This window comes from Silene latifolia, chromosome 2 (genome assembly GCF_048544455.1).
Source record: "Silene latifolia isolate original U9 population chromosome 2, ASM4854445v1, whole genome shotgun sequence".
Classification (NCBI taxonomy): Eukaryota; Viridiplantae; Streptophyta; class Magnoliopsida; order Caryophyllales; family Caryophyllaceae; genus Silene; species Silene latifolia.
The window spans coordinates 42,761,157-42,833,245 of NC_133527.1; the positions used below are offsets into that span (position 1 = coordinate 42,761,157).

At 39.2% G+C, this 72,089-nt stretch overlaps 2 protein-coding genes and 1 pseudogene across 2 annotated transcripts; 1 reads left to right on the forward strand and 2 right to left on the reverse strand.

Moving 5' to 3' along the window:
- Positions 1-21,996: 21,996 nt before the first annotated feature.
- LOC141640611 (uncharacterized) lies at positions 21,997-23,267 on the reverse strand (annotated as a pseudogene).
- Positions 23,268-39,694: 16,427 nt separating this feature from the next.
- LOC141640644 (uncharacterized) lies at positions 39,695-42,004 on the forward strand. Its single transcript, XM_074449357.1, has one exon. It carries the CDS (start codon positions 39,695-39,697, stop codon positions 42,002-42,004), a length of 2,310 nt encoding a protein of 769 aa, XP_074305458.1.
- Positions 42,005-56,323: 14,319 nt separating this feature from the next.
- On the reverse strand, positions 56,324-58,090 carry LOC141629439 (berberine bridge enzyme-like 3). The gene has a single exon (XM_074442443.1). The coding sequence runs from the start codon at positions 58,041-58,043 to the stop codon at positions 56,439-56,441; it is 1,605 nt and encodes a 534-aa protein (XP_074298544.1). The 5' UTR covers positions 58,044-58,090; the 3' UTR covers positions 56,324-56,438.
- Positions 58,091-72,089: the final 13,999 nt, after the last annotated feature.

Sequence of the window (72,089 nt, forward strand, 5' to 3'; positions counted from 1 at the left end):
AAGAGCCTTTTCCTTGTGATCTAAAATTTGAATCGGTTTCTCCTCGTAGGTTAAGTCATCCCTAACTCGCACTGGAGGTAAGTTAATGACGTTGATGGGGCATATTCTGCACCACTGATCAAGTCAACATATTGAGCAAGGTCAAAGACACCCACAGCAAGTCAACGACTTAGACAGCCTAGCCGATGCAGCCCATCGGCCTGTTAGCCTGGGTCTCGGCATGGCAACCTGCCAGCCGGGACACATACCCGCGTACTCATATCCAAGACCCCTCGGCGGTGAGTCAACAGGGCCCGCCGGCCTGCCATAGGTCCCTCGGCCGAGGGGTAGATCAGTCTTTCCACCTGCTAGCCACTTGGCCACTTGGCCACTACGTGACAAAAGGTGAAAGTTTATAAATACTCCTCAAACTTCATTGAGGAGGGGATCCACAACTTAATCTAAGAAACACTATTCATCTGGTATTATCTTCCTTATCTCTCTACAATATACATTCAGCCAAGTAACAACTTATCCCTTAAGTTTACTGACTTGAGCGTCGGAGTGAGTACGCTTGGCACAAAGCCAAGCCCTCAGTTCGTTCATTGTTGCAGGAGAGGCCGAGAGGAACGATAAAGACAAGAAGGATTCAACTAAAGACGTCATTCTACAAGCACGGGTGGTACCATATAACTGCTCTGGAATTACACCCGGAACAATTGGCGCCGTCTGTGGGGAAATCGCTACTAGAAGTTAGTCACATTCATTCCCAAACAAAAAAAAAAAACAAAAACCCACCCAAAAAGCTAAGAAGATGTCGAAACAACAAGACGCAGTCGTAACCGACGAAGCCGCATTCTACCAAGATGATACCTTCAACAATTCTGGAGTCGTGCAGCCCTCCACCGGCGGAGTAATCCAACCGGAGTTCGGGATGCCAACAATACCCGACACGCCGCTGCCAGCCAACCAGGTCACCATCATGGGACATGTGGTTGACGTAGCAAAACTGAAAATGCTCCTGGACCTAATTAGTAATACGCCTGCTCACACGTCACGCCGACAAGAGCGGCGGAAACCGTCCAGGAGACCGGGGCCCAAAACGTGACTCCGAGAAATTTGAACGGAGCACTAGGAGAAGCGACCCGGTCAAGTCGCGGGGAGCCCAAAGTGGGCGTGGTAGACCTAAGTCCTTCCCGCACCCATGGGAGGACACAGCGTCCCCAAAGACGAACGAGGCTTACCCCAAAGGAGCCAGAGGAGTCCGACTCAGCAGAGTTGGAGGAGAAGTCCAAGTCGAAGAAGGAGTCCTTCCCGCTACGAGGAGAGGAGCCGGATTAGGAATGCGAGGAGCCGATCGCCGCGTGTCGTTCGACACGTGGTCAGACAGCCCCACAGCGCCTACGTCCCGTAGAAGTCCGGTGCCAACTAAGCTCAAGTTGCCACCTCTATCATACAAGGGAGATAGTGATCCAGCCGACCACGCTGAGGCTTTCGAGTCTTACATGTCGGTATGGGAGCAGCCCGATGAGGTGCAGTGCCGAGTTTTCCCAACAACTCGCATGGGATGGCTCAAAGTTGGTACAAGGGGCTTCCCGACGGCTCGGTATACTATTACGCCGACCTAAGGGACGCCTTCCTAGCCCAGTACTCTTGCAATAAGAGGAGGGCCGTGGAGACGTCGGACCTCCTAACTATCAAACAGGAGGGGGGCGAGTCTCTACGAAGCTATGTGAAGAGGTTCGACGGAAAGGTTCAGCAGATTCGAGAAATTAATCCCGAATTGGCGGCTTTCGCGCTGATGAAAGGCCTCCCAAGGGGAGAATTAAAAAATGAGCTCATCAAGTGCGGAGGCACGGGCTTGGACGCCGCCGGGAAGATGGGCGACCAAGCCATCAAGGTAGAGGACTATCACAAGACCGGGTAGGCCCCGGCGAGGCCGAGCACTCGAAAAAGAAGAGCGCCGGGAGGACAACCCGGATGAAAGACGCCGGGACAACAACGGGTCACGGTCCGATGAAAGACGCCGTGAGAATAATAGGTCACGGTCGGACGGATCCGCCAGAAACGGGACTCGGCGGGCGCCGGTGGAGTTCAGAACGTACCACCGAGGCGATATAGTGATAAAACCCCTCTCGTCGTATCGCCCGCCGAGGTCTTCGCCCGAGCAAAACGAGGGCCGGAAGTGGGAGAGACCCCCAAGCCAAAAAGTGACGGTGACACGAGCCGATCATCGTGAGTACCACGGCCACACCGGCCATCTAACCAACGATCGGCATCGAAGAATGCCATTGAAGAGCCGATCCGGAAGGGAAGCCTCGGCAAGTACGTTGCCAAAAGCCAAAAGATCGACGCCGACGGTTCGGGTAAGAAATCCGTCTTGAACGGATAGGAGTGATCCATGTTGTCATCGGGGGCAACGAGAACGGAGGGTCCGCTCATGGGCACAAACGGCACCTGAACGAGCTATATCATGCCATCAACTTTGTGCCCAACACAGCGATCCCCGCTTCCAACATCCCCGATATAACCATTGGAAGGAAGGACTACGAAGGAGTCATCGCTCCTCACAGCGACCCACTTGTAGTCAATTTGGACATATCCAACCACCTGGTCAAAAGGTGCACGATTGACACAAAGCGCGTACACGAACATCATGTTCGGGGAGTGCTTCCTCGGCCTCGGCCGAAAGTCAAGGACTTGAGCCCCTGCACCAACCCACTATACGACTTCTCCGGGGCCGGCCTGGTACCACCGGGATCAATCGGACTCCGGTGACGTTCGGCGAAAAGAATGCGGCTAAGAATGTCCTAGCTGAGTTCGTGGTCATCGACGGCTCGTCCGCCTACAACGTTCTCATAGGCCGAGTCACCCTGAGCGAGGCTGACGCAGTGATGTCCATCCGGGCCCTAACACTGATGTATGTCTCGGACCGGGGGGAAGCGCATAAGCTCGTCTCTAAAGACGAGAACGACGAGGTGGTCAACGTCCGGATAGGCGCCGAGAGGATGCAACATGCAATCCCTCAAAGTAGCAAAGAAATCAGAGAAAGGGAAAAGTCTATCCTTACAACAGGAGGGCGACCTCATGGATGTAGCTAGCGGCTGACCGGGAAGGTGTGCCTTTGATAAACCGTTAGGACGCTGGTAATCTCGGGAAAACTCTGTGTAGCGGCGGAGGTGTCCAAAACAGTTGTGGGCACCTCGACGCATGTTTTTATCTAATGAAAAATCGTCCAAGTCTTCCATCAAAACGTTCATTTTCCCCATAGTCACTAGGAAGAAGCGAGACGCGGCTCGCTTTGTCATACCGACAAGAGCGGCAGTCTCTATCAATAAGCAGACATCGGCTCACACTGTCATACCGACAAGAGCGGCAGTCTCCTCCAAGAAATAGGCGCCGTCGCAGTCACCCCAAGTAGTAGACGCCACGGCAGTCACCCCAAGAGGTAGACGCCGTCGCAGTCACTCCAAGTAGTAGACGCCACGGCCGTCATCATCAAGAAATAGACGCCAGCTCACACTGTCACATCGACAAGAGCGGCAGTCATCAACAAGAAGCAGATTACTGTCGCAATCACCCCAAGTAGTAGACGCCACGACAGTCACCTCAAGAGGTTTGACGCCGTCGCAGTCACTCCAAGTGGTAGACGCCACGGCAGTCTCCTCCAAGAAGTAGGCGCCGTCGCAGTCACTCCAAATGGTAGACGTCACGGCAGTCAATAACAAGGAGCACTCGCCGGCTGACACCGTCACACTGGCAAGAATGGCAATCACCCTCAGGAAATAAATACCTCGACGGTCACGACCAGCGCAGTTGATACTCGCAAAGCGATCAAAACGCCTTAGAAGCGTTGCACAGTTGAGGAACGCACTCTAAGACTGCCTCGGCCAAGCCAAGGCGGAAACAGAGGAGACGCCCAATTAATGACATGAAAACTCAGACAAGGACGAGAAAAGACCTCGGCCGAGCCAGAGACAAAGTGAAAACGTTAAGTACAGATTGAGACGCTCAACTATTAGCACAAGAAAAAGGGAATGAGGTAAAGACCTCGGCCAAGCCGAGAGCGCGAAGAAACGAGCTCTTATTAAATATGTTCAACAAATTACAAGAAATACAAACGACGGCCGTCCCCATAAGGGTCAGCCAAAGGACAACCTGCCAAAGTTGTACAAAATACAAAGACGGAAAGGCAAAAGGGTACATACATCATCTCCCTATGTCTGTTGCTGCTCGCCATCAGCAGCGGTAGCAGCGTCTCCTTCGATGGGCAACCCAGCGGCTTTCCTGGCAGCCTCAGCTTCAGCGGCCTCAGCCTTTGCCTCGGCAGCCTCAGCTTCCCTCATTCTCTTGGCCTCCTCATTGGCCGTCTTTGCCCTCTCAGCAAGGGCTGCTGCCTCCTCGGCCGCCTCTTTCTCTATCTTCACCCTCACCGCCTCCTTGGCTCTCTCCTCCACAAACATTCTCCTTAGCTTCGAGCTTGTCGTCAAACGGCTCGTTAAATCGCCCCCCACGGGAAGGAACCTTCAAGAGGGAAGAGTTCCCCAATCACTTCCCTGGCAGCGTCTTCGGCCAGATCCCGGAATTCGGCGCACATGTTAGGGAGCATGTCGGTTTGGAGCATCTCAATGTCGTCCTCCTTTTGCCTGATGATGGCCTCCTTGCTCCGAATCACCTTCCCCGGATCTCGAAACCGTTCCCGAATTCATTTCTCTGCTTTGGAGATAAAGGTCGGCGTGCCTCGAACAAGGTCACACTTCGCCGGTGACTTTTCAATTTCGGCCGCAGCAGCCTCGGCCTTGGCTCTCTCAGCAAGGACCTCCTTTTCAGCGTCCTCCCCGAGCTTTCTCTCGCCCAAGAGCGCTTTCTCGGCCTCCCCTAAGCCTCTGCTCATTGAGAAGATCCGCTTCGCCTTCGCGGCCACCTTCAGTGGCATTAAGCTCAAAAGCGGATTGAGCCACGGCCTTCTCTCCCGCTCCATGATACGAGCACCGGTCGGCTCGTTCCACCTCGCCAGTCTCTTGATCAACCTCGCGCTTTCCGCTATAAGCTGGGAGGGGGAAGCCTTCTGGGATGAAGAGCCAGTGGCGACGCCTCGATCACCAGCCTGCGATCGGGAAAGGGAAGCCTTCTGGGATGAAGAGCCAGTGGCGACGCCTCGATCACCAGCCTGCGATCGGGAAAGGGAAACCTTCTGGGATGAAGAATCAATGGCGACGTTATGATCACCGGCCTGCGCGGGGTTCTCCTCCGTTCTTTTCGCTTTCAAAAAGCGGCGCCGACAATGGCCGATCGCAAAATTTAAAAAAAAAAAAAAAAAAAAAAGGGGGGGCATCAGTATCAACATACATAGGCATGCCGAAGGGCCTGTCATCAGCAGCGCCTGATGAACCGGCTAAATCTGAGCCACCGGATAGATCAATACCATGCTTGGCCTTCTTGGCCGAAGGGCGCATTTCCTCCTCAGCAGCAGAAGCAACGGCAGCAGAAAAGGCTGTCTGCTTTCTTTTACGGACAAGGGGCGACCCCTCCTCCTCATCGGAGTCATCCCCATTGGAGATATAAACGACCTCCACCGTCTCCTTCTGAACAGGGGGGATGGTAGGCGGAGCCGACGTCGACGCCATCACCGCCGAAGGTTTCGTTTTTCGCGTATGACGCGGCATGTTACTAACAACCTTCGCCTGGGCCTCCACCACATTCAAGCTTTTCAGCTGCTGGTCCATTAGATCATTCGGTGACGTCCTGCGGTCATGGGTCAGGGCCTTGGGATGCAAGTTAGCAACGGTTTTGTCTTTGTGCAGCCCCATTCTCCGGAGGATATCCTCAGACAAATCCGGTCCAAAGTAGTCTGCGAAGGAAACAAAGCAAGAATTAAGTAGAGGAACTAAATCGAAGTTCGAAGAATAGGAGCATTGACAGCGGTGATGGGCCTCATACCGACCCCACTCACCCTGTGCTAAGGCCGGTATGAGGCCGACATGGCAGAGCGGCTCATCCTGAAGAATGATCTGCGTTGGGGGCATCCATCTTTTCGGCACCCCACTCTTGTCCGCCTCAAAGAGCCTCATCGCCAGCCTCTCATCCTCCCTAAGAGAGACCCTGCTGGCATCCATCTTGAGTTTTTTCCGGGTGACCCATCTGTCATGTTCCGCCTTAGTCTCACAGCGCAAGTTGACCTGGTCTTTGCAATGGGCGGCGGATAGTCATCCAAGCACCTTAACGTACACCCACCGATCTCTCCAGTCTTTGCAAGAAGTAAGTTTGTCAACAGAAACATAACCCTTCTCCATGTGCACACTGTACCAACCGACGCGGCCAGAGATTGACGGCTGGAGATAATGAAGCCGGCGGAATAAATTCACCGTCGGGGCCTCCCCCTTGAAGAGACAAAGCCACACAAAGCCGACTATCGTCCTCATGGCCAATGGATGCAGTTGGGCCACAGCGACGTTCATAGCTTTGATGATAGCCATGACGTACTCATTCAGCGGAAACCGGAGCCCGTACTCCAAGTGTCGCATATATACACCGGTATGGCCCGGTGGAGGGCAACAGACGGCCTGACCCTCCTCAGGGATGACAATCTTGTATCCCCTGCCAAAGAAAAAGTGGCCCTCGAAAAATTTCTCACCAGAACAACTGGCCAACTTATGGGTCCAAGCTCGGTCAACGCTTGCCTTACAGACGTCACCGTGATCCATAACGTACTGCCTCCTCTCTTTGGGACGAGCCTTTTCAGCATCATCACCAAAATCGTCTGCGTCATCATCGACATCATCGTCATCCTCCCATTCCTCCAAAATTCGAGGATCGACTTCAGAAGAAGGAGACCTAGGGCCCCCAGGCCTTATCAGGAGGGCGTCCAACTTCTCCTCCTCATCAAGACGCGACGGGGAACCCCCCGGCGCCGGTTTACTAGGCTCGGCATCGTTGAGAAGACATGTTTACAATAAAAACTTACAAAGTTAAGAAATTGGGAAGTTTGTTTACCTTGAAGAAAAACACTCGCCGGAGTAACAACTCTGAAAATTAGAAGACAAAGAAGCCCTTGAAAGTTTAGAGAGGAAAATTTTGGAGAATGAAATTGGTGGCCAATTTCACGGAATAACTGCCCTATTTATAGGAAAAAGCCCATGAAGAAGGACCAATCGAGAGAAATGACCCATGAAGCGTCATCCAATCAGCGTACAGACACGTGTCGGACATGCAACCACGGGATGTCAATCGTTGCAACAGTTAGACGTCAATCAATGCAACAGTGACCAAGCGTCTTCAACACGCCCATTCATATCTCTCCGCCTATTCACCTTCCTCAACAAATTCTCAAGCATCTGTTCTCCGCCGGCCACTCGATCAACCAAGCTAGGTAGCGCCGGCCGGGGGCAATCAAAAACAACCGGCACTCTCAACCATGGTCACGGCCAGCGCCATTTTCTTTTCCACATCGGATGCCCTTTACGCATCCATGTGGAGGGGGGATATGGTACGGCCTAAGAAAGATCAGGCCGAGGTAAAAGAAGCCGATGCAGAAGAAGCCGATGCAGAAAAGGTTTTTACAAAATTACTTGCGCAGAATATACGCTCAAACGTACATCGGAGCCCATACCACGGCATAGACTACGCTGGGGGCAAATTGATGGGGCATATTCTGCACCACTGACCAAGTCAACATATTGAGCAAGGTCAAAGACACCCACAGCAAGTCAACGACTTAGACAGCCTAGCCGATGCAGCCCATCGGCCTGTTAGCCTGGGTCTCGGCATGGCAACCTGCCAGCCGGGACACATACCCGCGTACTCATATCCAAGACCCCTCGGCGGTGAGTCAACAGGGCCCGCCGGCCTGCCATAGGTCCCTCGGCCGAGGGGTAGATCAGTCTTTCCACCTGCTAGCCACTTGGCCACTTGGCCACTACGTGACAAAAGGTGAAAGTCTATAAATACTCCTCAAACTTCATTGAGGAGGGGATCCACAACTTAATCTAAGAAACACTATTCATCTGGTATTATCTTCCTTATCTCTCTACAATATACATTCAGCCAAGTAACAACTTATCCCTTAAGTTTACTGACTTGAGCGTCGGAGTGAGTACGCTTGGCACAAAGCCAAGCCCTCAGTTCGTTCATTGTTGCAGGAGAGGCCGAGAGGAACGATAAAGACAAGAAGGATTCAACTAAAGACGTCATTCTACAAGCACGGGTGGTACCATATAACTGCTCTGGAATTACACCCGGAACAGACGTGACTCGGGTCGGGGATATACTTTCTTAGGAGTGACACATGAAAAACGTCATGGATTCTAGAAAGTTCTATCGGAAGGGATAATCTATAGGCAACATCTCCAACTCGCTCCATTATCTCAAATGGTCCTATATATCTTGGGCTCAATTTTCTCTGTTTCCCGAATCTAATAACCCCCTTTGTAGGTGATACCTTGAGGAAAACCGAATCTCCTACTTTGAATTCCACTTGTCGTCTCTTAGGGTCAGCATAACTCTTTTGACGACTCTGAGCAGTTCTCATTTTCCCTTGTATGAATTTTATCTTATCTGTGGTCTCTTGAATCAGATCTGGTCCAATGATCCTTGACTCATCAATATCGCTCCAACATATTGGAGATCTACATTTTCTCCCATACAAGGCCTCAAAAGGAGTCATTCCAATGCTAGCATGGTAGCTGTTATTATACGAGAACTCTATCAAGGGCAAATGTTGTTCCCAAGACCCCTGAAATTCTAGGACACATGCCCTCAACAAATCCTCTAGAGTTTGAATTGTTCTCTCTGTCTGCCCATCGGTCTGTGGATGGAAAGCCGTGCTAAAGTTCAAATGAGTTCCTAGGGCATTTTGAAAGCTTTTCCAAAATTTTGCTAAAAAGTTTGTGTCACGATCCGACACAATGGTTTTGGGAACTCCGTGTAATCTAACAATTTCCTTTATGTATTTCTTTGCCAATTGTTCTGAGTTCCATGTTGTTTTTGTTGCTAAAAAGTGTGCGCTCTTGGTTAATCGGTCCACAATTACCCATATCTCATTCATTCCCTGGGCTGTCGGAGGTAGTCCTGTCACAAAATCCATTGCTATTGACTCCCATTTCCAGGTGGGAACATCTAAAGGCTGCAAAAGTCCTCCTGGCCTTTGATGTTCGATTTTTACTTGTTGACAGGTTAGACATTTTGCGACAAATTCGACAACCTCCTGTTTCATATTATTCCACCAAAACATTTTGCGGAGGTCCGTGTACATTTTTTTCCCCCCCTGGATGAATCGAATATCGCGTGTTGTGAGCTTCCTCTAAAATCTTTTTCTTAAGGGTTTCATTATTAGGTACACACAACCGATCTTGAAACCAAAGTGACCCGTCATTTTGGATGATGAACCCAGGGGATTTCCTTATCTCTACGTTCCTCCGAATCTTTTCTAATTGGGGGTCCATCTTTTGGGTTTCTTTTATTTCCTCCGTTAAGTTTGGTCTCACCTCTAAGGCTCTTAGCTGGCCGACACAAACCCCGTCATCCATGTCGGTACACAGATTTTTATTGCCTTCTTGGATGTTGATTTGATCACCCATAGGCGAGTTAACAGTAAGTTGTTTACGGCTAAGTGCATCCGCAACCACGTTTGCTTTACCTGGGTGGTATTGGATGTCTATTTCATAATCCTTGAGAAACTCAAGCCACCTGCGTTGCCTCATGTTAAGCTCCTTTTGGGTGAAGAGGTATTTCAAACTCTTGTGGTCTGTGTAGATACGACAAGAAACTCCATAAAGATAGTGTCTCCAAATTTTTAGGGCAAAGACCACAGCAGCTAACTCCAAATCATGGGTTGGGTAATTTTACTCGTAAGGTTTTAGTTGTCTTGATGCATAGGCAATTACTTTCCCATTTTGCATTAAAACACAACCCAATCCCTGTTTTGAAGCATCGCTGAAAATTTCAAACCCGTCCGTGCCATTTGGAAGGGTAAGAACAGGTGTCGAGGTAAGTCGTTTCTTAAGTTCACTAAATGCTTTTTCGCATTTCTCACTCCATTCAAACTTGGTACTCTTCTTTATAAGGTTTGTGAGTGGTTGGACGATCTTTGAAAAATCCTCCACAAAGCGGCGATAATACCCTGCCAATCCCAAGAAGCTACGTACTTCTGTAACGTTTTTGGGTTTAGGCCAGTTTATAATTGCCTCAACCTTTTGGGGATCCATTTGCACACCCTTCTCTGAGATAACGTGCCCTAAGAAAACAACCTTGTCTAACCAAAACTCGCATTTCTTCAGCTTAGCATATAGCTTATTCTCCCGCAACGTCTCCAAGATTATTCTCAGGTGTTTACCATGCTCCTCTTTGGTTTTGGAATAGACCAGGATGTCATCAATGAAAACAACCACAAATTTGTCCAAGTATGGCCTGAAGACTCTATTCATGAGATCCATGAAGACAGCGGGGGCATTGGTAAGACCAAAAGGCATAACTACAAACTCATAATGCCCATATCGAGTCCTAAAGGCTGTTTTTGGAATATCTTCGGGTTTTATCCTCAATTGGTGGTATCCTGATCGCAGGTCAATTTTGGAGAATACTGTCGAGCCTTGCAATTGGTCAAACAAGTCATCTATCCGGGGTAAAGGATACTTATTTTTAATGGTTACTTTATTAAGTTCACGATAATCTATGCACAATCTCAAACTTCCATCCTTCTTTTTCACAAAGAGTACGGGTGCACCCCATGGTAAGGAACTTGGCCTAATGTACCCTTTCTCTAATAGTTCATCAAGTTGATCTTTGAGTTCCTTGACTCAGAGCCATCCTATAAGGTGCCTTAGAGATAGGTCCTACACCGGGTACTAATTCAATGGTAAAATCCACCTCACGATGTGGGGGCATCCCTGGTATTTCTTCTGGGAATACGTCTGCAAACTCTCTAACTACAGGTATGTTAGATACACAGGGTTCAGACTCTGGGATTTGGTGAACTTCACACAGGAACCCTTCACATCCCTGTCGTAGTAACTTTAAGGTTTTAACAAGGGATATGATCCTATTGACTTCGTTGTTTTTCAACCCCTGAAAATTTATTTTGTCCCGGTTTGGTTTCGTAATAGTTACTATTTTCTTATGACAATCTATAAGAACATGATTTGCTATAAGCCAATCCATCCCTAGAATGATATCAAAATCGTGTAGGTCAAGTTGGACTAGATCAACTAGGAAAGAGTTTTCTTCTATGGTTATGAAACAATCCTTGTATACAACGGAACACGGGATTGTTTCTCCGGTGGGTAATCCTATCAAGAGTCCTATATCCGGGTTACTGGGTACTAATTTCAATTTCTTACTTAGCGATTGTGATATAAAAGAGTGAGTTGCTCCGGTATCAAACAGTACACTAACAGGAGTAGAGTTAAATAGAATGTTACCCGTGACCACATCAGTTGAATGTTCTGCCTCCTGGGTATTCATCACGTACACTCGACCAGGCACAGGGCCTTGTCTTTGTACCATGTTTCCTTGCGACCCTGGGGGAATCCTAGGGGGGTTGTTGTTGTTAGTGTTGGTGCCCACTCCAGGCGGCTTGCTCCTTGCTATCGGGCAGTTTACCCTTTTATGATCAGGGCTCCCACACTCAAAGCATCGCAGGATGGGGTACCTACATTGGTTTGTGTTGTGATTGGTTAATCCACATTTTGCACATCGGGGCATCTGGTTTCTTCCCTGAAACATGTTTGAGGGAAACCTTCCTCCTGCCAAATTAGGCTGCTTATTCTGATAATTTTGACCTAACGCACCGCCTCCCTCAAACTTTCTTTTTGGTTTGGTTTGTTCACCCTCACGCTCCTTCATTATCCTTTCTGCATTGGTAGCCTTGTCATACATCTCTTGGTAGTTCAAACAGGTATGGGTTGACAACCTGTCACGAAGGCTCCAATTAAGCCCCCTTTCGAAACGATTCATTCTCAATTCCTCAGTCGCCACCATGTGCGGTGCGAATCGAGACAATTCCATGAATTTCGCTGCATATTCCATAACAGACATTGACCCCTGTCTTAAACTATTAAATTCCTCTTCCTTCTGTCTCCTAAGAGACACGGGGTAAAATTTTGACCTCAGGAGTTCCTTGAACTCGGCCCATCCAAAACCTTCCTCATTTTTCTTTTCCTTGACTGTTTCCCACCAAAGGTCAGCTTGGCCGACCAGGTAGTAAACAGCAAACCCGACCTTCCATTTGTCAGGGCAGTTTACAGCCTCAAAAAGTTTGTCCATACCCCTTACCCAATCCTCAAAGACCACAGGGTCAGTTTTTCCGTCGTAAGTTCTTGGGTTATAGCTAGCCATTTTCCTAAAATATTTCATACCCTCATCTTCCCCATTAGACTTATTTCCTTTCACAGCTTCAGCTATCATGGCGACAAGGGTTCTGGTGTCTGACTGGTCTTGGTTTATTGGTTGATTCACCTCCGAGCTTTCGGGGTTAGACATCCTACCGTACGAATGAAAAAAAAAGTTAGGTACTTTCTACATAATTCCGCATAGGCTCAAGTAACTACTTACATAGTAGTTATGCATCATATCAAACTTATCATACAACATTCTTATCTTACAGTATCTTATTATACATTACATCACACCTACTTTATATTAGTGGGATACCGAGAATGGTCGGGTAGTTCATTATCATAGTTGTTATTCTACCCTTATTTATTTCACACACCCCTTTTTTTTCACACTTATATTACATATGTTACATATGTTACATCCTGGCATTCATTGCGAACATCTCAGTTGTCATCCTCGCCGGAGTCGGGTGTGTACTCTGACACTGTACTTTCACCATCACTTTCGTCATCGGCATCACCATTCTCATTATTATCACCGTTTTATGAGTCAAAGATCGATAAGTAAATCACATTGTTTCTTTCTAATGTAATTAACTCAGCAGCTATGTCTTCAAATGTGGGATACCATAGACAATTCAGTCTCCCTCCAATATATAGATATTTCTCATGGTTTGGAAACCCATTAACAATTAAATCAGAATATTTTTCCTTAATTCCGGTCCATGGAATAACGTTGGGTAACGTCTCTACGAGACATTGTGCTTGGAACGGAACAGTAAGACCAAAATGGGGAAACGCATAGTTGTAGGTTGTCATGGCTACTCTTAGGCGTTCTATGTGGTCGCTCACTCTATCATTGGGGTTCATAGCAATTTCGTGTGGGTTCGGAAAGGGTGCTGCCATGATCTTAAATCAACACAATACACAAGTAATCACATAATTAGATCAAGCATAAGCATCCACGTAAGAAAACAAATAAGTTGGCAAGATAAAATCGTCTAAGCTACCCGTTAATCCTAGGGCGTCTACCCATCTCTCTCTCAATTTTTTTTTTCTTGTGTTTTATAGACCCGTTTTTTTTTTTTTTTTTTTTTTTTTTTTTTTTTTTTAGCTTGGCTCTGATACCACTTTTGTAACGCCCCGTAAACAACAGGAGTACAAAATGGTATATTTTATTAATAGCAGCGGAAATTACAGAGCGTTACCGCCGTATTTCCCCATACAGAGAAATACAAGGCTTACATTATTCTTTAGTACAACCAAATAACTAGTAACCAGTCTTATTGATAAGATAATATTATTATGATACATTATTCTCATTCTATTTTCTTGCGTCAACCTCACTCATGCCCTTCCCTGTTTCCTGTACCTGAAAAAAAATTAATAAAATAAAGGGTCAACCAACCACCGGTTGAGTATATTTCCCATAACCTTCAACTCAAATTAATATAACTCAGGTCATTATTATTGAACAGGGCCACATTACGGAGTCGAGACTCCCTTAGGCTATGCCCTCCTCCGTGTACACAGGATAACCATTTTTTTTCTCTTTTTCTCTTTTTCCTTTTTCTTTTTCTTTTTTTTTCTTTTTATCCGGATATATATATATATAACGGGGCGGAGCCAATTGCCGAGCCCCCTGCCGAGCCCACTTCAGAGCTCACATCCATGTACACGGGATAAAATAATAATGTGGTCCGGTCCCTTCCAATAATAACGTCCCAGATGGTACATTGGCCAAATGTACACCTTAGCAGTGGTATTTTAACATTTACATTATCATGTGAGCATTATAACGTCAATTATTAAGACAAACAGTACCACATTCATATCTTACGTAAACCACATTACGTAAAATATACAAGTATAACATAACTTTATCACATAAATAATAATTCACGTACATTATAATATCAGTTAAGTAATTATAACGATAATATACTTACTCATTATATTAACTTAAGACGAAGGGGTAGGAAATATACCTTATATTCTTCGTTAGCTCGCTAAGTTTTCAATAGAGGCTATTGTTTCCTTTTGGGTACTTGTGAAACCTGAGGCACTTTGGCCCCTTATTTATAGTAATTTTAAGTCGGTTAATGTATATATGCCCTATACCTCCCCTAGCATTCATACGTGGTAACTATTCTTACCAAGTTCAACCTATGTATTTGTAGGTCGATTGCGTGGAAATGCATGACACCACATGTTTTTTTTTACTATATTTTAGTTTTACCTTCAACATGTGATAAAAATCCATTTTTTTATATAATATAATTTGTAAAATATCTAGATATTTTAACTTACGGGTTATTTTCTTTGAGATTGGTCTAGTAAAAATTTTACGGGTGAAGTTATTATTGAGTCGAATTATAATCGAACTATTTTATTCTTATTCTAGGATCTTACCTATACTAGGTTACTACGTCTTCCGAATTTTATTGGGTCAAAATCTCCTTCTAGGACGGATTCATTTTATTTGTGTACCTTTTTTGACTTTACTAGTTAAAAATTCTTTCCCTTTTCGAATCACTATTTTTCTCAAATAAGATAATTTTATTTGGGGTATCACATATTATGAATGAGAAATGGTATGTAAAAGGTTTGCATTATTATTATTATTATTATTATTATTATTATTATTATTATTATTATTATTATTATTATTATTATTATTATTATTATTATTATTATTATTATTATTATTACTATTATTACTATTATTATTATTATTATTATTATTATTATTATTATTATTATTATTATTATTATTATTATTATTATTATTATTATTATTATTATTATTATTATTATTATTATTATTATTATTATTATTATTATTATTTATTTCTTATTAACTCCACTTTGCATGAAAGTCGTTTAAAAATTTATCTTGTATAAGTAATTAAAATATGACATATTGATGATGATAGATATTTTGTTTTTTCTTTTAATTATATTTATAAATTTGTAGATATTAGTAGCTTTATAATCCAAATTATTAGATTTTTTATTTACTACATATAAGACCTTTTAGCTACTATCTTTATGGTTAATGAGTAGTTAGATGAACAATTTGAATGATTTAAATGATGAGAGTAATTTCTTAATTTATTTTTATAATTTAAATCATGATCTTATGGTTTCCACACAAAAATAAATATTACTAAACCTATAATGAGTTTTAATAAATTTATTAAAGTAGCCTTAATATTAACAATATAATTTAATATAATTTAATTATGATAATCCAACATTGCAAAAATAAAATGTATTAAGTTGCCTTTTAACTATATAGTATAGATAAGTTGTATATAATCTTTTTGGTACTTAGTCGAATAGCTTAATTACTCTGTAACAACCGGGATCTTGTAAGTTATTTTTCTTCTACTGTCAAAATAAAAATAAAATAATAATCCATATGCACTTTCATTGTTTCAACATGAGATCCTAGGTAAAATTGGCAGTCCATTGTATGGAACAACTGAAATACTCCCAAGCATTCACTGATTTCTTGGTTAATGTTGCAGGGGGGAATGAATACCAAGGAAAAATTGCATAAAATTGGCTACTGCTTAGATGACCACTGTATTCTTTGTGATAGTATGCCTGAAACCATTGATCATTTGTTCTCTAGCTGTGTTTACAGCTGCAAAGTCAAGCACATTCTTGAGAATTGGATTGGAAATAATCTGCCTAATGTCAGTCACTTGGCTGCAAGTGTTACTAATTTTGTCCAGTGGAAAACAATGGATGTCATCCTGATAATTCATCTCTCTCTCTCCTGATTATCAAACCCCACACAACTCTTTTACTCTTATTTTATTACTTTCCTTAATGTTTTGGCCTCACAACTCCTTATTAACTCCTAATAATTCATCTCTCTCTCCTATCAACAAACCCACATTTGTCTTTTATTCATTTTTCTTAAATATTGTGCCCATTTCAAAGGGGATCATTATGATGAATTGGAGGGAGTATAATCTTTTAATCATTATAATTTTTTTGGATAATTCACGTGGTATCCCTGAACTTTGTCACTTTGCACATGGTACCTAATATTTTATGTTTATCTATGTAATATCCTTTATGTTTGATTTTCATGCATAACATACTATTTTTGTCGCTATAAAAAAATTAAATTGAGCATAACTCCTAAACCGGAATTCAGAATCGGCCAATTAGAATTCAGAATCGGCCAACACTTGTTCTAAAATGATTATCTCGTCACAGTCTATGATTTAAGGGAAAAAATTGCCGACTCACGTTTTGTTGGGCTTTTTTTGGAACAAAAACCACAAATCAACCATAATTTTGTTCTTATATTTCCGAATAACCATTTTCGTTTTGTCAAATTATAAATCTCGAAGAGTTAATCAATTTGAAAAAAAGAATTGCCAAAATCCGATTTATGGTCGATGATTTATGATCAATTGAAAATTTTTAGAATGATAAAAAAGACACGTCATGCTTGAAAATCAAACCTCAAGAGTACTTTGTGCACAAACTTAAAAAGTTGGATACCACGTGCAAGTGTTGAGATCATATAAGTCCCCTCCTAAGTGTGAGTCCATAAGTCCTCTTGAGGACCATTAGATAAGGAAGATGGAAGGTTGAGATTGAAGCAAAAAAAGAGGGGATTATAGGGTAATTAAGCACTCTCTCTCACTACCCTCACTAATCTACATTAACTAAATACTAATCCACTATATATAATTTAATCTACCACCTACTTCTCCCTCATCTCACACATTTCTCTCGTCTCTCTCTAAAAAACCAAATAAATCAAAATAAAACCAAATAAATCAAACCCAAATAATCACCCACCCAGCCACCCCGACTACCACCACACGCCTCCTCCAACCATCAACCACCACCGTCACCTGCCGGGGCCCCACCAGCCAAGACCACCGCTTACCCACAACACCACCTCCTCTGCCACCCACATCACTCACCTCCTCCGTCTCTTCCTGCCACCTCCCTCAACAACACCACACACCTCGCCCACCACCCTCGCCAACACCACGAACCTCCTCCACCACCCTCGCCAACACCGACTGCCGCCCCATTCTTCCACTTTTCATTTTTTTCTTTGTTTTTTTGATTTTGTTTTGTTTTTCCTAGATCTCTTTTCAATATTTGTTGGGTGTGTTGTGGAAGATTTAGTTTTCTGGTTTTTTTTTTTTTTTTTTTTTTTTGAATTTAGATCTCATTTCTTTGTTAAATGTGTAATGTTTTAGAACTAGGTTTTGTTTTTCATATTTCGTATTTAAAATATCGTCTTATTTTTATTTTTTTCGGGTTTTAGTATGACATTAGATATATTTTTAAAATTTTAGATCTAGGTTTCGAAAAACTTATCTCTATTAAATTTTAGATCTAGGTTTTGAATAAACTTATCTCTATTAAAAAAACTTATCTTTATAAATTTTCGTATCTATTAAGGTTACACTTATGTCGATTAAAGTTACACTTATCTTTATAAAAGTTACATTTTTTTCTATTAAAATTACACTTTTCTCTGTTAAAGTTACATTTTTCTCTATTATTAAAGTTACATTTTTCTCCATTAAATTTCAGTTTTTCCTATTAAAATTACACTTTTCTCTGTTAAAGTTACTTTTTTCTCTATTATTAAAGTTACACTTTTCTCCATTAAAATTACACTTTTTTCTGTTAAAATTATACTTTTCTCCATTAAAATTACACTTTTTTCTGTTAAAATTACACTTTTTTTTGTTAAAATTATACTTTTCTCCATTAAAATTACATTTTTTTCTGTTAAAATTACATTTTTTTCTATTAAAATTACACTTTTTTCACTTAAAATTACACTTTTCTCCATTAAAATTACACTTTTTTGTGTTAAAATTACACTTTTTTTTCTGTTAAAATTATACTTTTCTCCATTAAAATTACACTTTTTCAGTTAAAATTACACTTTTTTCTGTTAAAATTACACTCAATGGACTAAAGTTACACTATCAAAGGACTAAAGTTATACACTCAATGGATTAAAGTTATACATTGAATATGGACTAGAGATTTATACTCTCAATCGACTAAAATTACCATTTAATGGACTAAAATTACACTTTAGTTGACTAAAGTTACACTTTTGGACTAAAATTACAATTTAATGGACTAAAGTTACACTTCTGGACTAAAATTATACTTTAATGGACTAAAATTACACTTTTAAAAGACTAAAGTTACACTTATAAATCACTCAATTTAAAATGAGTTGTGTTAAAATTTGAAAAAAAAAATGTCTCAAAAATTGACGTAAATATGCTTCAAAATTTCAAATTTGTCGTAAAAAGCAAAATTTGTCGTAAAGTTGCTTCAAAATTTGAAATTTCAAAATAATATCTGTCAAAATCGCTTTCTTTTTGTTAAAATTACACTTTTTTTTTGTTAGAATAACACTTTTAAAACAGTAAAAGTGTCATAAAATTTGTATCAATTTTCTCTCAATTTTTTTTTTTTAAAAACTTGAAAATATAAGAAGGCAAAAAATAATGTTAATTGGGTAGAATAATCAATTAGTGAATGTATAATTAAAGCTAGAGAGAGAAAGTTGATTAATTAGTATATATGAAACTAATTAGTGTTAAGTGTGTTTTGTTGCTTCCAATCTCAACCATCCTTAGTGGAAGATCTAAGGGATTTATAAGAACTTTACTCTATATAGTGCCAAATGACATAGTTCAGGGGTACCACGTGCATTTTTCGTAATTTTTTTAATTAAATTATAATCTTTTCATTGAAATAAAACAAAGCTGTTATAAATCTAAAAATTTGGTATATGAAAAATCTATAAATTGATATTATTAGTTTCGTATAAAAAAAACTTACCACATACTTAATTAGTATAAAAAAATTATGAACTGATGTTATTAATTTCGTGACAAAAAATTCTTTAAAACTATTTGAGAAAATTTATAAATTGAAATCATTTATTTTGAGGTAAAAATTTCATTAAAATGTACATTTTATGACTTTACTCGGTTCTTTTGATAAATTTTTCATTTCAATTTTTATCCTTATTAAAATATGAAAAATTAATAATGTGTCGATTTTAAATCTATAAAATATAAATAATACATTATAAAGTAAATGATCTAGAAATAACGAGCATGCATGCGCGAAATTTATACTAGTGTTTAATTGTTCAACTTAAATTCTTAACTTTTCGCTATTCTGGGAAAAAATTAACATTAATTTTATTTTAGTAGGTGTCAATGTGTCATCATCAAATGAAAATGGTCGGTGTGCAATAAGAATTTGTGATTTAATATAGGGGCTTAGTAATATCTTTTCGAAATATTTATGGCACCCTTAAAGCATTACTCCCTTTGTCCCGGTCATTTGTTGTCTTTTTTCATTTTAGAGTGTTTCAGTCAATTGTTGTCTAACTGTCTTTTCTATTTTTAGAATGAACTTATGAACAATTTGATTATTCACACTTAATTTGTTCCACTTGTCATTTAATAATTGACTCTCTTTTTTTTTTTTGCACTTTGTGCTCAAATTAAAGGATAACAATTGATCGAGATGAAGAGTGAATATATTAATGTAGTACACAAAGAAAAGCACGGTTCATTGTCTAGTACACAACCACCTATATCTACTTGGTGCTTATAACTTCATAGTTCACCTGCAACGTGGGAATATTGTACTCCCTATGAAATGTCATTTGATGCAGTACAAAGGTACAATTGTACTGTAGTTATTAAACGTACTATTTCGAATTTGAGGACTTTCCTTATATACATCTGTCTTAAGGCATCTGCTTGTTCATATCCTTAATTTCGATCACAATAACAAGCAATGTGAGATTATATTACTACTATATCACAAAGTTGCAGGGAATTCACACACAAGATATCGAAAACCATCATTGAGTGCAGCGTTGATGAAATTCTCCCAAACTGATTTTCCTCAGCACTGCATTCAATAATGTTTTTCGTATCTCGATCGAGATGATTAGTGGATAGCTAGGTTAGACCCCGTGCATTAAATGTACGTTTTATATAGTTTTTTTTTTTTTTTTTTTACTAAATTACATATATAATAGTGGTATCTCATTAGTTGTTCATTTTTCTGGTCAATGCATTTTGCTTTGAGAAATAAAAAGTTAAACTGAAAATTAATTGAGAGAATTGAGTAGCATGTTGAAATGTATTTTTGAAAAAGAATATGTTTTTATACCACAAACCTAGTGATTTCAATTTATAACTTTTCTTGATTTTTTGCCTCGAAAGTAATTAAAATGATTTAAAATTTTGTTATATCTAGTATGAGACAAATTATTCTCAAATAATAGTATCAGTCAAATATTTAGTAATTAATAGTTTGATATAATTTTTTTTATATTTAATTAAAAGATTATAGATTATAGTTAGTAAAAAAAATATAATTTGATGAAAAGATTAAAATTTTAAGAAAAAGATAATAATTTAATGAAATAAATTATTATAATTATTAGCTTCCTTACTTAGTTAATGTATACATAATTGCTATTAGCTACCTTATTTAGAAAGATGTTTTTTGGTGGAAAATTTGTGAGAATGTCTATTCATTTAGTAGATAGGGAATTAGGCCCTGTTCTTTTGGACTTAATTTCAGTTCTAATAAAGTTGATTCGATTGATTCACTCAATTGATTCGATTCAATTGATTGATTCGAGTTCAAATTAGTTAGATTCGATTCGAGATAAGTTCGATTCGATTGATTCGGTTCATATTAGTTTATTTCAACATTACTATTATTATTCTTATTGATATCATTATTATTTTTATATTAATGTATTTACTATTGTTATTGTTATTATTATTATTATTATATTATTTTTATATTTATTATATTATTATTATATTTATAATAATTAATTCGTATTATTTATATTATTATATTTATATTTAATACATTTATTATTATTATTATTATATTTATTATTTTATTAATTAATTTATTATTATTAATATTATTCATAACATATTTATTATTATTATATTAATAAGTTATTATTTAATATTTATTATTTTATTAATATACTCATTATTATTAATATTATTAATCACATATTTATTATTATTATTATTATTATTATTATTATTATTATTATTACTATATTTATTATTATATTAATATTTTTTTTATATCTTATTAGATTATTATTATTATTATTAGATTATATTAATATATTATTATTATTAATGAATAATATTATAATGATATTTATTATTATTATTGGTATTATTTTTATTATAATATTTATTATTATTATTATTATTATTATTATTATTATTATTATTATTATTATTATTATTATTATTATTATAATCTTTTTAATATTATTTCAGTTCAGTTCAGTTCAGTTCAGACAATTTCAGTCCAAAAGAACAGGGCCTTATAAGAGCAAGTACAGTGGTAAGCGACAATCAACTAGCTTGGCAATTCCACCTCATCTTCTAAGCTACTAACATTCTAAGCTAATAAACTATTCCAATGGTTTATTAGCTTTTATACTAGCTTGATGGGACTCACATGTCAAATTAATTTTTTCCTAAACATAAAAAGACTTAATGAATTTTATTTTGCAAATTAAAAATACATGTAATAAATACGAGAAAATTGATTAGCGCTTAGCAGAGTTGTTGCGGTCGAGCAGCACCTCCAATTAATCGATCAAATGGGTTGACTTCCAAATGTGTTCCACTAAATCAGCTTTTAGTTGGTGATGCAAATTTCTATCTCGCATGTTTGCATCCCTAGAAAGAAAATTTCGAAAATCTCCAACATGCCCTTGTTGAACATCAATAGTATTGGTTTCCGAAAAACCACAATGATTAAAATTTCTTGAGTATGTATGTCTCTCATCCTCGACAATCATATTATGCATTATGATGCACGCATCCATTATGTCATGTAACGTAGATTTATGCCAACACCGCGCGGCCCCACGGACAATTGCAAAACGAGCTTGAAGAACCCCAAAGGCTCGCTCGACATCTTTTCTTGCGCTTTCATGTTTTTTTTTGAAGCAAATTCTCTTAGGATCTTGCGGGTGTGAAAAACTTTTAACAAATGCGGCCCACTCCGGATATATACCATCTATAAGATAATATCCCATGTTGTACTCTACCTCATTAGCGGTGAATCGAACCTCTGGAGCTCTTCCTTCCAATTTCTCTTTAAACAAATTTGATCGACATAATACATTGAGATCATTGCTTGAACCAGCAACACCAAAATATGCATGCCATATCCAAAGATCCACCGAGGCTACAGCTTCGAGTATAATTGTTGGATGGCCATGATCACCTCGAGTATATTGCCCTTTCCAAGAACTTGGGCAATTCTTCCATTGCCAATGCATGCAATCAAGACTCCCGAGCATGCCGGGGAATCCATGACATTTCTCTTGCATATGGAGCAAGCGTTGGACATCAGTTGTAGTTGGCCTTCTCATGTACGTATCCCCAAAAACTTCGATAATGGCACGACAAAATTATGATAAACATTCTATGGCCGTGGTCTTGCCAATTTTGATGTATTTATTGACCGCATCGGCAGGAGCTCCACAGGCTAGTATTCGAATAGCCGCTATGCATTTTTGAAGGGGTGACAAACCCTTTATTTTTGCAGCATCACTCTATGTCGGAAATAGTTAGTATGATTACCAAGCCCTTCTTCTATTCGGAGGAACAGTTCCCTCCGCATTCGAAACCTTCTTCGAAATATTTATTCCGGGTATACTGGTTCGGGTGCGAAATAATCACGATAAAGTCGAAATGCACCGTTTTCACGATCACGAGGAATATACGTTCTTGTAGGATACTTAATTTTTTGAAGCAAGTAAATACCCATTTCATCATCTGTTTCATCCCAAATGTCATCATCCATTTCTTTCATCCAATCGGAAGAAGAAATATCATGAGTTTGAGACATATTGGTATTAGGTAATGTTTAATATTGATAATCAAGGGAGCTAATTTGACTCAAGCTAATTTGACAGAGGTGAAGAGAAGAGAATAGAAAACAGAGAGCTTATATACATACGAACGAAAACTGTGAATAAATACTCATTCCGTCTCCAACAACTAGTTTCTATTCAATTGCGAAATTTCGAGTTTAAAAAAACGGCTAATTTGACTCAATCTAACAGCTCTTTTCATTCACAACAACTATTTAACTCAATCTAACAGCTCTTTTCGTTCACAACAACTATTTGCAACAACTAGTTCAATAGCAAAATTAATAAAACTACGAAATTTCTTAAAATTGACTTAACTTTGCGCTCGGGTGTCCGTTTGGGGTAATTTTTTTTCAAATCGCTTATCTCGACGAGACGAACACCGTGGCAAGTAGGGGACTTGACCAAGTATTTTTTCGAAAAAAGGCTGTTGGGTTTGTGCCTTGATTCTGTTAACCGCCGCAACGTGGTCCCCGATGGGGGTTCGGGGGCAACGCCCCCGAAACTTAAACGGTATCCGTATCTGTTATTGGGCTAGGTCTATCTTGGGCCTTTATTAGGTCATTCTGTATTAGGTATTAGAGAGTATTATATAAACTCTCTAAGCCTCTACCTAGCAGTTATGCTTATCATACCGTCGAATCAGAATCAAAACTCCTCACATATCAATAAAACTATCTCCTTCGCCTGTGGACGTAGCTAACACATCGTCGGTGAACCACGTAAATCGTGCGTTTGTCTCTTTATTGTTTTTATCGTTCTTTCTTGCTTCGTTATAACAAACGGTATCGAGCCTTCGGGTTCCCGACCGGCGAGAAAGATGTCGGCGATGAACATAAAGATCGATCGCTTTACGAGGAGGAATAGTTTTAGTCTGTGGCAGATCAAGATGCGGGCTCTGTTAAGCGCAAAGCAAGGGTTGTGGGCGCCGCTTTCGGATAAGAAGACGGAAGGCGAAAATCGCATCGCATTGGCTGCTACCATTTGAAATGGCGGTCCTGGAGGAGAAGGCACATTCAACGATTATGTTGTGTCTTGCTGATGATATCATCATCAAGTCGCGGAGGAAACTACCGCAGCCGGTCTGTGGAAAAAGCTTGAGAGTCTTTATATGACCAAGTCTTTGACCAATAAGTTGCTTCTTAAGCAACGTCTGTTTAGTCTGAGAATACAGGAAAGTATGCCTCTTCGAGATCATTTAGATCAGTTAAACACAATTTTACTAGAATTACGTAATATTGATGTTAAGGTAGAAAATGAGGATGCCGCATTAATTCTGTTAGTTTCTTTACCATTATCGTATGAGAATTTTGTACAGTCTTTTATTGTGGGTAAAGATACTGTTACTCTAGAAGATGTTAGGTCGTCTCTTCATACTAGAGAACTGCGCCATAAGGCGGCTGGTACAGTATGACAATCAGGTGCGGGGTTAATGACAGTGGGGGTTATGGACAGGAAAATTCAGGGAAGAAAAAGTATAAGAAGCCTTCTTAGTCGGGTTCTTCTAATTTCACGGTACTTACAGTGCACTGTAATTCTGGTTCTTATGTTTCTAGAGATCCTAAACCTAGTGATGTCTGTAACTACTGTAAAGGGAAGGGGCATTGGAAATTCGATTGTCCCAAGAAAGATAAACAGAACAAGTCTAGTATCAATCACTCTTTGGTGTGTAGCATGCGGGTTCCGAGGAAGATGATTATGCTCTAGTTACGGGTAGGGTCACACATCACACTGATGTGTGGATTCTAGATTCTGGAGCATATTACCATATATGTCCGCGCAGGGAGTGGTTTACAACTTATGAACAGGTAGATGGAGGCACTATTTCTATGGCAAATAGTCTTTGTTTTTGAGATAGTTGGAATCGGCTCGGTCGGGGTAAGGACACATGATGGTAAATTCTGTACATTGAACGAAGTTAGACATGTTCCATCGATGACAAAGAATCGATCTCTTTAAGTACGTTAGACAGTAAGGGTTTCACTTTCAAGGTGTAGGTGGAGTTCGAACGTCCGCAAAGGTTCGAATGTAGTTCGAGGGGTATCAAGCATGGTACTCTATATTATCTTCAGGGATATACTCTGTCAGGTTCTGTTTCTTTGTTGCATCCTCGGATGTTGATAAAGAAGATTTGACTAAGTTGTGGCATATGAGGCTTGGTCATATGAGTGAAAGGGGATGCGGACTCTGTCAAAAGAAGATCTTTTGTGTGGTCACAAGGTCAAGAATCTGGATTTCTGTGAGCATTGTGTTTTTGGGAAGCTACATCGTGACAAGTTTCCTAAAGCAAAGTGCATAGGACCAAGGGCACACTTGATTACATCCATTCTGATTGTTGGGGTCCTTCTAAGGTGGAGTCTTTGGGAGGTCACGGGTATTTTGTGTCTATTATTGATGATTATTCCAGGAAGACTTGGATTTATTTGATGAAGCACAAAACGAAGCCTTCACTCACTTTAAGCAGTGGAAGGCATTAATGGAGAATCAAACTGGGAAGAAGGTCAAGAGGTGCGAATCGATAACGGCCTAGAGTTTTGTTGTTCGAGTTCGACGAGTTCGCAAGAATGAAGGGATTGCTAGACATCGTACGGTCCGAGATACACCTCAAAAAATGGTGTAGCAGAGCGAATGAACCAAACACTTCGGAGAGGGCAAGGTGCATGCTCTCTAATGCTGGACTAACAAGAAGATTAAGGGGCAGAAGCAGTTAGTACAACATGCTATCTCGATAAATCGGGGACCTCACACGAGTCCGAATCTCAAAACTCCACTTGAGATATGGTCCGGTAAGTCTCCGACTATTCTATTTTAAGGGCTTTTGGTAGTATCTTGCTTATTATCATGTTAGTGAAGGTAAGCTTGAGCCACGAGCTAAAAGGGAGTATTCATGGGCTATGGGGATGGTGTCAAGGGATACCGATATCCGGTCTCCATCCGAGAGTAGGGTTATTTTGAGTAGAAATGTTGTTTTTGATGAAAATTCTATGGTTAATCCCTTTGTGAAGTCTTATATGTTGTCGATAGTAGTAGTAGTGTTGATAAACAGGTGGAGCAGCAAGACACTCTTGATGAGAGTGTACCACGGGAAGGAGATCACCACACTACAGTCCGAATCCGAATCTGTTCCATCAGATTCTTCATTACCAGTTCCGAATCAGCAGTGTTTGGCCCGTGAGCGGTCAATCAGGCCTAATTTTGGGAAGCCTCCGAATAGACTTGGTTTTGAAGATATGGTGGGTTATGCACTTCAGGTTGCTTAGGAGGTGGATCCGACTTACATGAGCCCTCCACTTTCAAAGAAGCGACTACATGTTCTGACCGCCCAATGGCTTTGCCGCCATGGGAGATGAGATGGAGTCCCTTCAAAAGAATCAGACCTGGGAATTATCCAAGAATCCTCAAGGGAGAAACATTGTTACTTGTAAATGGGTCTTCAAGAAGAAAGAGGGAGAGACTGTTGCTGAGGGTATAAGGTATAAAGCTCGACTGGTAGCTCGTGGGTTCAGTCAGAAAGAGGGGGTAGACTACAATGAAATATTTTCGCCAGTGGTCAGACATACTTCCATCAGAGTGTTGCTAGCAATAGTTGCACATCAAGATTTAGAACTCGAACAGCTAGATGTGAAGACAACTTTCCTACATGGAGAGTTGGAAGAAGAGATATACATGACTCACCAGGACGTTTCAGTTCCGGGTAAAGAAGACTATGCTTGCAAAGTGAAGAAGTCCTTATATGGGCTAAAACAGTCTCCGAGGCAATGGTATAAAAGGTTTGACAAACTACATGTTGGAGATTGGCTACACTAGGAGTCCGTATGATTGTTGTGTTTATTACAACAAGTCAAGAATGAGTCTTTCATTTATCGATCCTATATGTAGACGATATGTTGATAGCTGCAGAGATCAAGTCTGATGTTCATAAATTGAAGGGTCTTCTCGGTCTTGAATTTGAGATGAAAGATTTGGGTGCAGCAAGAAAAATTTTGGGAATGGAGATCTCTGAGAGATAGGAGCAAGAAGAAGCTTTTCTTATCTCGTAAAGGCTATATTCGAAGGTGCTAGCAAGGTTTGGCATGTCTCTTTGCTAAATCCATAGATACTCCTAGTGCATCGAATGCACATCTGTCTATTGCTTTCTCACCCCAAGTCGGTGAAGAAAGGGAGTACATGTCCCGAGTTCCGTACTCTAGTGCAGTGGGTAGTTTGATGTATGCTATGGTCCGCACTAGACTGATTTAGCACATGATCGATCAGTGTGGTGAGCCGGTTTATGGGTGATCCAGGTAAAGAGCACGACAAGCTGTGAAGAGAATTTTTCGGTACCTTAAGGGTACATCTGATGTTGGTCTCATTTATGGAGGTGATAGAGAGTGCCTTGTGTCAGGGTACTCAGATTCTGATTATGCAGGAGATGTTGACAGCAGACGATCAATGACTGGGTATGTTTTCACTCTTGGTGGTTCAGTTGTCAGTTGGAAGGCTACATTGCAGCCTACAGTTACTTTGTCTACTACTGAAGCAGAATATATGGCGTTGACCGCAGCAGCTAAAGAGGGAATCTGGTTAAAAGGACTGGTCAGTGATTTGGGTCTACATCAGGAGCAAGCTATTGTATTCTGAGACAGTCTTAGTGCAATATGCTTGGCTAAAGATCAAGTCCATCATGAGAGGACTAAGCATATAGATGTGAGATATCACTTTCTGAGAAATGAGAAGAGGATTAAGGTGAACAAAGTGGGTACTGCTGATAATAACTTGGTGACATGTTCACTAAGCCGCTCCGCATAGCAAGTTCCAACATTGTTTGGACTTGCTAAATATCCGCAGTCTGTAATTGCCCTCTTGGGGGCAATATCTGAGGGGGAAGGGAGAAGAGCTTTCTGGTACATCTGGCATTTATGGGAATGCATCTGGTACATCTGTCTGTTTGTGAGAGAATTCAAGTCAAGGTGGAGATTTGTTGGGTTTGTGCCTTGATTCTGTTAACCGCCGCTTCGAATAACTATGCAGGGTTCTGTTAACCGCCGCATCGGCAGGAGCTCCATAGGCTAGTATTCGAATAGCCGCTGTGCATTTTTGAAGGGGTGACAAACCCTTTATTTTTGCAGCATCGAATCTATGTCGGAAATAGTTAGTATGATTACCAAGCCCTTCTACTATTCGGAGGAACAGTTCCCTCCGCATTCGAAACCTTCTTCGAAATATTTGTTCCGGGTATACTGGTTCGGGTACGAAATAATCACGATAAAGTCGAAATGCACCGTTTTCACGATCACGAGGAATATACGTTCTTGTAGGATACTTAATTTTTTGAAGCAAGTAATACCCATTTCATCATCTGTTTCATCCCAAATGTCATCATCCATTTCTTTCATCCAATCGGAAGAAGAAATATCATGAGTTTGAGACATATTGGTATTAGGTAATGTTTAATATTGATAATCAAGGGAGCTAATTTGACTGAGGTGAAGAGAAGAGAAGAGAATAGAAAACAGAGAGCTTATATACATACGAACGAAAACTGTGAATAAATACTCATTCTGTCTCCAACAACTAGTTTCTATTCAATTGCCAAATTTCGAGTTTAAAAAAACGGCTAATTTGACCCAATCTAACAGCTCTTTTCATTCACAACAACTATTTGACTCAATCTAACAGCTCTTTTCGTTCACAACAACTATTTGCAACAACCAGTTCAATAGCAAAATTAATAAAACTACGAAATTTCTTAAAATTGACGTAACTTTGCGCTCGGGTGTCCGTTTGGGGCAATTTTTTTTTCAAATCGCTTATCTCGACGAGACGAACACCGTGGCAAGTAGGGGACTTGGCCAAGTATTTTTTCGAAAAAAGGCTGTTGGGTTTGTGCCTTGATTCTGTTAACCGCCGCAACATGGTCCCCGACGGGGGTTCGGGGGCAACGCCCCCGAAACTTAAACGGTATCCGTATCTGTTATTGGGCTAGGTCTGTCTTGGGCCTTTATTAGGTCATTCTGTATTAGGTCTTAGAGAGTATTATATAAACTCTCTAAGCCTCTACCTAGCAGTTATGCTTATCATACCGTCTGAATATGTAATCTGAAAACTCCTCACATATCAATAAAACTCTCTCCCTTCTGCCCTGTGGACGTAGCTAACACATCATTAGTGAACCACGTAAATCTGTGCGTTTATCTCTTTATTGTTTTTATCAGTTATTTCTTGCTTCTGTTATAACAAAGGCCGTTAAAGCCTCTGTTTTGACCTCCAAAGTTTTTCTATCTATATTATGTTCATTCAATTTTGCGAACTTTTGCATAAATTGTCTAAAACAAATCAAAGCTTTTATTATTACGAACTACTAATTAAATGGACGTAATCTATGCTTAAACCTTGCGTACTAATTCGGAAAATCGACTAATTAAACAGAAATCATTCTATTCCGTACTTAGCCCTAATAATCTTGCACACTTGTTTATGATCCTTTCTTGCCCGATCATACATATTTGAAGTGTCCTTGGTTAGAATTTCAAAATCCGATATACGGATGCGTTCCTCCCATAACGAAAATTTCTTTGTTTGTAACTCTTTATACTCTCCAAATGAGTTCACAAAGTCTTCACTGTCCTTCTTCTTAGAGCCCCTACCTTTCGATGCCGCTTTAGATGCCTTCTGACCTATTGGACGTTTCTCCGATATTTCTTCCACATCGGTACCTTCATCGATGTTTGTAGACGGTGTGGCTGTCATAGAATTTTTTGTCTCTTTGATGCACCGCTGTTTTTATTCCTATTTGCAAATTCCTCCCATTTTGGTTGGTGTCGAAGAATTTCCCAAGAATGCAAATATGGGAATGTCTTCTGTTGGCCATTCTTGTGACGAGTAATCCATAGTTGATTGGCCATGTTCTTCAAAGATTCTTCATTATGACCACTAGGATGACTCTCTTTAATTTGTATGTAGCATCCGTTGAACTTCGATACTTCGGCGCTCATCTTAAACCAATGATTAGAAGCCTTTGGAATGTCGATTGGATCACCGTCTTTCCTCCATTCGTTGTAGTAGTCAACAATTCTTTGCCAATAACTATTGTAAGATTGATGATTACCGGTGGCACCGTCATTTTAAATTGTTAACCAACTTTTGCATAGATCCTCATCTTTTGTTTGGCTCCACTTAAATTTGCCTTTCATGTTTGATGATTCTACAATTTGAAATTCATCCCCTTCTTTAACTTCATGTTGACGAGTTTGAGACTCGGTACCCGACATTGACGTTGAACTATCTTGGTTAGAAAAGCCACCCAAGTTATTTCTTCTTGTGCTCTCTGGTGCCATATATGATTGATAGTTGTAGTTAGGATAGTGTTGAGGGATAGGTTGATGATGTGAATAGTTCGGAGATTGTATATTTATGCTTCTTGGCAATGATCGAGGAGGAGGTGTTTGAGAATTTTGTACTATATCATTGTTTGGAAAATTTGATAACAATGAGTAATATTGACTATAAGGATCTTCATTATCCATGCTAATTTCAATAATCCGAAATTGGAAGACGAAATATTTAACATGAAATTTGCATAAGGAAAGTTAACAAAACAAAGCATGAAATATGGAACTAATTTCTAAATTATAGGGGAAAGTTTGTTTACATTTCACAAGTATATAGGACTATAGGAGTTATATGTAGATTTTGGTTGTTTGTTGATTAAAATTACCACAAGTGTATAACATTTGCAACAGAACAAGGTTTAATCCACCAAAAAGCATTCGGATGTAGCATTCGGAATTCTTTTACCACCACTTAATGTAGCATTCAGATATAGCATTCGTAATTCTTTTACCACCACTTAATGTAGCATTCGGATATAGCATTTGGATCATCAGCAAAGTAAGCCAACTTTCTGTTTTCTACCTTCTTCCAAATTCTTTTACCACCACTTAATGTAGCATTCACATATAGTATGCTCGAACTAAGCATTTAGAGTCGGCGATACAATTCGGGCGATACAATTCGATAAATTATTTAACCAAGCAATTTGAGTTATACGTAGATTTTGATTAAAATGCAAATCAAATAATAAGAATAAATAAAAAATTAATAGAGCTAATTTCCTATTGGTTGTTTGGTAAATGTGGGGCCATCTAAGCAAGTAACTTAATGAAGCTACTAACTTAAGCCAAGCTAATATATACATCCTTCTCCAATGGTGTAGCAACTAGCTTGCAATTTTATGAAATCGCAAGCAAGTCCCTAAGCTACACCATTGGACTTGCTCTAAGGTTAAATCTAGAGTTGTTCATCAGCCATCACATCCATTAACCCGATTCATATGGCCCATAAAATAATAAGTAGGTATGGACAAACTATTTTAAGAAGAAAATTACAAAGACTCAACTCACTGACTTGTTTCAAACCCACTAACCCGCTTTTCTGTGGGCTATAAATTTAACTTGATCCCGGCTCATGTCCAGCCTAAGCCCATATTTAATAACCTCTAGTTAAATCTAAATCTTAGTTTCCGTTTCGATTACTCATAATATTGCTTTTATTACACTTCTATATATATGTCTTGAAAAATAGATTGATTATAAATAGGGGTGGAGTTAGAAATTTGAACTCGGGGTCGCGAAAAGTTTCTACTATATTCGTTTAAAATTGATTATGGTGTGCGTGACTCTATAGTCTATACATATACGGAGTATATAACTTGAGTTGTGTATAGTAATTGTTACTGTACTTACAAAATCAAAATTGAAGTATGTAGAGGTGAATAAATTTCAAAGTTGTGAATTGGTCTAATTTATACATAGGCCTAGAAAAATATTACAAAATTTAGGGTCAATTAATCTTTACGCCCCTATAAAATCATTTTTTTTTTAAAAAAATTTACGTCTTTGTAAAAAAATTTAATATTTTACATTTTTATAAAACACTTATTTAAAATATTGCTACCTTAGTCTGATTCCGGTGTAAAAGATGTTGAATTTAAAATATTACCTCTACTTATTAGCTCTCCTATACAACCACCACTCCGTGTACAATGTGATATTATTTTGCATTTAAATAAAGTTGAAGTTAATGAGCATAATACTGTTCCTGCAGCAGCATAAGTTCTTCCAACATTTCATGTTCATGGCCGTGGAAAAAATATGCAGCTTCTTTTCCAACTGCAGCAACATCATTCTGAAGATAAAATTTTGGAAGCCCATAAACGTAGGGCTTTTTCTGATCCTGGTTCAAAGACGAGTTCTTTTTTCGAATTATATGATTATGATCGTGAGTTTGATGCTCTTACTAATGCAAATAAGAAGCAGAAGGCTTTGAGTTCTTTACAGGTTGGAGAATCATCAAGGGTCCGTAATGGTGGTTTTCATGTTGCAATCACTAATGAGGATATGGTTATCTTAAGCACAGATTCTGATAGTTCAGTTGATGCAGCAGGTCCTGATCCAACTGGTTTTGCGAGGATTGGCCATAACCAATCCTCTCCAGCGCCATGAAAGCTATTGCTTGGAATTGTAGGGGTCTCAATAATCCGCTCGCCCCTACAATTATTAAGCTTAGAGCAATGTTATATAATAATAATAGCTATGACTTAGTTTTTATTTCTGAAACTAAATGTAAGACTGAAGTAGTATCGTCTGTTTTTCGGCATTATGGGTTTATAAACTCAGTGGGTGTAGATGCCCTAGGATCCAAAGGAGGATTATGGGTTGGGTGGCGACCCTCTTTTGACATAGTCTGTATTGTTAAATGTATGAACTATGTATTCCTCAAAATAAATGAATGTAGTGCTAAATTCTGGTATTTTTTTTGTGTCTATGGCGAACCCAAAAAGCAAAAGGTATGAATGTATGGTTGGAGCTTGAAGAACGTATTTCTAAGTTGGACTCGCACTTTATCATGCCGCCATGCTGGATGATTTCAATCAAGTCGAGTTTCAGGATGATAAATATGGTGGTACGTCTGGTACTCCATTTGGGGCTTATTAGCTCCTACCAAAGTAGCCGTTAAAGAGAAGGCTATAACAGCCATATAGCCGTTGCTTACACTCCATATTTAGAGCAATTATATTACGTAAATATGTGTTTTCTGTATGTGAATATTTTATTCCTTTATTACTTATTCTTATATTGTATATAAATAGGAATTAACAATTGTAATTAGACAACTCATTCTCTTGATTAATAATATTATAATCTTCCCAATGTCTATTGTTATACGTTCTTAATATGGTATCAGACGTATTAGGTTTTCTCATCTAAACATTTCTCTATCATTTTTTTTCTCTGTGCAGTCATGACAAACAATGAAATTGTGGTACCTCCAAATACCACTCCATCTTACAATATGGTTCACGTTGAACACACGGGTCATATCAATACTCCGATCGTGTTCGACGGAACAAATTACGACGAATGGTCAAGATCGTTTCGTCTCGCTCTTTTTGCTAAAGGAAAAACAGGGTACGTTGACGGATCCATTACTCCTCCGTCGACTGACTCTGACAAATTTGAATCATGGCAATCAACAAATGCGTTGGTTACCATGTGGATCTTTAACACGCTTCACCCTACTTTGAGGAAGCAAATTTCTCTTCGTCCGGCTGCCAAACAGGTGTGGCTCGACATTAAGAATCGCTTCTGCCAAGCGAATGAGGCTCGGATTTACCAGTTGCAAACTGATCTTCATTCGTGTAGGCAAGGGGCGTCTGAATCTTTGGTGGATTACTATGGCAGAATTACCGCCATTTAGGACGCTTTGATCGATAAGAACCCACTCCCGAAGTGTTCTTGCACCGACTGTAAGTGTGATTGGATGCTTCTCATTAATGCTGAAAGGGAGAAAACACGGGTATGTGATTTTTTGATGGGACTCGATTCTCGTTTCGCAAATACTCGTTCCCAAATTCTTGGTATTTCCTCTCTTCCATCTTTAGTTCTTATTTATAACCGTTTATTGCAAGATGAGGGTGTTCGTAATTTGTCTACCAAAACAGAAACTGCTCCTGATGTTATGGCTTTTGTTGCTCGTGCTAGAAACGAATCTCGCTCTAATAATAATAGGGGTCGTCGTAATCCCAATGAACCTTCGAAATATTACTGTGTTATTTGCAATAAAGCAGGCCATAGTGTCAGATTTTGTTATCAAGTCACTGGTAATTACCCCGACACATGGGGTGACCGTCCTCGTCCTCGGGTTCACCTTGAATCTGCTGCTATTGAAGCTCTCTGCCAGGTCGCCGACGCGCGTGGTACAGGTACAGGTATAGCCGACAGAGGCAAGTCTGGCCCTTCTGGTGCGCCCGCCAAGGCTTACATGGCCACTGGTAAGACGGTGGCAGGCTCTTCTAGTGCATGACAGGTTCTTCTCAACTCCCTCTTGCTCATTTTGATAATGTCGATTTGAATTCTTTACCACCTCAAGCATTGGAAGAGTTGGGTCGTCTCTTACAAACCCGCAAAACTGACTACAACAACGACCGTCTCAATGGTAATACTTCTCCTAAATCTTTGATTATTGACACGGGGGCATCTAATCATATGTCGGGATGTCTCTCGCATTTTTCTACTTTAAAATCTATTACACCTATTTCGGTTGGTCTTCCTAATGGGGACCTAACGATAGCTACTAAGAGTGACATCCATCTTTCTCCACGTCTCATCTTACGAGATGTGCTATATGCCGAAAATTTACAATGTCATTTAATTTCTGTTTCTTGTCTTTTGATGGATACAAGTCTAACCATCCAATTTTCTCATAATATGTGTCTTATCCAGGACCGTACCTCGAGGACGGTGATTGGAGCGGGTGAACAAAATGAGGGGCTCTACCTTTTGAAAGGTGTCAGACATAATCGTGTTCACGCTAATATGGCTACTAAAGGCGATTCTACTGAGCTTTGGCACCGAGGGTTGGGGCATCCCTCTTCCAATATTTCTCGTTTTTTACCATGTTTGAATAAAAACACTAGTTCTTGTGATAATTTTCATAGCAAACATTGTGATATTTGCCTTCGTGCGAAACAAACTCGGGACACTTTTTCTTTAAGTACTAGTCGTGCTAGTGTTGCTTTTGAACTAATACATTGTGACCTATGGGGTCCCTATTCCGATAATGCATCTTGTGGTTCTAAATTTTTTCTTACAATCGTCGATGATTTTTCACGATCCACGTGGGTTTATCTTTTACGCTCAAAAAGCGATACCAAACAAACTCTTCTTAATTTCTTCGCTATGATAAACCGTCAGTTTGACAAGCAAATTAAGACTTTTCGAACAGACAATGGAACGGAATTTCACCCTCTTATTCCCTATTTTAAAGAAAATGGTATTTTATTTCAAACTTCTAATGTCGACACCCCTCAACAAAACGGGCGGGTCGAAAGGAAGCATCGTCATATTTTAAATGTCGCGCGTCCCCTCCTTTTTCAAGCTAGTTTACCAATTTATTTTTGGGGGGAATGTGTTTTGAGTGCGGTTCATTTAATAAATCGTACCCCTTCATCTATTCTACAAGGCAAAACACCTTATGAAGTTCTTTTTAATAAAACTCCTTCTTACGAAAATATACGTATTTTTGGATGTCTCGCCTATGCCAAGGCTTTAAATCGCTCCCACGACAAATTCGCTTCGTGAAGTCGTAAATGTGTCTTTATTGGCTATCCGTTTGGAAAACAAGGGTGGCGGCTTTATGACTTAGATACGGGTCAATTTTTTGAGTCACGAGATGTCGTATTTATCGAAACCGAATTTCCATACCAACTCCTAAACATTCATGACAATACTGACTCGAAACCACCATATTTAGATACACTCTCTCCAATTCTTATTCCTACTTCACCTATGCCTATCAATCCATCTGTACCCTCCACGGACCCAACCACGAAGGTCCCCTCTACCCAGCCACCATCATCCACCACAGCAGACCCTCCACCCACGTCTACCTCATCTGTCTCGGCACCTGCCACATCGCCCGCCACCAAGGCGTCTAACCTTCCTCCTGACCTAGGGCGTGGCCATCGCACCAAAATACCAAACTCCAATTTTCGAGATTTTGTTCTTTCAAAACCACGCCCTTCAATTAATTCACTACTCTCCACATCTCCGTCTTCAGGTACTCTCTATCCTATTTCTCATTATCTTTCGTATGACAAATTTTCTTCTAACCATAAAATTTTCCTAGCGGCCGTGACCAAAAATCACGAGCCTCGTTTTTATAAAGATGCAGTGAAAATTCCCGAGTGGCAGGTGGCAATGCGAAAGGAAATTGACGCGCTCGAGAAAAACAATACTTGGACTCTAGAAACTCTTCCTCCCGGCAAGAAAGCCATCGGGTCCAAATGGGTATACAAAATCAAATATAATGCCGATGGTTCCATCGAAAGATACAAAGCTCGCTTGGTGGTCATGGGTAATAGACAAGTAGAAGGGGTGGACTACAATGAAACCTTTGCTCCAACAATTAAAGTGGTCACAGTTCGGACTCTTCTCGCCATCGCAGCTGCCAAACGTTGGATCATTCATCAAATGGATGTTCACAACGCCTTTCTTCACGGTGACCTCCATGAAGAAGTTTATATGCGACCTCCTCCAAGTTTTCATCCCTCTAACAACGACAAAGTATGTCGACTTCGAAAATCTCTCTACGGTCTTCGACAAGCTCCCCGGTGCTGGTATGCAAAATTAGCTTCCGCTCTTCGTACTTATGGTTTTAAACAATGTGCTCTCGATCACTCTCTATTTTCTATATACAAAGAAGGGATCGAAGTACATGTGTTGGTTTATGTGGACGATTTAGTAATTTGCGGGAATGATGTCCAATTTATTAAGCGCTTCAAGGATTATCTCAGTACATGCTTCCACATGAAAGATTTAGGGGTACTCAAATATTTTCTTGGGCTCAAAATTGCAAGAAATGCCTCTGGTATTTTTATCTCACAAAGAAAGTACGCCATCGACATTCTCACAGAAACCGGTCTAGTTGGCTCCAAACCCGCTCCCACTCCTATGGAACAAAATCATAAACTTGCTAGCTCAACAACCGAGCCTCTCAAAGACCCACAGCCCTTCCGTCGCATCGTAGGGCGTCTTGTGTATCTTACTATTACCAGACCCGAACTCACTTACTCGGTCCACACTCTTTCCCAATTTATGAATGCTCCCACCACCGATCATTGGAACGCCGCGCTCGCTGTGGTTCGCTATCGGAAAAATTGTCCCGGGCAAGGTATACTACTACGTTCCGATAGCAACTTAACTCTCCATGCCTATTGCGATGCGAGTTACGCTGCATGTCCGCAAAGTCGCAGGTCCTTATCAGCCTACATCGTCTTCTTGGGGTCCTCACCAATATCTTGGAAAACCAAGAAGCAAGCTTCCGTTTCTCTATCGACAGCAGAATCAGAATATCGAGCTATGGCATTTACGGTTTGTGAATTAAAATGGTTAAAAGCTCTCCTAGAGGCCCTCGGCATTTACCACAAGCAACCTATTTCTCTACGGTGTGATAACGAGTCAGCTCTCCATATCGCCCGAAACCCGGTCTTTCACGAGCGCACAAAGTACATTGAAATCGACTGTCACTTTATCCGTGACGAAATACAAAAAGGAGTTATCACTCCTAGCTACATTCATACTAAGGCACAACTCGCGGACATTCTAACCAAAGCTCTCGGACGCGCTTCTTTCGATGACCTACTCTCCAAGTTGGGTGTGTCTTCTATCCACTCTCCAACTTGCGGAGGGGGGGGGGGGGGGGCGGGGGGTATTAGCTCCTACCAAAGTAGCCGTTAAAGAGAAGGCTATAACAGCCATATAGCCGTTGCTTACACTCTATATTTAGAGCAATTATATTACGTAAATATGTGTTTTCCATATGTGAATATTTTATTCCTTTATTACTTATTCTTATATTGTATATAAATAGGAATTAACAATTGTAATTAGACAACTCATTCTCTTGATTAATAATATTATAATCTTCCCAATGTCTATTGTTATACGTTAACGTTCTTAATAACGTTCTTAATAGGGCTCAAGCCTTTTCTGAATGGATGGTCAGAAATTCGCTTATGGAAATTACTTACAAAGGGCCAAAATATACATGGTGCAATAATAGAAAAGGGAATGCAAGAGTCTATGAGCGTCTTGACAAAGGAGCCGCTTCTTCAAATTGGTTGAATTATTTTCCAAGCACTAGTATAAAACATTTACCAATTTAAGGGTCTGATCATGCGCCCATTATTATGGACACTAATTTCTTTGGTAAAAATAAGAGTGGTCCTTTAAAGATGGAAGCTTGGGCTTTTGATTATGAGGAATGTTTACAGATTGTCAAGAACTCATGGAGTATAATGGATAGAGGTTCGGCATCGTTTAAACTTATGAAAAAACTGAAACGTGTGCGATATGCATTTGGCAATTGGACATTTTGTAAGCGTAAAGAATGGAATAATAAATGGTCTGAATTTGATAGTATACTTGAATCTGAATTGGAAGAAATATTTAAAGGTAATGACGAGAATGTTTATGAGTCTGTTTATGCAAGCTATTTAGACTTCACCAAAGCAGCAGCTTTATATTGGCAGCAACAGGCTAAGATTAACTGGATTAAGGAAGGAGATGCCTGTACTAGATTTTTCTTTAATTCTGTTACAACACGTCATAAGCAAAATCACATTGCTGGGATTAAAGACAGTCGGGACGAGTGGATTTTTGAGGATTATAATATTCGGGGTCTTTTTGATGATCATTTTAAAGATATTTATGGGGTTAATAAGTATTTTGATTCTTTTGATTCCTTCTCTTCCACTTATGAAGATATGTTCAGCAATATTCGGTTTCGTTTAACTAATGACCAGAAGGATTGCTTATCAAAACCATACACACGTAAGGAAGTTCGGACAACAGTTTCCCAATTAGGACCAATGAAATCTCCCGGCCCTGATGGTATTCCTGCTCTTTTTTATCAGAGATATTGGTATCATATTAAGGATGATGTTACTGCTGCAGTTTTAACTATGCTCAAGTCTGGTAATATTTTTCGAAGATTTAATCATACTTCTATTGCTCTGATCCCAAAGATTCGGAATCCTGAAATGGTTGAGCAATTTAGACCCATAAGTCTTTGTAATGTTATTATTAAAATTGTGACCAAGTGCATTTCAAATAGGATGAGGCCATTCATGTCTTCTTTGGTTGGGGATTTTCAAAATGGGTTCATTCCTGGGAGAAGTATCAGTGATAATGTTGTTATTTCACATTAGTTATTTCATCATATTACGAAGAGAACTAAAGGCAAAGCTGGAATTTTGGCATTTAAGGTGGATATGAGTAAAGCGTATGATCGTTTGGATTAGAATTTTATACGATATACGCTTGTCAGCATGAATTTCCCGCCATCTATGATTAATTTAATTATGGGTTGTGTTTCAACTGTTTCCTATGATATTTTGTTTAATGGTATGCCGGGCAGTCGCTTTCAACCTCGAGCTGGGATTCGCCACGGTGATCCCATATCCCCGTATTTGTTCGCTTTATGTACTGAGGTTCTCTCGCAAATATTACTACATGCTCAGGAGAAAAAACAGTTGCATGGTATTAAATTATGTCAGAGGGCTCCTGCAATTTCGCATCTCCTTTTTGCGGATGACTCGATATTTTTTATGGAGGCAAAATTAAAGTATTGTCGAGCCTTAAAGAGTATTCTCACTGCCTATTGTCAAGCTTCTGGTCAGTGTATTAATACAGATAAGTCAGCTATCTCTTTTAGTCCTAACTGCACTTTACGTGTGACTCGATCGTGCATGAAAGTCTTTGGAGTTTCAGGTAAAAAGGAAATGGGAAAGTATTTGGGGTTGCCAACTGATTTTGGTGCTACTAAAAAGGAAGTTTTCGCACTTATTATTGATAAGGTTCGGAAAAGAATCTTGTGTTGGAACAATCTTTACCTTTCACCGGCTGGAAGATTAACCCTTATTTGTTCAGTGCTATCTTCACTATCTCTTTATTCTCTATCGGCATTTAAAATGCCGGTAAGTGTGAGTGCAAAGATTGATTCTTTACTATCACATTTTTGGTGGAGTGGTACTAACAAATGGAATGGCTTTCATTGGTGTAGTAAATTATTTACTAGTGCTACTAAATCAAGTGGGGGATTAGGAATTCGGAATGTTGGCTGTCTTAATCAAAGTCTATTAGCTAAGATAGGTTGGCGAATATTACAAAATCCTGAGAGCTTGGTTGGTCGTACTTTGGGCCAAAAATATAATCTCTCTCCGTCCACTGTAATAAATTCAAGTGATGGTGGTCTGAGGAAGGCTTCAGCATCTTGGGGTGGAAGGGGTATTCTTTGGGGGCTTACACTTTTATGTTCTAAAGTGTCCTGGGAAGTTGGTTTTCCGTCGCTTCTTGATGTCTGGAGAGATAAATGGATTAAGGGTCATTCTCTTGCTGAGATTCTCCATGTCAATGATGTTGATTTGCTGCAAAAACCAGTCATTAGTGTTTGTCAGTTACAAAATGCAACTGGCGGATGGAATACTAATATGGTTCGCTTAGTTTGTGGGAATGTTGCAGCTCCTTATATATTATCTATTGCACTTCCTGATGAGGAAATTCCTGATAATATTTCCTGGGCTTTTACAAGAAATAGACAATACTCAGTTAAGACAGGTTACTCAATTGCTTTTCAAACTCTTTGGGATGCAAAGGCTTCAACCACTGACTTGCATAGAATGGATCCGGGTACGATTTCCTTCTGTAAGTCCAGATTATGGGCCTTACCTATTCCAGGAAAGTGGCGAATTTTTCTGTGGAAAATCCTTTCCAACTCTCTTCCTATTGGAGATGAAGGGAGGAAACAGAGTCTTTATTGGAGCTACCTATGTCCTTTCTGTTCTGATAGACCTTGTTTGGAGACGATGAGTCATCTTTTCCGTGATTGCCCACTCTCTTTCCGTATTTGGTCTGCTTCTTTTCTGGGTATTCGTGGAATTGCTGGTAGTAATTTATCTTTGCAAGCATGGGTTATTAATTGGCTAAATCTTCTCCTTAAGAATGATGCCTCACTTACAACTATCCCTTTATTCGTTAGCACCATTTGGCGGATTTGGTGTATTCGGAATAGTCATAAGCTTAGTCTCTTAGAGATTGACATCTCTATGTCAATGAGACTGATCTGGAAAGAAGCCACTCTTGTTACTAATGCCTTCATTGCAAAAAGGGCTCCTGAAGTAAGAACTGCTCATAGTCATTCTCAGGACTGCCCTGAGTCCAGCTCTGAAGTGGAGAATATACGTAACTACTTTCCGTTTTTCCTGGTTGGTTCTGCCATGTGCTCGACTTGTGTTCGTCTTAAGTGTGATGCCTCTTGGAATTTGGGTCTTAAGGCGGCTTCAGGGTGGATTGTTCAGAATGGAAATGGTGTTGTTTTGCGGACTGGTTCAAGAAGGTGTTGGGCATCCTCTCCTTTCCAAGCTGAAGCAGCTGCCCTTTTACATGCTCTTACTGATGCAGTTTCTAGTGGTTTTCGCCATATTGAAGCAAACATGGATTGTCTCAATCTTGTTCTGCAGGTGACAGGCCTGATGGACACTTCTACAGATGCAAGATTTATTATCCGATCTATTCTCAGTTTACTTTCTAGTTTACATTGTATCACAATTAGCTACTGTCCTCGAAATCTTAATAAGATTGTTCATTCCATTGCAAGAGCTGCAATGGGTTGATCAAGATTGTTATTTGATTACTGTCAAAAAAAAAAAATATTCATGCTCTTATTCTCTTTTGTCTCTTGTCTACTTTCTTCTCCTACACAACACTTTTGGATGACTACTTTCTCAGCTTAGCCGTGAGAGATCTCTCAAGTTTAGTCAAGTCAGAGGATATCGTTTATTCAGAGCGCTTGACAACACTTTTGGCACTTGTTTCCAAGTATTCACAAATTGATTGGCTGAAAAAAAAAGTAGTCCTATTGATAATAAAAAAAATCTTAATGTTCTTTTTAATTCCTATAAATTGTTGTATTTATTTTTCATGTACTTTAGTCGCAAGATTGATAGATTGATTACATTGTAGAAGAAAGGAGATGGAAGGATAGATAGATGATAGAATGAAAGATACAGACTTAAGTAGAAAGAAGAAGGAAATAGGTACAACTGTACAAGAGAGAAGGAAAGAGAGGGAGAAATAGAAGAAAGAAATAAGGGTAGGGGCATTTTCATCGCAAATTATGAGTTTTAAGAGAAAAATTAAAATTTGGTGGAATATTCCATTTTTTTCATCGGGATTCGACTAAGGTGGCAAGATTTGAACATGAGTGTTTTATAAGGGCATAAAATATTAAAAAAAATTATAGGGGTATAAGTTTAAAAAAGTGGATTTTATAAGGGTATAAATCAATTTATCCCAAATTATAACTAAAAGTTTGTGATGCGAGTGATTGCCCCTGCTAGCCAACATGTAACTCCACAACTATATAAAATATTAAATCTTTGTCTAATTAGATTAAATCTTTACTTTATTCCATCATTCTTTGTTACATCATTTTTTTACATGATTTTTCACTTCTTCTCATTGAATGTTCTACCATCTTGATTAATAGGTCATCAATTCGTATATTCATTGTTAACAAAAAAATTATCCTGATACATAACACAAAAATCTCCACCTATCTCTAGAAAACAACACCGAAAAAAAAACTCTTATATTTTGATCCATCACCTCCCCTACCCACCTAATATCCCCTTCTCTCGCCACCGTTCGCAGGATATGGGGCCATCCTAAGACCTATCTCTGGCGAATATCCTTCTTTCCAGCCAATTTTTCTTTTCTACCCATCTTTAACCTCATTCTCTTAGGTTGCCATTGTGGTATTTTTACGAGTCCCGTCTTCACCGTCTCTTTTTGCGTGTCCGGCTGAGGATTCAGAATCGATTTGCGTCCTTTTGTTCTATCTTGATCGAATCGGATTTAAGGTTGGATTTCCGTCCCTCCTTCTTTGCATGCAGCGCTGATCGGGTTCCGTCCCTCCTTCCCTGCATGCAGTCGGAGGTGTTTTCTGTAACACCCCGACCCAAACCTTAGGTAGGGAGCGGTCACTCCCGGTAGCTTATCAGGCTGTGTACATGACCCACAAATCAACACGTTTCCTATCCAACGCATTTTGTCATCACTCATGCATATCCCGGGAACCTTCCCAGGAGATCACCCACCCATCCAAGCATACTTAACTGTGGAGTTCTTTTGCATGGATAACCAGAAAAGAAAGTTCACTTTGTTGATAAGAGTAGTACTTTCAACCCTTTTAAGCCCTTCTCAGATTTTAAGCCAATCAATGAATCTCTTCAAAGGGGTACCCCACCTAAATAACATCTTCTGTTCACTGGAGTATTACATTTCCCGCTCTCCTCGACCCTTCCTCCATCTTCGGTTTGGTGCTTTGGTTTAGGGTCTGTTGTTGTTGTTGTTGATGGGTATTCCCTATGAGTTGTGGTCTATGCTTTTAAGTTGTCCTAGGGTTGATTGGTGTTCCCCTTCCCCTCGTCCTTTTCCCCTACCAATCAATTTTGTGTCTCATTGTTCTAATTTTAGTTGTTCCCGTTTACTCTTGTTGCATGTGTGGTTGGATGGGCTGATTTATCTTTATTTAGGAGTGTTCGTCCGGTGTTCCCTTGGTTTTCTTTTAATCAGTGTTGATGGACTTGTAATCTACTTTTCTACATGTGCTTCTGGCGGGTTATCTTAGGTATCAACCGTGTCTATTTGCCTGTTATGAGTTGTGATTTGGGTTGGTTTTAGTTGGGTTGTTTGTAGCGATGGTCGGGTCGGATGTGATGGATGTACACCTTAATCTCATGTTGTCTCGTACCAAGTTACTCTGTTGCTCCTTATTGTGTCGTTTTAATGATAATATTAGCAGTTTCGTAAGTGTTGTAATTAGTATAATAAATAAAAGTTTCTTTACACCGTCTGATTCTCATGGTGTTAAGATCGAAAATGGGATAATAATGTCAATGGTAATTTTGCACCCGGTTTGTGTTGTGTCCATTTCTCTCTGGCTTTCTAAGATGGTTTTGGTTAGGGAGTTGTTCAAGTTGATTTCTAGATCGCTACCTATCTACTTACTTGATTTTCTTGGCTACGAGTCTCTTGTCTGCAAGGATTGTTTTTCCAAGTGTAAGAGTTTTCACTCCTCTAGAGGCAGACATTCGTGGTCTGCATCCCGCCTTTCCTTTCTACGTCCTAGTGGCGTAAGTGCACTTTGCTCACTCTTGATGCCTATAGGGTCTCATTGGTTTCCAAATGATGTGTATCAAAGTCAAGATAAATCTCTGAGACACATTCTCGTGTCATGTTGTAGGCATTTCTTCGAAACTCAGTCGATTAAGATGAGTAAACATATGTTTGATCATTTGGCCAGCTCTGATCGTCCCTTCAAGAATGTAATGGACCTTGAAGTTTATTTTCGTGTTTAGTCGTCTGTACGTCGTCGCACTACTACAAATGAGCACTTGGGCCACGGCTAAATTCGTGGCGCAAGTACTAAATTTCCGTGGCTAAATCATTTTGCCACGGGAATACCTTCCGTGGCGCAAGTGGCCGTGGCAAAGGGATAGCCACGGGAAAAACAAGAACGTGGCTATTATTGAATTTTTGGCCACGGATTCTCTCGTGGCTAATAACTCCCGTGGCGAAAGAAATTTCCTGTGGCGATGGGTATTTTATCATATACGGAACCGTGACAATCTAGGTAATTGTTTCGCTAGTTAACTTGATTCATTTGAACGTTATTTCGTTTCACGAGTCATGCATTTGTGAGCATCGGAGAGGCTTCCCAGGAGGTCACCCATCCCAACACTACTCTCACCTGAGCACGCTTAACCATAGAGTTATTTTGATGTGCCACCGAAATTGAATGTTACCTTTGTTGATATAATTAGCACTTTGAATCCTTTTAAGTTTATTTTTTTCTTTCAAATCTTACCTTTAGTATTATTTAATTACATAAATGTTACATGTTTTACAATTTTTGCGGGAAAAACATTATTTTGGCCGAAACAATTAAATTTTCGACATTAACCTCCTGATTAATGATTTTGACATCATTTTTTTTGCCCAAGTCAGTAAACCATTTTCTCCAAAAAGTAAAATTAATTGTGTTTTCCTAACATTTTTTTATTTCTTCTGTTTCTCGACATACTTATTTTCATTTCTCATGTACTCATTTTTTCGTATATTTTTCTTCGCAAATTCTATTGTATAACCGTTGTACCTGCGATATGAAAAATGAGACCATTTTTTGGTAAAATAATGACTGCTTTTTATAATTAAAGGTCTTTTTTCCCCAAAGTGATCACTATTAACCAAAAAATAGTCACTTTTTTACCCAAAAACCACGAAAAAGATTATTGTACAAAAGAATCGCTTATTTTCCTAAAGTGATTTCTCTTTGTTATGATTTATTGTTTCTTTTCTAAAATTTTCACATTATTTGCACATGTGACTTTAAATTATTATAATTTATATATTTTTCCGTGTGATGCGCTCATTTTCAATGAAAAAAAATTTCCCAATTTTTTTCTCAGCAAGTTAAATTTTACGTAAATTTTTAACGGTACCCTCGAATTTTGACAGATTACATATGGTACCCTTTTTTTAAAGTTTTTACATATGGTACCCCTGTATTTACATTTTTCAGTCTCAGAATACCTTTTGACAAACTTCCGTCATAACGCCGCTACTCGTATGCCTTGTGACGCCTTTTTTTGTTATCTAATATAGAGCTGAGCATCGGTCCAAGACCGGACCGGACCAAACCGGACCGGACCGAAGACCGAAAATAAAATTTTTGTGGACCGAAGACCGGACCTAAAACTTTCGGTCTTGGACCGGACCAAACCCGAAATATTCGGTCTGGTCCGGTCTTAGACCGAAATGGACCTAGAACTAATTCTTTCACTATTTCGTGTATGATAATTACATTTAAGTTTCACTAAATTAAATGTTGATGAATAATTAGACGATTGTTTTCGAGAAAAAAATACTCAATATTAATTTATAATGTCTTGTGAAGATAAAATGGTAATTTAGTTTATAATATTCTAATGATTGTCTTTAGAAACATAAAATTCGGTCCATTTGGTCCGGACCTAAAATATCCGGGTTTGGTCCGGACCCGACCGAAGACCGAAAACTCAAAAAATGAGGACCGAGGACCGGACCTAAAAAATTCGGTCCGGGTTTGGTCTAGACCAAATGGTCCGGTCCGGTCCATTTTTCCGGTCCGGACCTAAACTTGTTCACCCCTATCTAATACACTATCAATTCATCATCTAATAATACCTAAATCCTTATTTTGTCTAATAAACTAACATTTAGTACCTAAATAATATAACAATAACAACATAACATACACAATTACTCATCAAATTACTTATAGGAGTAACGACGTTATGACAAAATTTCCACAAAGAGTATTCTGGGAATGAAAAAGGTAAACACAAGGGCAACATATGTAGAAACTTAAAATAAGGGGTACCATGCGTAATCTGGCAAAGTTCGAGGGTACCATGGGAAATTTCCGTAAATTTTATATCAAATTCAAATTTTTCTATAAATATCCTACAAATAAAGTTGGAAATAAAATTTTGAATGAAATAGTTTAACAATATATTAATTTTGGATTTTCAAAGATAGATGGTAAATAACTTTTTTATTCAATTTGATATGCTATATCTTTAAATGTGATACGATCATTTAAGATTGTTATTCAAGATTATAAAGTTTAATTTTAAAAAGTAAAAGAAATTCACGACTTTAATAAACAGAGTATATATTAAAACAATTTTTTTAAATTATTAATATTTTGAAAAACCTACAAAACATAAATGTGATCTGTAAAACATCAAAAAATTAGACGATAAACTTTTCTTTGCTTGCATATAAGTTTATAAAATTTTAAAATTTCTTATTAAAGTAAATAAAACAATAAAAAAATATTAATTAAATTAATCAAAGTGTTTCTTAAATTTTATATTCAAATTTATTTTCATATTATTATATTTGATTAAATTTCATTCAGATTTAAGTCGGAAAAGATACTCGTCACGGGTGTTTGTTTGTTCGTGGCTAAAAAAATATTTGCCACGGAACAATTCGTGACTAAATAAAATTTCGCCACGGGTGTGACATAGGCCGTGGCTAAAATGATTATTTGCCATGGGTGTAGCCTAATTCGTGGGGGAAGTGACTTTTTGCCACGGGAAAAGTTATCCCGTGACATAAATTTTTTTCCAAAATAATGAATAAGTTTTTCCCGTGGCTAAGCAAAATTTAGCCACGAATTATGAGTTCCCGTGGCATAATTCGTGGCGCAAGTGATGATTTGTTGTAGTGTCGACACACGTCTGTTACCCGATGTATTTACTTTGTCGTCTTAGTTTACGATATTACTAAAATAAGTGCATTTGACCAAATGAGTCAAATGACACCTGTATAAAAACCTTTTTTTACAGCTGGCAAAAAAAAAAAAAAAAACCTGTATATATTCATTGCCAAATTGTTAAAACTTATCCTTATTTTTTACATATATATTTTGAAAGCTTACTTAAAATTGTTAGGTGTAGTCCTTATTTATGTTTATATCTTAACAAATATGTAATCTCTCCGTACCGACCATTTGTTTACCCATTCTATTTTTGGGTATCTTATTCCTTTATCTACCATTTCTAGCGGTGTACTTGGGTCGGGCTGACTCGGGGGCGAACCATGCTCTCTTGTATAGGCCCTGAATCGGCCCTGAATCGGCCCTTAGGGATAGGCGGGGATAGGCCGGGTTGGCGGTGGACCTGGCAAAATGGGTCAACATGTCGGGTTCGAGTCAAGCCAATTCGGGTTGGGTCAGTTTGGGTTTGTCACATTATCGGGTTAGTTCGGGTCGGATCGAATCCGTTCGGGTATCCGGGTCATTTCGAGTATATTTGTCGGGTCATTTTTTTCGTCAAGTGGGTCGAGTTGTTTCCAGTCAAGTCATTTTAGAGTCAATGAATAAGAGAAAAAAAAGGGATTTCGAGTCTTTTGAGGTCAATTAAAGTTATGTTTTATCTGGTCATTTATGGGTTGGGTTGTTTCGAATCGGGTCATTTCGGGTTGGGTCTGTTATGGCTCCATAAAAGCTCAGGTCATTTTCAGGTCGAGTCGGGTCAATTTGGGTTTCGGGTGTCATTCGGGTGCTTTATTTTGAGTATCGAATCAGCCTTTTCAGGCCGGGTTAATCGGGTCGGGTTGATTTTGTCAGGTCTAGCTGGCGGGCTTGTGTAATTTTTTTTTAATAACATGGCGGGTCGGGCTGGAAATATAGATCCCAGACCCGACTTGTGCATGGGGCAGGCCAGGCTGGTCGATGGGTGGGCCTGCTCGGGCTTGGCCAAAAGCGGCCTGAGAGGAGGGTTGAGTTGGCCAGGTCGTTCATTTTGCCATCTCTAACCATTTCATACCGATAATACTTTTGAAGGGTAATTTGATCTTTAAAACAACTTATTATCCACTTGTCACTCAATAACACCGCCTACAAATAGTCTTCTCATTTCTCCTTGGTCTGTGTGCCAAATCAAAGATAAATAAATGACCGGAATGAAGGTGTATCTTTTTATCATTTTTATATTTATCTTAACAAATATGTACTCCCTCTGTCCCATTGAGAAGTTATTCATTTCCTTTTTGAGGTGTATTACTTAATAGTTATTTATTTTCCATTTTGATATGTTTTTGTGGGCTCTTTCATATGCAAGCGGGAGTCTTGTGATTTATGTGGTCGAGAATCATTCCCTCTTTTTCCTTTGTTTTTGGAGTAGATAACTATTGATGGGGAGGAAGAAAGTACATTTTTATCTTAACAAATAGTTGTCCTAATTACTAACTAGTGATGAATACTACAACAAAATACTAATTTACTTTCTATTAAAAGAACTTTGTGTGAGAAATATTTACTATCAGGGGGAGCGTCTAAACATACAAGATACTCCTGTTAGCAACAAATATGACCTCTTGAGAACATCAGGAGAAAAATGCTTCTGAACTCATTAGGTTCTCTTTTAATTTTTATAGGATTATTACTAGTTATAGTAGTCATTATAATGGAGGAATGTGCATGGTGTGTTTGGAATCATGTTAATGTTAGAGTGTTAGTCTTGTTCGTCTGGTGGTTGGTGCTCAATTTATCCATTGACAAATTAAACATTATGCTACCATGAATATATGTTTTATTTCTACTTTGGTGTATGGCTTTAATGACAAAAAATTAAGACACAATCGTTGGAAGATTACGGAAGGCACTAGAAGTATTACAGAGGCTTGCATGAGTTTAGCTGATTTTAATGTAGTTAGAAGTGTTAATGGGAGGTGTTTTGGTAATATCAATTAAGTATCTCGTAATACTAATGTGGGATGAATAGCTCCGCGAATTAGCTAAGTATTCCGCTAACTAGGAGTTGACCTCCGTCGACGTCGACACTCCTTCTAGGTTCCGACTTCAGTCGACCTTACATAGGTGGCAAATAGGGCCTCGGGGGCTAGAACTTTCTCTTTCAAGAAGTAAGACCTACTCAAGCGACTAGAGAGAGCACCGAGATCCCAGTCTCAAGAGAGATCCTCGACCATACTCCAGTACCGTACCGACTTAGGCATTGGAGAGGGACCACATGGGTATTGAAGATATTACTAACAAACAATAATCTCCAGCCATGTAAATCTTCTATCTTTGATAATTATTATGTGTATCAATCCTTGATTTAATCACAACTATTAGCATCCTTTTTGTAATCAATTATCCCTATAATTTAGGAACTAATTATAGATAGAATCGTCTAGCTTTATTCTATTGTATCCGTATATAAACTCTTATATACTTTGTTAATAATTAAGCAATACAATTTACATATCTTACATGGTATCGAGAATCCTTACGATCTTGATCATCACTTCCGCTGCAATACTCCTCGGTATGGTCTATTTGCGTTCCTCGATGGCTCCCGTTCACAACCACCAGAAACCGTTGCACCACCCACCACCGATGCCAAAACTACCGAGACCTCCACACCCATCCCAAACCCTACCTATAACACTTGGTCCCGTCAGGACCAACTCATTCTCAGTGCCATCACTAGCACGCTACACGAGAATGTTGCACCACTCATCCTAGATGCCACCACCTCCAAAGAAGCGTGGGATCTCCTAGCACGAACTTACGCTAACCCCTCACGAGGCCATATCCTTCAAATCAAGGATAGTCTCAACAACCTCTCCCTTGGCACCTCCACCATTTCCGACTACTTATTAGCCATCAAATTCAACACCGATCAGTTAGACCAACTAGGAAAACCGATGGGCAACGGAAATATCATCACTAAAATCATCGCTGGCCTTGACTATAAGTTGTACAAACCAGTCATCGACGCCGTAAGAGGACGTGACCCACCCATTTCCTTCGAAGCCTTCCATGAAAATCATATAACATAAACTCACTGTCAAATAAAAACCCACCACCACAACCTTCCCCGATCCGTACTCGCTGCCACCCATCACTACAACCTATCTCGTCCAACTTATAATAATCACAACTCCAACCACCCTTATCACCACCACAACAACAACAACCCACCCACCCAACCCAAATCCTTCAAAAGAAAAAGCCACTACTTCCAAGAACAGGGACATGTAACAGGGGACTGCACTGACTTCAAACTCGTCTATCCCAACGCCATCTTTACCCCACCCAAAACCTCCACCAAATATGCCAAACGACAGACCCATACTGCCATAGTCAGCCCCTCCTCCTCCTAGACCATCGACAGTGGTGCCTCGCACCATGTCACCAATGACCTCAACATGCTCTCTCTTCACAACCCTTATAATGGCCCAGACGACCTTGTGTTTGGAGACGGCACATCCCTTCCGATCATACATCTTGGTTCATTCACAATCCCTACCTCCAATTCTTCTCTTTATTTCAATAATGTTTTGTTAGTACCCTCTATTATTCGCAATTTGTTTTCCGTCTCACAAATTTGTCGAGACAACCATGCTTTAGCTATTTTCTCACAAACTTCTTTTTGTTTCAAGGAAACTGATGTGTTCCTTTTATATTTACTTTCACCCCTTATTTTAGCTCGATTTTTATTGTTTATGATACTGTAGCTAGTATATTTGTGAGCTAATATTGTGTTCTAGGTGTATTGTTGTGTTTGTTGCATTTTGTAGGAATCTAAGCCTTTAAAGGCTTTTTCCTATCATATTTGCATGCACCAAGTTCACTAAGCTAAGTGGAAACAAGATGGACCAAGCATGACAATGGAAAGTGTTTCCAAGCCTAAGCAAGAGTGTGTGAGACAATACAAAATGATCCTACAAAGAGCCCAATGAGAAGTCCAAATTCATGTGGAAAAGATCAAGCATAGGATACTCTTTGGAAGCTCTAAAGATGATAGATTAAGCATTTACCCGGGTGTATTAAGGGTCATTTATCACGTACATTGGATTCCCTCAACATTTAAGCAAGGAATTAAGAGAAAAATACCCGTATAACCACGCCCCCGATCGGGGCTGGCAACCCCGATCGGGGTTGACCTTCTTTTGCTATTTTACGTTATGTCCCTATTTTCTTATAAATAGGGGCCTTAATCCGTCATTAGGGTTATCTTATTTTCACGTCTTATATACTCCATAATAGCCTTAAGCAATATTTCTCTCATTAGTTTTCATATTTGTTTTCAATATTGTTAAGCTTTTAGTTATCAAACATTTGGTTATTTTATATTCAGGCTTTTGGTTCTACTTTGTTCTTCCTTACAAGTTCATTTCCATTATGGTATTCCTATTTCTAGTTTGTTATTTTACATTTCTATATAGTTATCACATAGTTTTCATCATTAGTACTTTTATACTACATACATAGTTTAATTTTATATTATATGCTTTACCATTTAGTAAACATCATTTCCATTAGCATGTCCATCATTTCTCTTAACAAAGTTTGTAGTTTATACTTTAATATGAGTAGCTAAATTCCTTAGTATAGGGGTTAGGGAAGCCATGCAAAATCAAATATGTAAATGGTAAATTAGGTTGATATAATATTGTCTAATTGTTTCTATCACATGTTTGCATTGTCACGTTTAATCTTTGTTTAAAGGCCTTATTCATTAGGTTTGTTCATTCGTCCTAAAAGTCGAGAGACATGGAATTGAATTAGACTAGCCATGTGTAGTAGGACGACCTAGTCATAAACGAGAGTTTATCTAGGAACCGGTCTATGGTTGACACTAATATCGTAAGGTGGGTGTCTCTAAGCCTAAAAAACTGACAATGTTATTATTACCGAGTTTATCATGATCATATATTTACCTTTGCATGTGTGACCCGACTCCCCTAGACTCTCTTTTATCATATAGTTTACATCTTTATATTTGTTAGTCATCAAACCAACAACAAACAAACAAAACGAAATCGACCTTGATAAGAATCTTTCCATATCTTTTCACAACGCAATTCCCGTCTCCTTGTGTTCGACCCCTATTACTACATTAATTTGTGTCTAGGATAATTATCTTTGCATAGGTACACGATAAGCCTATCAGAAGGGACGTATGAATGACGCCCCTTCAAACCTCAAGCACACTCAGTTCACTCACAAAGCTCCCTTCTATGGCACCATCGTCTAGGACATCCGTCCAATGTTACAATTCAAATTATTAATCGTCAATTTCAGTTAAGCAATTTCTCTTTCAAGCATTGTAACTTGTGCCTTATTAAGAAGAGCCATAAATTACCATTCTCCTTCTCGTCTTTAAAATCTAATGCGCCTCTTGACATCATCTTCTCAGATGTCTGGACCGCACTCATTACATCTCAGGAAAACTATAAATATTAATTTTTTTTTTTGTGGATCACTTCACCAATTACATTTGGATTTGCCCGCTCAAAAACAAGTGCGACACAATGCCGACATTTCTCCGTTTTAAAGCCTAAATGAAAAATATTTTCAAAAACCGATAAAACAATTTTATTCGGATAATGGCGAAGAATTCAAGAAATTAAACCACTCTTTACTGGATAATGGCATTAACCATCTCATTTCACCTCCGCACACAACCGAACACAATAGGTTCGCTGAGAGATGCCATCGTCACATTGTCGAAATCAGTTTCTCTCTCCTTACTCACGCTCTCTTACCACACACATTCTGGCCATATGCTTTCTCAACCACCGTCTATTTATAAATAGACTACCTATAGCTACTCTCAAAAACACCTCGCCCTATCACTCCCTTCTTGGCCAATCACCCAAGTACCTTAAGCTACGACCTTTTGGTTGTCTATGTTTCCCTCGGTTTCGGCCTTACAACAATAATAAATTTGACCCAAAATCCACCCCATGTATCTTCATCGGTTACTCAACAACCCAAAGAGCTTATCATGTCTAGAACCCATCTCCAACCGCATCTATGTGTCTCGCCATGTCCACTTTGTCAAAACCGAATGCCCCTATTCCTCTCTAGTCATCCCTAATCCTGACCTTCCCATTACCTTCCTCGACAATTGGTGTACCATAAGCATAACCCTCCTCTTCCTACCCGCGGCAGACAACACCAACCCACCCACCACCGAACCCCAATCACCACACTCGCCTATGTCCGCTACTTCTAATCAGACCACCTGTGTCACTCCAACATCACCACAATCCCCCACAACCCCGGTCGAAATCAACTCAAACCCTGCCTCTTACACCCGCACTCCCACACAACCTCCACCCTCATCTCCTTCTCCCCTTCGTGCTATTACCCGACTTTGAAACAACATTCGCAAACCCAACCCAAACTATGCCGACCTTACTGTACTCCCAACAACGCACGTAACACCCAACACCACCAAACAAACTCTTATTGACCCTCGATGGCATGACGCCATGATGGCCGAATACAATGCTTTTCTTCGCAATAAAACCTGACACATTGTTCCCCGAAACCAAACCCAAAACATTGTGGGATGCAAATGGGTATATCACATTAAGTATAATCCGGATGACAGCTTGAAACAACACAAAGCTCGTATCATTGCCAAAGGTTTTCACCAAAGGCCGGGTATCAACTATTCTGATACATTCAGTCCGGTCGTAAAACCGACTACTATTCGGCTTTTACTAAACCTTTCCGTGACAAACAGCTGGCACCTTCACCAAATTGACATTAACAACGCTTTTTCGCAGGGTACACTAACAGATACGGTCTTCATGAGCTAACCTCCAGGCTTTGTTGATCCGGAAAACCCCAACTACATTTGCAAACATGATAAGGCTATCTATGGCCTCAAACAAGCACCAAGGACATGGTACACCGAACTCCGCAAATATATGCTCACCTACGGTTTTGTTACCTCGCTCTCTGACCCCTCGCTATTTATTTACAAACAAAATTCAATTAACCTATTTGTTTTGGTTTATGTCGTTGACATCATTGTCACTGACCCTCACTCAGACCATATCACTCGTTTTATCACTCACATCTCACATAAATTCTCTCTTAAAGATTTAGGACCACTTTCCTATTTTCCGGGCGTTGAAGTCACAACAAATGAATGCGGCCTCCTTTTAAATGAAACCAAATATATCTCTGACCTTCTTCACAAATATAATATTCAAGAACGCAAACCCATGCCAACCTTAATGCTATCCTATCCATTCCTCACCAAACAACCCACTCCGCCTCTTGAAAATGAGGCGGACTATCGTGCCATTGTAGGTAGTCTTCAATACCTTTCTCTCACTCGATATGATATCGCATATCCCGTCAATAAACTTACCCAATATCTGCATCATCCTACGACTACTCATTGAGCAGCCCTGAAACGCGTTCTCCGTTACCTCCATGGCACCATCAATTACGGTATTCATTTAAACAAAACTTCCCCACCGTTTCTTCACGCTTTTTGTGATGCCGATTGGGCAGGTAATACCGACGATTATGTTCCCATAACAGGTTTTGTTGTTTACCTCGGCAATAACCCGCTCTCTTGGGCCTCGAAGAAACAAAAAGCATTGTCTCAATCCTCCACCGAGGCTGAATTCCGAGCCATTTCCGACACATTGCTAAAGTTCTTTGGCTAATGTCGTTACTCAAAGAACTTGACATCAATGTTACCGCATCATCAACTATTTACTGTGACAATCTCAGTGCCACACACTACTCCGTCAATCCCGTATTTCACTCACGTATGAAGCATTTAGCTTTAACATTTCACTTCGTCAAAGAGCAAGTTCAAAGAGGCACTATTCGTAGCCAGCACATCAAAGGTTCTGGTCAATTAGCATATACACTAACCAAACCCCTGTCAAAACAAAGATTTCATCTCCTTGTGTCCAAGATTGGACTTCGCGTAAGACCGTCCATCTTGCGCGGGAATATTGAAGATATTACTAACAAACAATAATTTCAAGCCGTGTAAATCTTCTATCTTTGGTAATTATTATGTGTATCAATCCTCTATGTAATCACAACTATTAGCATCCTTTTTGTAATCAATTATCCCTATAATTTAGGAACTAATTATAGATAGAATTGTCTAGCTTTATTCTATTGTATCAATATATAAACTCTTGTATACTTTCTTAATAATCAAGCTATACAAGTTACTCCCCCCCCCCCTCCCAAGGCCATGTTTACTACGTGGGTAGACACCGTCCGAGATGAGCAAGCTTCAACCCGAGATATCATCTTAAAGGAGCGCATTAACCCGACCCAAATCCGTGCAACACTGACTTGATTGCTTTGGCTCGAAAAATTAATAACATTAAGTACACTAAAGATTAATTAAAAACAGGAAAAAAAATTAAAAATAAAAATAACTTTAAAAAATTAAGTCAAAAAACATCCTTAAAAAAACTACTTGGATTAAGGAAACTAGTAGCAACCCTTAATCTAGTTACTAATTACCCTTAATCAGATAAATTAATTTGGAAATAAAATAATTCCATGTATCATGATATGATTGGTGGTGTATGAGAAAGCCATACACATGGTATAAGTATAGCCTTTTTGCAATTCAAATACGAATAAACAATTTACTGTGACAGAGCAGAGCGAGTTTTTACACACACATATTAAAATTAAAGCTATTGATCAGAAGCAAGTATTGGAATACTTTGTTCATACCTAAAGAAATTAGTTGGATCAACCTTGGCCTTGACTTTCAACAACCTGTTCACATTATCCTTGAAATAGTTGACTGCAAAACTTAAGCTTCCATTAACATTGGTACCTATATCAATGTCCCTATAATTCAAGAATGTTTCTCTAGGATTACTTGACACATATGGAGTGAATGTATCATGTAGATCTCGAGTCGCTTTGATGTTCTTCATCAATGCTTGCTCACTTTCATCTTGCCACTCTGTAATGTACTGCATCTTGAATAGAATTCCTGCTCTATGTGGGAATGGTGTTGCATTTTCGGCTATTTCGCTCATTCTCCCACCGTATGGACTCCATTGCAATATCACATTTTCTACCTCGATCATCTTCTTCCATATCGTCTCTAAACCCGCTCTTGGGATGGGAATTTTGACATAATCGGACTTGTGTTTTTGGAACTCATGGGATGGTGTAGGAGTCCTTTGCAATAGCACCTCAATTGGAGTAGTTTGTGGAAGGTGACCCCAAAATAAATTAGTTTTTACCCATGACATCTCAAGGCAATCACTTATATTCAAACCCAAAATCGGAAAGTTTTTGTTCATTAAGGGAATTAAGGATTCGGTCCGTCCAAGGTACGTTCCAATAAACAAGACTCGGACGGTCTTGCGTCCTCCATGTTGAAATTGTACTTGTGGTTCTACATGAATGAATAGATTGTTGTCGAGTTTTGTCGCTACTTGTTGCCATTGTAACACAACATCCGTAGCGCCTTGTTCTAACGTCCTAGAGACGTTGAAAACCGTGAAAGTACGAGGAACACGTACTAAATTAATTTTCCACGAAAGAACGACACAAAAACTAGCAGCACCACCTCCTCTAATAGACCAAAAAAGATCTTCACCCATGGTTTGTCGATCAAGAACTATACCATTAGCATTGACTATTCGTGCATCGACAATGTTATCGATTGACAAGCCGAATCGTCTTAACATGACCCCGTAGCCTCCCCCCGTAAAGTGGCCTCCCGTGCCAACAGTATGGCATACTCCCGCAGGGAAACCATGGATATTACTAATGTTAGCAATATTATAATAAAGCTCACCTAGAGTTGCACCGGCTTGGACCCAACCCGTCTCACTTGCCATGTCTATATCGATAGATCGAAGATTAAACATGTCGAGTATGACAAATGGAACTTGTGCAACATACGAAACACCCTCGAAATCATGACCTCCACTTCTTATCCTCATTGCTAACTTATTAGCCTTTGCACATAATATAGTTGCTTGAACATGGGATTCGTCGAGGGCAGTGATTATAGCTAGAGGTTTTAAACTTGAAGATGTGTTGAATCTACTATCTCGTATATACGCGTATAGAACACGTAAGAAAGACGGGTGAGTTGGAGTGAAAATGGCATTCGTGATTGGGTTTGACCGACTTGACTTGCTTGGTAGACAATGTAAGAAGTTGTCCATGGATGAATTTGGTTCAAGACTATGACGTGAAACAAGAAATAACAGGAGAAGTGGCGTTAGAATAACATAGATTGTGCAATTTGAAAATCTGATTTTCATATTCATAGTTAATTAAGACTAACTAATGTTTGTAGTGGATTTTTTTTTCAATGTAATGCTAGCCTGTTAATTATTCATGTTGTATATGATTCATGTTATATATGATGACTGATGTACTTTCATCTTTTCCAATAAAAATGGAGGGGATTATTGTAAATATTGTCCTTAATCGTTATACACAAATTCTCATTTGTGACGGCCAATATCCGTCACAAGCTTGTGACAGTTCAAATAAAACCAACATGGAAGGATAAAGACAAATCATTTTTGATTACCTATACATTCTACTTTTTGTCTTATCTTCCCATGTGGGTGCTACTTGATTCGTCAGAAGCTTATATCCCATATATCCGTCACAAGTGAGACCTATTGATCGTTATTTAACAAATGGACAAGGAAATTTGTGGATATTCAAATGACCCTTGGCCTAAAATAAAATACTCCATTCTAATTGCTCATTTTTTCCCCTTTTTATTTTGTATAAGAAATGAGAAAATTATTTTGTACCGCACAAAATACTCTACTACTTAGGCAAATGAATTTGGACCGCACAAACTTCTAAAAAAAAGGAAAGAAGAAAGAAAATCCAACGACCATAAAAAATGGAAGAGCGAAGAAATAAGAGCAATAGCAATAGTAGTTCTTAGCATTGGGGTTGTTATCAAGAACTTTATTTTAAGAGTTCTTCTATTGCATTTAAAAGTTGTTCTTATTTTTAAGAACCAAGTTATAAAATAAGAACCAAGTTTATAAATATTGGTAAATGTACAATCAATAAATATAGCTTTGTAAAATGGGTTGAACCATTTAACATTATTCATTTTATAAATTTTTTCATCTAAGAATTTTATATAAAGTTCTTCTATTGTGAACAAAAATTCTTCAAAATTGGGATTGGTGTATTATGACATGACATGTGAGTAACTTTATATAAAGTTCTACTATTGCTATTGCTCTAAGAGACTAAGAGCCTAAATTTTCGGCAAGGAGTGCATCTCAACTTTATGAAATTATTATAAAGCAATTAGAGTCGTTAAAATTAAAGCTAGTGAGATTGCTTGCTATTTAATCTATCACAAATTTTTATTATAGACGGGATATATCCGTCTATAGTTATAGACGGGTTAAATATCTATCCACTTTAAACATAAGATATCCAACAAGTTTGTATGGTGGGACTAAAAAATATTATCACTTTAAGCATATTTGTCCATCTTTCACTTTAAACGGATATATCTGTGTATGGTGAGACTGTCTATCTATATGATATTCATATACTACTACCGGAACTTTCTTTTGCTTTTATTTTAATTGATTGATTCTTTCTGCCCCTTTAAAAAATTTCACTGTTTCCCTTGTACTCCGTAGTCTTTAAACTAGCCATACGAAACTTCTTTCATTTGTATAGTTTATTAGCTAGTCAATATTCTCGACGACCGTTGCCTCTCATGCACCCAAAAGAGCCGGTAGATACAAGATTCCCTCCTCCTCAATTTAGGCAAGTATTATTGTCTATATTATGTCCATATTTGTCCATGATCTCCTTCCCTAAATACTAGGCTAATATTATAACCCTATGTCCCGGTCATTTGGTGACTTATTCTATTTTGGAGTGTTTCAGTTAATTATTGACCTTTTTATATTAGGAATACATTTGATGAACAATTTGATCATTCACACTTAATTTGGCCCCTTATCATTTAATAATTAACCCTCTCTTCTTTCCTTGATCTTTGCGCCAAAACCAAAAAACAACAATTGACTGGGACGTAGGGAGTATGCATGGGTGTTGCTCTGTCATGTATATGATTTACTCAATTATGCACATAAATACTCAATTTACCCCTCACATTTTATCTCCCCTTTGTTTCAAGCATTCTACCCAATTAAGTTTCTTCTCTTCCAATATACCCTTTCATTCGTTCAACTCCCACCCACCACATGCCACCTACCACCCTTACGACGAACTTCATCATTCTGCACCCTTACACGCACCCACCCCGCCTCAACACAATTCAACGATCAGTGTCAGTCTCATTTAGAACAATTAATACCACTATATGTAACACCCCCTCCTAGCCCGGCCAAGGTAACCGAGAGATGTCACCATCTCTATAACACCCTCAAACACCGAGAAGCCTTTAACTAGACCCTCCTTGCGCTTGGAGGTGTTACAAGTCTTGGTTGCCCAAGGAAATGGAAACGTTGCAAGACAAAGATAACACTTTTATTGCATAGATAAGTTTATAGTGAAAGTGTAATACTACGGTTTTATGAGTCTCTGGGTACTCTATCGAGTGGGCCTTACTCTGTCGAGTAAGGGTGTTTTGTTTTAAGAAACAGTATTCTGCCTGTAGGGTACTCGATCGAGTAGCCCAGTAGCCCAGGTACTCGATCGAGTAAGTGGCACTCGATCGAGTACGTTAGTTACTCGATCGAGTAAGTCGGTTAACGGGTAATGTTTTGATGGGTTTTGTTAATAACGCGGATTAGTATATATTTTATATCGTCTTCTTCCCTAAACACTTTTCATAAACCTAATTCACTCAAAGGAGATTTAAAACTACGCCGTTCTCTTCACCCGCGTTATTGGCAAATCCCGGAGCTTGAGGAGTCGGATTTCATTATTCTTTGCATCATAGTGATCCTTGCATCAATGGTAAGATCTACATACCAATTTTATAGCGTTTGATTGACTTTGTTTAAACCCCAATTTATGGGATTAAGGGTTTTTGTGATTAGTTGTGTTGTTAGTAATTATGTGATTGTGTGTTAGGAGGAGGATTCGTAGAGGAAAGGTTTTGAGACAGCTGCTAAGATTGTCTGCTTGTGTTTGCATTCCAGGTAGGGTTTGCCTACTCAGTATTAGTCACATAATGTGGTTTAGTGTTGATTGTGATTGTTGTTAAAGTATCATATTGGTATTGTGACTGTTGTGGATTAATTTTATCATTGTTGGTTGTTGTTGATTGTATCTGTCTGTGTTCTTCGAGGTGCGTCCCTGGCTGAGTGGAGTCACTTGCGGGAGTGGCTAGGAATGTCATTGGGGCGGGGGGGTGGTGTATATAGACTCCCCCGTACCCGTACCCACCAAGAAAAACTTGTACCCATCCCCGCCCCACCACCCGTGGTGGGTACAATTTTCCAAAACCATCCCCGCCTAACGGGTGGAAATATAAAACCATACCCGCCCCGCTTACCCATTAACCCGCTAAACCAAAATTTTATTCGATAAATTTTTTCGCAAAAGTTGATTTACTCACTATTAATTTCCATTTTTTTTGAATTTATCTTTATAATTTTAGTTTTTCACCAAAGAAATTAGTAAAAAACTTTATAAAATAGCTATTATTAACATTATATCTTAATTATAACTAAATAAGATTTAAAAAATTGTCATAATCATATTAATTTTTTTAATGATTGGCGGGTAGGCGGGTATGAGGCGGGTAAGATGCAAAATCCATCCCCGCCCCATTACCCATGGTGGGTACAGTTTTCATACCCGCACCCGCCCTACTGCCCGCCAAAGCTCTAACCATCCAGCCCCAACTGGGGCGGGTGCGGAGCGGTACCCATATGTACCCGCCCCAATGACATCCCTAGGAGTGGCTTCCCGCCCATGATTCGCTTTCTGTGGAACCCGCCACAGAAGGGATGTGCACATTAATGGATTTGGGTTTATCGCTCGATGGAGATGACCGGGGCTTAGGTGGGAACGGCTGCGGTCCCCCACTGGCGGCGAGGAGTAACCTGTTGCGATGGGTACTCTGGCAGGGCTAGACACTTTAGTGTGTAGTCAGTATTGAGGAGTTGGTGATGGAGTTTGGGTTGATGTGACGATTGAGCTGTTTTGATTCTTGTCTTTTTGTGATTATATTGTGTGATTAGTACTGACCTTGTTTAAATGTTTTAAAAACTGTGGTGATCCATTCGGGGGTGGTGAGCAGTTGTTGAGCAGGTATGAGATGACGCGTATGGGATAGCTGGGATGAGTCACCGCGTTGCAGTTTAGAAGTCTTCCGCTGTGTCTGACACTTTATAGTATTTTTGATAGTAGACAGTTTTGAGAACTTGTATTTCCTTTTATCAGTTTTGGTTTTGAACATGTAATCACTTAAACTATATTTATTTTTAAAGTATACGTTTCTTTATTGTCTTTTGATTATCATTGCCTCGGGTAACCAAGATGGTGACATTCCTATACCTGAGTGGGTCTGGTAAAGCACAGTGAGTATGGGGGTGTCACAAAGTGGTATCAGAGCGACGATCCTGAAACCTGTAACCAATGAACCTAATGAGCATAGGGAGTCAAAATAAAATGTACCCGGGGTATAAGTTGTAGGAGCTAATGCAAAGGCTTGGGAGACGTCCTAAAGTCGCGAACTCGCCCTACAATTTTGAACCGGTCACCATGGGATATGAGTCGGGATCGCTATGTGTTTATCTTATGAATTGTGTATCTTTGTAGCAAAGTGTGGTATGAATCGGTGGATGTATGTATGTGGAGAATGGGGAATATGTAGAGAAAGATGATAATGAAGTGATTTTATACATTATTAATTGAAAGCATGATAGTTGTTTTACGATATGGCATTATAGAAATACGGAAAGAAAGTTTGTTTGGTTTGAGTTATACATAGAGTTATGTATATACATATATGTTGTTGGTAGTGTTGTACGAGTTTATATAGCTGAAAGTTTGAGTAAGAGCATGAATAATTGGTGGAAAAAGATGAATCATTGTTGCATAATAATATTATGTATGTTTAAGCATATTATAGGATGGAATTTATTTTATAATGTTGTTTTGCTAGTAACATGTGAATAGGGGACTTGATGTCATATATTTGTGATTTTGTTTACGTAAAGTTAATATAAAAAAAACATGCGGGTAATACAAGCTTGGTAAGTTGAATGATTTATGTGCATGATGGATGTTGTTGCTTGGCTTTTGAAGATAGTAACATGTGGTTAGGAATACTGGTTTCATGAGTATTGAGTTGTTTTTATTTACCTTGTTGTTGTTTAAACTGTTTGGAAGTAAAAATCAAATAGTTATGTCGTCTGATTACAGCGAAGTTGTCTTTAAACTATTATAACATGAGATGTATAAATGATTTTAATGTGATTCCAATTGGAGGTGATATCTTGTTATTTTACGATTCTAACGATAGGTCACACGCCCAAAACGACCAAGAAACGAGTGAGATATGACTGTTTTACGAAAGTTGGACAGTGCTGAGAAATGCGTAGGGTACTCGATCGAGTGGCCTTTAATCGATCGAGTGCACCTCTTGTTACTCGATCGAGTAGCCCTGGTAATTTGTTTTACGTGCTTCTGACCTTCACCTACTCGATCGAGTAAGTCACTCACTCAATAGAGTGGCCTGTACTCGATCTTGTGACCCCTGTTTTGAGTCATATGCTTATCTTTTGACTTCGTTGCCTAATATGTTTGATTCAAAGGTGTTCTTTTACTTCTTTATGCATTGTTTTACGTAGGTGTTGGCCTTGATGCGTAAGTTTTCTAATCTTGTGATGTAAGAAGTGGCACCTGTGGTGAGTAAGAGTTCGGTGAGGAGGACATGAGTTGTATGTGGTTGTGATAGATAGAGGAAAAAGAAAAGGAAGATTGGAAAGGCTTAATTGAGGCATAGAGCATGTTTTGTGAGACGAGATGAGTGATATGATTGTGTGTTGAGTAATGTAAAAGTAAGTGAATGTGGGCAAAGGGTGATGTAAGTTTATGGAACATGAGAATGAAAGATTGAAACGAGAGATGCATATGGTGGTAACTTTGGATGTTTAAGGATTATGAAGGGAGGTAGTTATCACTCGGTTGGTTAAGAATATATGTAATGGAAAGGTCGTTATAGGTAAATGGAAAGAAATGGTGTATTAAGAGCTTAGATTGAGTTATGCAGCGATGAGGATTTGTAGATTGAGATTTAGTTTGGGGAATTTGGTTAACAAGAGGTGAAACTAATGTGTGATTTCCTTGGGCAGTTAACAGTATGAAATGAGTTTTGGAATTGAAAAAAAAAAGGGTGAGATGGAGTAGACTGACCGTGTAGATTGATTGGTGATAATTGTGAGTGATAGCATGATAAGAGAAGATTCCATGGTAAGAAAGAGTGAGATAATATCGATAAGAAATAATGAGATTTGAGTTTTGGAGCAATGAGAAGGTAACCGTAGCACTAAAGAGTTAGGAAGAAGTAATAAGGAGTTTTATGGTTAGTTGATTTTGTCGAGTGTAAAAGAAAAGAATGAGGGGAGTAAAATTAGGAAAATGTTGACCAAAGTTATGTGATATAGAGGTAAGGAGTCGTCGAGATGTGTGATACCAATCATGAGGATGTTAGTTAATGGTTATATAGGAGTTTCAAGACAACATGATTAGTCTTGAATTTTGAGGAATTAAGGAAAGTAAGAAGTTGGTAGAATATCTGCATGATATGGGATTTTGGTGGAGAGTTAGATAATGATACAATTACGAATAGTATTGGGAAAAATGTTGAGGTAATTTTGTTAATGACTTTGATGTTCGTTATTTGAATATTTGGGATGTTAACCAAAGACAGGAAAGAAATCGTGATATTTAGAGATGAGTGTAAGAGGTTTGATGTCCGGACAATGGTAGTGTTATGGTATGTGACTAGTGGTTAAGGGTGATGGTATATTATAAAGGTAGCAATTCTAAAGAGGTTGATTTTGTAGAGACCAGATTGATATATATGGTTGTGAGAGAGTATAAGATGTGGTTATATGAGGCGGTTGTTAGTAGTTGAGTATTAATGGTATAGTTACATTTGGCAGGAGGTGATGCATATGTGAATGAGAGAATATGTTATGAGGGGTATACGAGTTAAGCTCGGGTAAGAGGTAACTTTTATCAGGTGGTAACTTACGTGATCAGGATTGACTGGTTGTACGTGATTACGGGTCTGTGATATATATAAATGTTTGTGTGAGGTTTGGACCTCACAAGAAGCGGTATGGTGTGATTATTATAAAGTTGTTATTTGAATGTTCTGTAATGCATGTTTGGTACGCTAATCTAATTGAATGATATTCAAAAAGGTAATAATTTGATTAATCTGGCATGGCTAGTTATAATTTTATGTGTATTGATAACACATGTGTATTCCGTGAAATGGTAGGGATGATGTACATAAGGTGCTTATCTGTTTATTCCATATAATATGTTGCGTTGTGATCTAGAAAAGCGGTTTTGAGTAAGTTTTATTGTCCGGGAAGTTGTACTGAGTCTGTGCTTATGGGAATTGTATGTGGTTGTGATGTTTTTCGATGTGGTTGTTGTGCCTTGGGTGGTGATCCGGGTACGGTACTTCGTGTTGTGATGCGGGTATTTTCGTACTGCGGTGCCGTTGTTGGTGGCGGTGTTGCGATGCCGTCACCAGTTGTGGTGGAGTATACGGGGTGATTACGATTTGAGTTTCGAAAGTACATACCAGTTATGCACAGATTGTTGTTCTGTTGCTGTTGTTTCTTGTGAGTTTCGGTTAGACATATAGACTGGTGTTTTGTTTGTTGATGTTTCTTGCTAGTTTCAGCTTGGGAGTGAAGGTAGAATATGGTATGGAAGAGAGTTGTATTTGTTTCCGTGGTTGTCATAGCATAGTGATATTTTGTTGATAGGCCAGAGTTGTGAGAAGTTGTTATAGTAATTTTGATCTTGTTTTAAGATGAGGAATCGGTAGACATAGTCATGGTAAGCGATTTGTGGACCATGTGTTGTACTGATCTGAAAGCTGCAGGTGGTTCATAATCTTGTGTTGAGACAGTGAGTATAGGGTGTTGGAAATTAGTGTCATGTTAAGTTATGTATGAGTTTTGCAGTAATGAAAGAAAAGAACTTGAGGATCTAGTGAGAGTGTAGGTAATAATTGTGGATCATGAGTTATGAGTATGGAGATAGGTGCAGGTATAGAGGATTATGTCGTTTTGGCAGTAATATGGAACAATTGAAGTTTTGGTTAAGCTAAAGATTTTGAGGTATAGGTTAGGTGGTGTGACGAGTGAATTGAAGTATGAGAATTTTTTAAGTAAGAGAGCCTTAGATATATGCATGGCGAGTGTTTAGAGTATAGGTGGTTATCTTTGACATGCGGTGGTGATGAGGATAATGAGAAGATATAGCTAGGATCTATTATTAGTGAGTTACGAGGACGTAACATTTATCTTAAGAGGAGTAGGATGCGACAAAGAGAGTTTAATGGTTGTACAGGTTGTAGTAAATTTGGAAGTTTGAGTCTTGATGTAGAATAAAAGATTGATTTGTGTTGTGGTTGATTTTGTTAAAGGTTATGACCATGCTTGTAGCAGTGTTATGCTTAGGAGTGTGAGAATATTTTGATAGTGTTGACAGTTGGATGATGACGTATATGAGTTCTATAGTGTTGACAGTTGGAGGACGAGGTTATAAGTGTGAGTAAACTTCAAGGACGAAGTTCCTTTTAAGGGTGGTAGAATGTAACATTCCGTTTAATGTTATGAGTATCTTGATATTGGATTTTCTAGTGGATGATATGTTACGGAGCTAGCAGCGTTAACAGCATTTGTGGACGGTAGTTGGTATGTATGGAGTTAGTGTCGAGAGAGATATAATGTGGTGGATACGACATTGTGAGCAATGTTATGGAGATAGGAATAGTTGGTGGAATTGGTGTTACGAGTTCATGTTTTGTAGGTTGAAGTTTTGTTTTGAGTCCTTAGTTGCGTTGTTGTGTCTTGATCGAGTTAGTATGTTAGTTTTCATGTATGGGTTGAACTTCGGGGACGAAGTTCTTTTTAAGGGGGAAGACTGTAATACTACAGTTTTATGAGTCTCTGGGTACTCTATCGAGTGGGCCTTAATCTGTCGAGTAAGGGTGTTTTGTTTTAAGAAACAGTATTCTGTCTGTAGGGTACTCGATCGAGTAGCCCTGTAGCCCAGGTACTCGATCGAGTAAGTGGCACTCGATCGAGTACATTAGTTACTCGATCGAGTACATTAGTTACTCGATCGAGTAAGTCGGTTAACGAGTAATGTTTTGACGGGTTTTGTTAATAACGCGGATTAGTATATATTTTATATCGTCTTCTTCCCTAAACGCTTTTCATAAACCTAATTCACTCAAAGGAGATTTAAAACTACGTTGTTCTCTTCACCCGCGTTATTGGCAAATCCCGGAGCTTGAGGGGTCGGCTTTCATTATTCATTGCATCTTAGTGATCCGTGCGTCAAGGGTAAGATCTACATACCAATTTTATAGCGTTTGATTGACTTTGTTTAAACCCTAATTTATAGGATTAAGGGTTTTTGTGATTAGTTGTGTTGTTAGTAATTATGTGATTGTGTGTTAGGAGGAGGATTTGTAGAGGAAAGGTTTTGAGACAGCTGCTAAGATCGTCTGCTTGTGTTTGCATTCCAGGTAGGGTTTTCCTACTCAATATTAGTCACATAATGTGGTTTGGTGTTGATTGTGATTGTTGTTAAAATATCATATTGTTATTGTGACGGTTGTGGATTTTATCATTGTTGGTTGTTGTTGATTGTATCTGTCTGTGTTCTTCGGGGTGCGTCCCTAGCTGAGTGGAGTCACTTGCGGGAGTGGCTTCACGCCCAAGATTCGCCTTCTGTGGAACCCGCCACAGAAGGGATGTGCACATTAATGGATTTGGGTTTATCGCTCGATGGAGATGAGCGGGGCTTAGGTGGGAACGGCTGCGGTCCCCCACTGGCGGCGAGGAGTAACCTGTTGCGATAGGTACTCTGGCAGGGCTACACACTTTAGTGTGTAGTCAGTATTGAGGAGTTGGTGATGGAGTTTGGGTTGATGTGACGATTGAGCTGTTTTGATTCTTGTCTTTTTGTGATTGTATTGTGTGATTAGTACTGACCCCGTTTAAATGTTTTAAAAACTGTCGTGATCCATTAAGGGGTGGTGAGCAGTTGTTGAGCAGGTGTGAGACGACGCGTATGGGATAGCTGGGATGAGTCACCACGTTGCAGTTTAGAAGTCTTCCGCTGTGTCTGACACTTTATAGTATTTTTGATAGTAGACAGTTTTGAGAACTTGTATTTCCTTTTATCAGTTTTGGTTTTGAACATGTAATCACTTAAACTATATTTACTTTTAAACTACGTTTCTTTATTGTCTTTTGATTATCATTGCCTCGGGTAACCGAGATGGTGACGTTCCTATACCCTAGTGGTCCTGGTAAGGCACTTGAAGTATGGGGGTGTCACATAAAGAGACATTATTAAGTACCATAATTAAGTTATACAAACCAAGTGCTATGCCTTAGGGCCCAATAGTACAAACCAAGTTTAAGATGACTAAAAGTGATATATAAAGACGCGAAAGAAAACTAGGTGTTGACAACTAAGTGATGACGTCCCCCAAGCCTACAAGTATTAAGCCGAATACATCAACCGGTCAATCAAGCCGCTCCCCTTATGATCGGAAATATCATATGATTCACCACAGATATTTGAAAACATAAAAGGGTCAATTCTAATACTACAATTGATCACATAAAACCTCAAATGGCAATTTTCACTTAACAATCCATAATGTAACTAGTCACCCATAAAGTCCCCTTAATCACCACCACCATCCCCGATAACGGCATCGCAACACTGTCACCAACCGCCAGATCGCAACCCAAGGTACCCGCATCACAACATGGAGTACCGAGTTCACATCGCAACACGAATCCATTAACCCGAACCATTAATGTACACATCCTCCTTGGGGGTGGGTCCCTCCAAGGAGCGATCTCAAGGCGCAAGGTCAATGTCCCATAAACACCTTCATGCTAAACAACACCACTCCATCACTTCCAACCTCGCCCAATCCAACAACACACAACCAACATACATAGCCTCACAATTATAATGAACAATTACGTAAACCCTAATCATGCCATAAACTCTAATCATACCATAATCACCAATTTTACCACAATTCACCTTAATCATTCCTTAATTACTATTAGTATCAAGAATACCAAACTAATGGAATATCTACCAAAATACATGTAAGCAATCATAATATTAAAACCGAGTAGAAAAATCCTACCTTTTGACAATCTTCACAAAAACAAGCAAGTACTCAAAACACCTCCTTTATGAAGTCTCCACCTACAATTAATAGAATATATTCTATCACAAACATGTTCTAGTACTATAATATATGTGTACATTAATTACTACTAACATTAAATGATATTAAGTAGCATTAATTAATCCTGAATCTACCCAATTACCCAAATCCCCAAATTCTAGGGTTTTGGTGTCTTAAATGGGAGTATAGAAAATATAAAAGTAAAGGCACGAGGTTACTCACTAGGTGATAAGCAACAAGAATATGTAAACAATCCTCCCAAATTCCTTCAAACAAAGTGTAGATCTAGATTCTTGTGGAAAAGGTTGTAGAGAGAAGTGAGAGGGTATTAGGCAGAGGTTTTAGGGTTTATGAAATAAGGAAATATTGTTCATAGGCCTTTATATGCCAAGCCCAACACGGAATATAGGCCCGCATAGAAACTTGGCCTGAACCTGGTTCACTCAATCGAGTGGCCAAGGCATTTGATCGAGTAGACCGCACTCGGTCGAGTGTACATCTCACTCGGCCGAGTGTGACTATCGAACTGGATTACACAACTCACTCGGTCAGTTCACTCGATCGAGTAGAGGGGCACTCGGCCGAGTGTTCCCTCACACTAGATTGAGTGGATCACATAAAAGAGAGGGTTATTATATCTTCCCCCTTAAAATGATCTTCGTCCCCGAAGTTTACATCCACTCCTCGTACATCTCCTCTCGTCCAACTCTCCATGACAATCACGCTCCTACGGCTTTTCCTCGACATATGATACTCAAAAGATAACAAATTATAACAAGTGATATAATCACCCATTATAAGATGAAATAAAGGACTTATTAGGCAAAAGGACTCATACTTGCTTGCGACGCTCTACCCTCCTAAAAAGAAGGTTACGACGTTGTAACCAGACTCATACATGTTCAAAGAGGTGAGGATAGCGCTCTTTCATGCTTTCCTTGGCTCTCACGTTGCTTCCACTACCTTTTTATTAGACCAAAGGACTTTCACTAGCACTATTTCTCCGTGCCTTGTCTTCCGCACTTTGAGATCAAGGATTTCCTTAGGAGTCTCGACATATGATAGTGCATCATCCAACTCGATGTGCTCCACCTCTAGTACATGAGTCAGGTAACTCAAGTACTTCCTAAGTTGCGATATATGAAACACATTGTGCACCCTCTCAAGTATCGATGGTAGTCCCAACTGATACGCCACCTCTCCAACTATATCCATGATTTCATAGGGACCTATGTACTTTTGGATTAGCTTGCCCTTCTTGCCAAATTTCATCACCCCTCTCATGGGTGATACTTTCAACAACACTTAGTCACTGACACGGCTGTCGCAACCCTATCAAAAATAAAACCAACTTGCTCTAACTAATGCAGCAGAGGGAAGTCGAGTATCGTATCCACAGGGAGACGGTTACTATCTACTTGTCATTCGGTCTGTCTAATGTCACAAAATGCGGGGTTTGAGTTGATTTCTAAACTAAGAGCAATAGGAATAAAAACAAAGCAAAATTGAAAGGGATTAAAAAGAAATATAGAAAGAGATACTAGGATGTCGGTTCACCATGATATCACAAAATCAACTAAAAGTAGGTCAGTCGGTCTGATGTGTGAAGGGTAGTGGAAAGGTCCTCTCGGTCCGCTATCCGCCCTAAATTACTACTAACTTAGCTTTCGCCCACATTAGTGTAGTCTATTATTCATAACAGGTCTGTTCATTCCAATCTCTCGATCTAGGTTTGAATTTAACCGGATTAATTGGTTCAGTTGCATGCATTCAACCTAACAATTACAGTTATATTGCTATGAATCAATCCTCACTTTAAACCTCCTAATCTAATTATCACATCATCGCTATACTACCATGGCTCCCCTAATCCTAGCATTAAGGGATTAGCTAAGCATAATAGTAAATAAAACAAGAACGAGAAATAAGGCAAGAACAAGCATGATGAAGAAATGAGCAAATGAGAATTAATACAAAAGAGAATTAATATAAAAGAGAGAAGAAAGGTTACAAAGAATTAGATCAGAAAAGGAGGAAGTAACGTCTCATACTCAATGAACCCCCCCCCCCCCCCCACCCAAAACCTAATTATGTCTCTCCTTATAAAGGGGAGATATTTATTCGACTTATGATATTAAAACACGAATTGAAATCACGCGTCTAAACAACTAAACACACGATCGAACACTTTGGAACCGTTCGATCGAGCAACTCCATTAAAAACTCCTCGATCGAGTGGAATGTTTAATCGATCAAGTAACTCCAGGATAACACCTTTCGATCGAAGATAAAAATAATTCAATCGAGTTTTCTCATTCTCCATAAGCATTCGATCGAACAAATCAGCTATAAAAAACCTTCGATCGATGACTCCACTACTGAAATCAGCTATGACTCGTTGTTTTAACTTCCAAGATGACTTCACGCATCCCAAGGAAGCAGCGTTTCCGCTCCAAATCCACTCATCTTCTAAATGCAAGCTATAAGGAAAGTTCCAGGCCCAATTCTGCTAATTTCAGGTTAATTCCTGCAAATAAAGCAAAACAAACCAAAGTAGAATATTCGGGGCATTTCGTAGCATAGAACTACGAGAACTACATGGAAATACGTGCATAAGAGGCCAAAAAGGACTATATTAAATGCACTTATCAAATATCCCCAAACCGAACCTTTACTCGTCCTCGAGTAAACTAAATGCAAACTAATAGAATAGAAAAGAAAGCTCAGAGATATCTACAAATGCCCACTTAAACCGATTTAATTCAAGCAAACTAATACCTCTAGCGAAGTAGTCAAATGCAAGCGAGTTATGAGATGTTTATAATAAAGCTGAACCGTCGACCTTGCAAGACCTTTAATGATGGATTCTCACGGGTCAGTCTTCTCTCATGAAGCAAAGAGTAAGCACATGAAT

Bases quoted from the DNA above. Each gene is read 5' to 3' on its own strand.
- LOC141640644 (XM_074449357.1), top strand. From the start codon at position 39,695: ATGGGTTGTGTTTCAACTGTTTCCTATGATATTTTGTTTAATGGTATG.
- LOC141629439 (XM_074442443.1), bottom strand. From the start codon at position 58,043: ATGAATATGAAAATCAGATTTTCAAATTGCACAATCTATGTTATTCTA.